The following is a 72,089-nucleotide window of genomic DNA, read 5'->3' as shown; positions in this document are numbered from 1 at the left end:
CATCTTTCATCGTCCTGCTCTCCTCTCCTCTCCTCTTCTCTCTCCTCTCCCCCTCACTCTGTGCCTCTCTCGGCATGTCGAGGCAGTGGAGCGTGAGGACACAGTAATGCTTTCTCTGCTTGGGTGGCGTAACAACACATCACTGTAGGGAGTGAGAGCGTTAACCCTGTCCTGCCTTGACGGTCTGGCATCTCTACAATCTCATTTCTCTGCCATCTTGCCGTCATCGTTCCCACCGCCACCTCTCGGCCTGGCCGTTCGTAGTCGCGCTCGAACCCGATCGACAAAGTTGTATGGGTTTGTGAGGTAGTTGTATGGCCTTCGTTATTGTTTAGCTTAGAATAGAAGTTGTCGGGTGAAGGGGTGAGCGAAGTAGTTAGTGTGTGGTTGGTTAAGAAGTTCGTATGTTATTTTTGTGAACCGGGGATATGTTCTCTTTTTGTCCTGTTCTCTTTCAGCCGAACTCGGTAGAGGTGAAGTGACGTAGCTGGATGACCTTGATTGTTTTTTTAGCTGAGCAAAGAAGCCATCTGTTTTGACGTGTTTTCTTCTATTCTCTTTCAGCCAAACTCGGCGGCTGTCAAACTCCTGGAGGGTAAGAGCAGGAAGGGGAGGGACTCATCGGAATGCAGCCGGCGAAACGGAAGTGGGAGCAAGGACAAGGCCGCTGACGCGCCCGACAGGACCGACCATTTCGGAGTCCTTCAACTCCCGGCAAAGACCCCCGCTATCAACGCTCCGCCTCCCCCCGGCCAGGGCAAACAGTTGGGTGTCGGCAGCAGTGCCGTCTACCAGACGGCCAACATCTGCACCTTCAACGGCCTGCAGGGCCCGACGCCCCACCCCTCCGCGGCTCCAGCCAACCACAGCCTTGCTCCGCCCTCCAGGGTGACCTGCCAGCACGCGAAGGCCCGCTCCGACGGGACGCACAGACACCCGTCACAGGTGAGTCCATTCTTGTGGAAATCAGTAAAAAAAAGAGCAGGGCTACGTCTTCATAATGATTAGTGAAGCTAAAATCCTTGGAAGGTTCTCTTTGGTCCAAAATAGGAAACCTCTAAAGTCAAGAAGAAAAGGATTCCAAGGCACTCTTCAGTCTTCACGATGTAAAAAAAAAAAAGGTTTAATAAAGCAGGCTAGTTCCCTCATTGAACAAAAAAACCAGGTTTAATAAAGCAGGCTAGTTCCCTCATTGAACAAAAAAAACAGGTTTAATAAAGCAGGCTAGTTCCCTCATTGAACAAAAAAACCAGCATGCCTACATATTTTGGGCCTCAGGGCAAACATAAAGCCTTCCTTATTGTGTCAGTCACGGTGGTTCAAGATGCCTCTTTGGGTCGACTTCCTTTTCTGTTTTGTTTGCTTTACCTCGTCGTTTCCATTTTCCATCCATTGGTTCAAACTGTGGCGTGTGGATTTCCTTTAGTGACTCTTTGGTCTCCCTCTATTTGTTCTAATGGAACACCCATGTTATTCAAAAAAGACCTGACCTGTGTTGTCCGTGATAATGAATGTTTTCATCAGTCACTACTAGGAGAGAACAGGGAGGGAAGCGTTACACTACGTTCCAGGAATGAGTGCAGAGGGAAAGACATCGCCCTTGTGTTTCTGTTCGCCGTTACATGACTAACAGGCTCACATGGAGACAGATGCGTAGGCCTATACGACTGAACGATGGAGCGATAAAGAGGGTCAGAGATAGAGGTGAGTGGAAGGAGGCAGGAGCCACAGATTTTAATCGGCATTGGGAAGTTAGCCTGGTTTCCTCCCCCCCCCACAGGAGATGAAGAGCAAGGGGAGAGATAAGGACTATAGGCGGAGTGTTTGATTAGCTGTCATACTGTTAACCAATTTAGGCCTGACGTCGAAATTTAAAAATCATGTCAAGGACCCCAGAAACTATATGTATTTGGCCGCCGACCCCCATCTGAAAATATGTAGTTCCAGGGACCTCCCCAGAAGCAAAGATTTGAGTTAAAATCGTTCGCTCTGAAAAAAAATATATTCCAAATTTGTGCCACATTTTCACGATTTTTCAAAAATAGCAGATCTACAAGCTCATAGCGCGCCACCGAGTGGCGCGCTATGAGCTTGTAGATCTGCTATTTTTCAATAGCTAAATTATAACATAATGTTTAAAACACCAAAAGGGGCTCCCGCCCAAAATGGGTTAATTCGCAAATTAGTCGAGGTGAATGAGGTTTGGATGGAAGAGAGACCGTTGGCAGACATCATTCAGAACCAATGATAAAATATTGTAGACTGAAGTCTAGTTTCTAATGAATACCTCTGAAAAACCAGAAGAGCAAAAAAAAGACTGACGAGCTCCCTTGCTCTGCACTTGTCTGTTCTTGCCTGATAGATCTTTCTGCTGTAACATCTGTAAAACGTATCAATTGGAAGCAGGCTTTTTAAAAGCCAGAGGTTGAAGCTTGTATAGGATAACAAAATGTGTGGTCATGTTTTACGAAGTTGATTTAAGGCCTATCCCTCCAAGTATGAGGATCATGCAATGCCAACACAAGTCACACATGCTTACAGTATTTATTTAGTAATGTCCACATTCATCACCTTGTGCCGGTGATACAATGTGTATTATTATACACACAGTGTATCATTCTATCACCTCTCACAGGGCTGATGAATGTGTGCATTGAACCATGCTGGGCAGTTGCATAAGTAGCCTTGCCGAGCCATGAGGCCCATAGGGCAGGAGCCTATCTCCTGTTTCTGTAGCGTGAGGCAGCTTGATGTACAAGTACACCCCCTGGACATGACGCTAGTATGTCGCAGAGACTTGGGGCCGATTCATACTCCTATCTTATAGGGGTGTCCAAAAGGAAAGATTGTATTAACCGGTTACCGCCAGGACTTGCCGGCTAATTAACCGTTATCTGTTAAGAAAAAAAAAGCGCTATTTTGCGCATTAAAAATAGACAAATACACCGTTTACACGCGGCCTGCTGTCAATCAGTGCACTAGTGCGCACTGCGTAGGCTACAGTCTTCTATACGCACACATGTATCGCGGACCGGTCGGGAAGGATCAGGAAGAGAGAGAGAGAGAGACACGTGTTAGAGAGAGCGTCTCTCTAACGCGCGAGAGCGAGAGAACGTCTGAGAGAGAGAGAGAGAGAGAGAGAGAGGGGGGGGGGTCCCGTCCCGTTAGCAACAAGCTGACAGCATACCGGTACGTTCGTTCTATGATCCATAAAACGACAGATCCACAACGCGATCTGCCGTTTAAGGAACCAACGTTCGTTGCATGAAGGGCAGATCTGCGGGCGCGCAATGCTGTGTGTGTGTTCGTCTTTTTTTCTTTCTCCCTCCTGCTTCCACAGTCCACTACATGCAGTTGTTTTGGTGTTTTTGTTTTGGGGGAAGTAAGTCACGGCACATGCGTGGTTGCACTGACAGTAAAGGTGGAAAGAGGGGCCGCGGTGCCCGCTCTCGGCGCTTCAAAATAAAAAATATATTTTTTTATCGGTAAACCATTAGCCGTTAGTGTTGTCGGTAACCATTTTAATAAACGGCTAACGGCTAACGGTTATCGGTTGGACACCCCTACTATCTTACCGCTGTTTCGGCGCTGTAGTGCCGAAATGATTTCGGCTCGTCAGAGAATTTCAGTAGCACCGAAGAGCCGACTTTAGGACGGTACCCCCCGAACCTCAAATGACGTCACATTGTAGGCTCTACAGCGCCGAACCGACTTTTATTCGGCTCTAAAATAGGAGTATGAATCGGCCCTTACTCCCAATCCAAACCTTGATGCTGAGTGTCAAGCAGGGAGGCACTGCCACTGGGTCCCATTTTTAGAGTCTTTGGTATGACCCGGCCGGGGATCGAACCCCAACCTCCCAGTCTCAGGGCGGACACTCTAACCACAAGGCCACTGAGCTGGTTGGGCAGTTTCATGCCATGACTGAAATAAACAATTCAGCAAAATCGGGGCTAATGTTCAATATATTTTAGCACCATGTTTTGTTCTTTAATAAGAATGGATCAAATGAGTCTCTCATTAATGGCAGGGATTATACCATGAAAATGCACACCTTCCATTTAAACGTTTTTATGTGTCTCTACAAAACTGTCCTTTCATGCCAATCAGAACTAAATGACTGTGTAGTGTTGTCACAAGCAGGTTAATGTCGGGGTAAGGCTGGGGCGTTTCCTGTATATGAGTGTCTGCGAGCATTCATTTTGAACCGAAAGTGTTGCCAAACGACCTGCCCTGATATACGACGGTTTCCTTTGAGGAGAAAATTCACATGTCTGCCCTGCAATTATACTGTTCACTGTATAATGGCAGCCTGCGAAAGGGAGAGAGACAGGCAAAACGGAGGAGGAGGAGGAAGGAAGAGGAGGGGGACTAGACTGGAGAGGAAGGGCAAGAAGGTGGAACATTGGGTCAATCGCGTGGGGGGGTATGCAGGGTTTGAAGTTAAAGCTGCAATCTGGAACTTATTTTAACCACTTAAGCATTATACTTTGTCATGGAAGAATAGCGAAAGAAAATCTACAAGCGCTTATAGATCGATTATATTTGCTTGACAATTTTTGAAAGGTTTCGCTTATAATGACATGGCCAAAATAGGGTTGCAGTATGGTATTAGTCCGGCAGCCAAGATGCTTCTTTTGTTTAATTAAAGTGGGACATTTGGTATATCGTTTTTTTTATTGGCCTAAAATATTATAATAGTAATAGTATATATTATACATGTATGTACTGTATATATTGTAATATATACAGTACATACATTCATGAATTCACTTGCTGACCGGCTATCCGTATTGATCAATGTTTTTATTGGGGGATATATGTGACCATACCATTGACAACCTATATAAGGCAAGATACAAAAACACTCATTGGGCTAAAAACGACCATAGCCAAATGAGCCCAAAATGTGCTGACCTCATCACATTTGTGATGACGACTATGGCTGTTTTTAGCCCAACTAAGGAGTGTTTTTTATTTTGTGCAAAACTAATGCTTGGAATGGATTCAGAAATCATGAAAACGCCCTAGTTTGACACGTGGATTCAAGTGGATTCATGAATATATGTATATACTATATAGACAATATCTTATGCCAATAAAAAAACTATATACCAAATTTCCCACCAGAGCAGTCCACAGCACACCCCCGGCTGCCGGACTATATAGACAGAATGTTAATACAAACTACATCTGCAGGGGTTGCCGGTGTGGTGTCCCTGCTCTTCCATTGACACATTTAGACCCTGGTATCGCCCGGTTCGGACACCTACACAACACTGGTTTACAAGTAGTACTGCCTGAAACAATATCTCTCCGATGCCCTCCGGACAGAGCGGTAGAATGGTTGTCTCTGGGTCGGGGGGACCTGGGACCTGTGGGTAGTACATGAAAGTGTACGGATTGCAGCTTTAAGAAAGGAACTAAATTATGGAGTTTGGAGAGGCGGGGGGTGACGGGAGAGGGGGGTACAAGACAAAGGAAAATAAAGAGAATAATGTATAGCTGGGAAATGGAGAGAGAGAGCCATGGAGAAGAGGGAGTCTCTCTGCTTATCTCTCTCATGGCGATGCTGATGAGTCACTGGCTAGGGTTGGCTTACATAACGGACCCCTTCTATCTCCTCCTTCCTCTTCACTGAGCAAGTAACATCATCACCCCGGCCAATAATAGATGACAAGCCCAGTTCCTTTCCGTGCGAAAGTTTTATCACTCTAAAAGGGGGACAGGACTCCTCGCCATTGGCCAAGCCAGCATGTGCGTTTTCTTTATTTTTTTCTTTTCTTTTTTTTTAGATCTATTTATAGACGTGCTTCCCATCACCTCTCTCAGCTGTGCAATCTGCCGCCGAGTTTGAAATACTGCTTCTATTGTGAATTATTAACAGAGTTGTGTACTGTATAAACACAGCATGGGTGAAGGAGCCAGAATAATTAATATGTAGGCTAATAATTGAATTTGTTTACAAACCGTGTACACATTTATTGAGGTCTCTCAGTGAGTGTTAAAAGGGTCCCTGGCTAATAAGACAAATGTGTCTTAAAACACTATACAACACCATCAATATTTTATTTATTTCGTAAATAGAGAATCTTTCACTCAATAGGAAGTGCTCCTGTCGCAAGTTGATGAAGTCATATGTCCATGTGTGGTCCAGCCCTATGGAATGCATGTGCTAATAAAAAACAACTTCCTAAAGTTAATATGAGCATCAAAGCATTATTTTAAATACGTTTTTATTAGCGCATGCATTCCATACATTCCATAGGGCTGGACCACACATGGACATATGACATCATCAACTTGCGACAGGAGCGGTTCCTATTGAGTGAAAGATTCTCTATTTCTGAAATAAATTAAATATTGAAGGTGTTTTTATTTTTACATTTTAGTTATAGAGGGCAAGTATAATGTTTTAAGGCGTATTTGTCTTATTAGCCAGGGATCCTTTTAACACATTTAGTACAGGAAGTGCCTTCAAAATAAAGGCTATAGAGTGCCAGAGTTGTCTGATCGCTTTTACTTTGAAAGCCATGAAACAGGAAACACTTGCCTAAAAAAGTTTACTTTACAAAGGGACCTCACATCCCCGATCATCTTAATATATTGTTTTACGCTCCAAAAAGTGTTCATATTTTGCGGGAGAGACGGATGAGGAGCAGAAATGAAGCGCCAGCATATCGATCCATTCATCACCACGGAGAGCGCCCTGGATTAGGAGATACGAGTCATTCTTTCCGCCGCGCTAACATGGGAGTCAATGACAAGCTAATAGTTGCACTGAGCGTTAGCATACGGCAAGCGAAAAGCGAAATGCCAAAAAAAAAAAAAGGAAAAATTCTGAATTCTCGCCCCGCGTCGCTGGGACGTCGCTAGGACGTCCTCACACGTCAATAGTACTAATATTTCGGGATCCTTATGACGTTCTCAGACGTCCTATGTATAGAATCTGTTAATAGATGAGTGCAGTCCTGAAAGAAACCACTAAATCAGCTCGTAAATCAGCTCGTAATTTAAATTTTTAATCAATACCGGTTCTGACTGTTGCATAAGTGATCATACAGTAACAGCTATCATTGTATGATTGATGATGATACAACACAACATGTCACATAAACTCCGGAAGCAGTCATTTAATGAGTTTGGTTTTTCCAGTCACAGCCGTAAAAGTTTTGAACTAACCCTGTGCGGCACAACCTGTCGCCCAGGTTGTGCCTAAACCCTAACCTTGAACTTCACAAAAACTGTCTAAACCTATAAACCCTAACGCTAACATCACAAACACTATGCCTAACCCTAACTTTAACCCTAACCTCACAGAAACTATGCCTAACCTAACCTCAAAACCACTTCCACCTGGGCGAAACACCGGCGAAAAGAGAGAGTCCGGGTGAATTAGTCTTCTACATCTATAAATCTCTGCCGTCTGGAGAATTGTCCCACTGATAGACTTCAAACTGTGCATGCCCATCACCGAGGACCTAAAGGAGTTATTCAAGCAGAAGCAGAGATCTCTATATATATATGGGCATAAAATGGATACAGACCGACAGACAGAGAGCTACCGTCCCTGTGTCCCTTTCTTACGCCCATATATGGAGACACATGAGGGACAACCACCGCCGATCCGACACGCATCACTCCGTCGGGTCATTAGCCATTCGTGTGCCGAGTTAGACATTGATTGAGCATATTTCTTTCTGTACACCTAGATAGATTTACATGGATAGTGATGAATGTTACGTTCTTCATATCTGTCATATTGTCGTGCTTGTTGTTTCAGTTGTTAAAGATAGCCACCAGACCTCAATGACTTCAGTGTGACTTAATTTGGGATAGTGCCGTGGCATGCCGGGTCACTGTCTGTTTGTGTTTGTGATGATAAAAGGCCGGAACAGAAATGACAGATGACGTAATGGACCGATAGATACGAAGACATGACGACGTTGAAAGGTTGGAGTGAGTCAAGCCATTTCAGTTCTTTCTCTCTTTCTCTGTCTCCTCACAAAGGAAAGCTGTCATGTCTCCGGGACATTCGGTAATAATAATACAGTAGTACGTTAACTCGATCTCCTGTTACTTCCGCCTCATGTCACTACTTCACAGCGTCTTCATTAGGACCTTTTGTGTTCCCTTGGGTACAGTGTGAATATAATGCAACCTACTTGTGGGAGAGCCTATATACACTACTTACAGTAGTTGACCGGAGTCCCCCACGGGTCTACTATGTCCCATCCCTTTTACATTTTTATTTAAGTGTCAAATCACAACAAGTTGTCTCAAGACACTTTACATATGATGCAGAAAACCAACAAAGATCCACCCAGAGCAAGCAATATTGCGACAGTGGTAACGAAAAACTCCCCTTTAGGAAGAAACGTCAGGCAGAACAACCTGACTCTAGGGTGGGCGGCCATCTGCCTCGACCGTGGCAATAGAAAGGGGGGGGGGGGGTAGGAAGAAAGAAAATACCTGTCATTATTTTTTCATTTTATATAACTGAATTACTCATTATCATTGTCAATGATATTCTGAAGTTGTCATATATCATGATTGTGTGAACCCGGGACCACCACCCTGACAGAATCAACCTGTCTCAGGTGGGGATATCGACTAAGATTTGTGCTTTTGTAACACTTGCATCCAATGTGTATACATCCCACCGTTTCTCAACCAATGGTCCATTGACTACTAATCATTTCCTAATAATGAGGACTCAACCAGACAATCCGGTGCACTTCACCCTTTTGAGATTCTAACTCCCTTTTTCTGTTGAATTCTTTGACCTCCTACTTCAGTAAATGACTACCGGTACATGTTTCTCAAGTAGTGGAGTTTTAAATCAAATCCTACATCACTAAATGAATGGTCAGGGACCACATGCAATACTTCCACAGACCGCCAGCGGTTCACACACATTTAGTCAAATGTTCACACCAGAATAGGGACACTAGGGTTTCATGCGGTTTATAAATTAATGTTGTTTAACACAGCTGAGCTGTAAATAGCAGCAGGCATGACGTGTGTACAGTGCATCACCAAAAGGATAACGGTCACTGGGAAAAATATATTAACACCTTTCAGAAATAACATCATGACTCGCCATGAGTGGTTTTCATTTTGAATCACAAAGTCTTGTGTGGTTAAAAATCTATTTTCAGCTTGTTGAGTAGTAAGTACCATTATCCTAAAGGCTACATTCTCCTCAATGGCTGGTAGCCAGCCACACCCTGGGATTTGCTCCCTCCCACATGATGGCTGTGTCAGGCCTGACTCACTGGCACTGTGAGTCAGTCTGGAACTCCCTCCCCCCTGACATCAGAAACATGGACTCTATCACCATATTTCAAACTCACCTCAAAACCCACCTGTTTAGGCAGGCCTATGACTCTGTGTGACCTCTGTGTCTTCTGCTGCAAGCTGTGCCCTAGTTAAACTTTCCCTGCTTTTAACTGTGTTCTTGTACTGCTTTTAATCTGTACGGCGACCTTGAGTGCCCTGAAAGGCGCCTTTATAAATAAAATGTATTATTATTACTGTTCTGGGAGAGCGGACGGCGTGGATGAGTGTGTGTCACGTGTTATACTGGTCCCACTGGGAGGAGGCCATGGGGCAGACCAAGGACCAGTTAAGGCCTATTCATAGTCTGGATTTTCGGTGGTAAAGTGACCACCGCTCCGGTGGTGAGCTGACCACCGGAGCTGAAATAACGTTGAGCGGTGGTGAGTAAAAACAGAGAGAAGGGCTGGAGCGGTGGCGGTGGTTTGCTCTTCACCGCGGCTCGTGACGTCATGTTGTAGTTCGGTGGTCACCCCACCACCGTAAAACCAGACTATGTATGAGCCTTTAGGGGATAGGGCTCCATCTTGCGCCACCCTTATCCATTATCCCTAAACGTATTTGCCATTTAAAAAATAATATATATATTTTTTTAAATAGTTCAACTAGCCGATCTACATCGAGACATTGTGAGCTTGTAGATCGGCTTTTTGAACTATCTTAAAACGTTTTTCTTTAAATAGTAATTTTTTTAGAGATAAGGGTAAGGGGTGGCGCAAGATATAGCCCTATGGGCTAAACCCCTTATCCCTAAACTTTTTTTTGAAAAATATTTTTCAATAGTTCAACTAGCCAATCTACATTGACACGTTGTGAGCTTGTAGACTGGCCATTTTAACTATTAAAAAATGTTTTGCAAAATAGTAAAAAAAAAAAAAAAGTTTAGGGATAAGGGGTTTAGCGGTGACGGAAATGGAGTCCTTTGAATCTCCACGCTGGACTTAGTTGGAATACCTCATGATCCCAGAGTATGAAGTAGCTAATGTGGCCCGTGAAAGAGATGTCTGTCTGGGAGTCAATGCTCAAACTGTTAGCCCTGTGACCCAACTCGGGATAAGTGGATGAAGATGGATGGCGGGTGGATGGATGGATGGATGGATGGATGGATGGATTGAAATTAACTACGTATTTTCTTGGTGAGAGAATAAAGAATTATCTCTAATTGGGTAAATTGACTTGATTACAACAGAGATGACATTATAGAAAATGTAATATATTTCAGATACAATCTAACAAAATCACACCCATGTGAAGTGAGGGGCACTCGAGTCTTATCATCATACAGCATCTCATTCCAGCCGATCACAATTTGCGTCCTCACCATCGTCTTGTGTTTACGCAATGTGTGTGTTTACACAAACGCTCAAGGCTGGCCGTTCATTGTCAATGGCATTCAATGTTTGTGTTCACACAAACTCAAAGCTGGACATGCTAGCGCCCCTCAACAATGGATACGAATGTAATGAAATGGACGCTATTCAGAGTTTTGGCTCCGCCAGGGACTGCCCTTTGCCATGGTTCCGTTATGTCCTTATCTGCATTTTGTTTTCTCTACACATGGCCCGGAATGTCTCAGGACATTCCATGCAGACATAATCATAACAACACTATGAACACTAGGTTCAAATGAGTCATTCAAAAAGTGAGAATAAAACGGGAATGAATCATAGAACACATTTCTTCCACATGAACTTCTTCTATGAAACGTCAGTAATTGTGCACAATAAAATCCTATGTAACTCTAATAAAATAAATGTAACTCTTGAGAGTGTACGGATGTTAAATTGTTACACTCTCTGAGTAACAAATGGATAAACTACCGCTGAGTATTTTACTGTGTAACTACAGTATGTTCCGGGCAGAACATTAAAGACTTCCTCACATGATTAGACTTTTGTGTCAAGCCACGCCTACATCACTGGCAACACACAGATCCACTTAGTATTTTTGAGGGGCGCAAGCCACTCCTATATGCACAGCTTTGTGTGTATGTCCGTTTGAGCACGGAATGTGTTTGGAGCACGGAATGTGATTATTTGATGGGCTGAGCACGGAAGGTGATGTATGATGATAAGAGCGCCCCTCACTTCACACGGGTGTGATTTTTTTATTTTGTTTTATCCAAAGAAAAAAATTCTGGTCTGTGTGTTGACCTGCCTCCTCCTCCTCCTCCTCTCACCTCTGTGTCGGCGTACGTTTTGTTTGAGAACAAACTTCTATGTCAAAACAAACCCTCAGCATGAGGTTATACTGGACTTCAGGCAGTACTACCAGTGAACCAGTAAGCTAGCTGACACCAGGGTTAGGCCTGTCACGATTATGACATTTTACCTGACGATGAATTCATCGTCATACACATTTACAATACAATTTAATTGTGTGGCTTTTTAGGCCATGTTGGCCTAACCTATAACCCTAATCCTACAGATGCACGAATTATTGTTGACATCCTCTATTCTGCCTACATATGTACTAGTTATTAACATTCTCTATCATACAGACGTAGATGTAGTTATATTGAATTAACATACTCTACCATACGAAAATAAGTTCCGGGTGGAAGCCTTTAACCACAGAGATATGCGTCATCCTGTGCGTCGTACATACTTATGTGAATCACGAGTTGATTAGCATTTTGTGTATATGACGCCAATGTTGACCTCCATCGCTGCCTTCCAGGGCGAGAAGAAGATGAACAGCGAGCCGCCGCCCACCATCAGCATGGCCCTGGTCAACCCCCAGGTGACCCCTCCCTCCGCGGACAGCAAACACTCATCCTCCTCCACCCAGCAGCTATCCATCAGCGTGTGAGTAATACACATGCGTACAGTAAGACACGGAAACGACTTCTCTTGGAATCAACTTTCCTAGGACTGCGACTTGTCAAACTAATGGCCCCTACGGACCGTAGGAGTTTTAAAGTTGTCGGTGAGTCATCGGAATCGTTAAGTATTTCACACTACAGGAGTCTTTTTGTTGCTTTCACACTAAACGATTGGTCGCCGACTAGGCATCACACACTGCAAGAGTTCACCGAGATGCGATCCAGACCCGATACATACAGTATAGGCTACATCATTTGTTTTTTATTCCAAATAGTTTTGACATGTCACGCACGTGCTGCAGGATGCCGTGATAGAAGTGTGAGACCGACACAGGACGCTTCACTCTCTCTCTCTCCCTCTCTGATTCCGATGCAGTTTTATCAACATTATTCAAGTGAAATGCGTTGATTTGACTATTTAACAGCAACATTGGGCTAATATAGCTACCAATATGTATGACACAGGGATTTACCCAAGGAATAAAGGTTATATATTATCATCTGATCATCTATTGTGATGTCCAGTCGGCGACAGAGTCAAATATCAAACCTGCTAGATATTCAGAAACGGTCGGGAAGGCGTCAGCGAGCGCTTTTATCTGACGCTATATCTTCTCGCAGAGCCTTCCACACACAGCGAGCAAAACCTTGGCGATCAAAGCCACGATCTTACGTCAAATCGGGAGTTTTGTCGGCGAGCACAAAGAATGCTCCCCGACAGCATAATCGGAGGAAATATCGGGCCGTGTGTACGAGCCATAACCGATTTAACCCATTTTGGGCGGGAACCCCTTTTGGTGTTAGTATCATGTTATGCTTTAGCTATTGAAAAATAGCAGATCTACAAGCTCATAGCGCGCCACCGAGTGGCTCGCTACGAGCTTGTAGGTCTGCTATTTTTTGAAAAATCAAAGAACGACTGACATAGAAACATAGCTTTTTCAGAAAACTGTCAGGATGTAGAAGACATTTTTGGAATCAAAATGGGTTTTAATCATTCAAAATCTACAAGTGAGCTTGCTAGTTTCCTGCAATTTACCTATTTTTGAGTAACACTGTTGTACGACAAATGTTTAAGAGGTTATCAGACTTAGATTTAGTCAATTATACAATTATAATGATAAAATGATAAAAAAATATGCTTCTCGATGAATTTAAAAGTAATTGATATAATAATCAATTAGAAAATAATCAATCTGATCTCATATTAAACAAGACGGGGTCCTTCATATTCCTGCATCTGCAGGATTGTTTGAAAACAAAACCTAAAATCAAACATAGTTACACATTCATAAAATGGCATCCAAACTCCAGCCATTATATATCTTCAGCATCCTTCTCCCAATGTACACATCTCCACTCCGCACATGTACAGCACAAACCATTTCAACCTGGCCTCTCTTACTTTACATGCAAACCGTCCAATCTGTGCTGTCCCTCTAATAACAGGTTATGGTTATGAAACATTTTCATGTCAAGGACCCCCCCCCCCCCCCCCCCAAATTAGGCTATTTGACGAACATGATCTGAAAAGATTTTGTGGGATACTGCAGATCCCCAAAAGAGAAGATTTGTGTTCAAAATTATGAATTATAAAAAATTCACATGTGCTCAGGCAAGCGGTAGACGGCAAACCGGAAATAATTTAATCCATTCTGACCGGGCACCCATTTTGGTGTCAGCATCATGTTATGCTTTAGCTATTGAAAAATAGCAGATCTACAAGCTCATATCGCGCCACCGAGTGGCGCGATACGAGCTTGTAGGTCTGCTATTTTTTGAAAAATCGAAGAACGACTGACATTTTTAGAATCTGATCTCAGGTCAGAATGGGTTCATCAGACCAGTGTGTGTCCGGCGGAAACCTCGTATGAATCTGATCTCAGGTCAGAATGGGTTAAGTGGACGGGATACGGACGGCAGACGGCACGCGACGGCACGGCTGCCCGGCAGTCAGTCAGAACCCACGATGGTTCTGGACTGCTGGAATCTCTGGATGTTACTGTACGTACGACGTACGTAGCTCCATATCAATCAATCAAGTACGAAAAGATCGTGGCAAGGGCCAATTTTAATTAATTAATATCTGGCAGGGAATGTGTTACCATTTAGGTCTGACGTCGAAATAAAAAAAAAGATCTTCTAAATCCTCCAGTTTTCTGAAATAAATATTTTCACGATTTTTTCAAAAATAGCAGACCTACAAGCTCGTAGCGCGCCACTCGGTGGCGCGCTATGAGCTTCTAGAGCTGCTATTTTTCAATAGCTAAATTACAACATGATGTTTAAAACACCAAGGGGTTCCCGCCCCAAAATGGGTTTAACTGACTTTGTTGCGGACCCCCTAGAACACCCTCGAGGGCCAAAGGGGGTTCCCGGACCCCACTTTGAGAACCACTACTACTGATATACATATTCCTGATCCTGTCCATCCTCGTCACACCCTGTGAAAATTGTATCATCTTCAGTTCTAAAAAGCAGGTGGCTTGCGCAAATGCGCACATCCAGTTCCTGGCTGGTGCTGGACTAAAGGTGCTGGACCTGATGAAGGCCGTTCACGGGCCGAAACGTTGTGCCTTAACTAATGGTGTTTTAAATTAAACAAAACACCACTGGAGCAGAGCCTGTGTGCAGACTTTTTTTTCTTCATTCATCTTCAGTTCTGCCACATCCAGCTCTGCCTATACTGTCCTATAAGTGTCACCAACTCCACGTTGTACAGCGTAGCTCAGGGTACCCCAATAGGCGGCCCGCGGGCCATTTGCGGCCCACAGAGCGCAAAATAATTTCCAATTTCCTTTTTTTTTAAGGGTCCCAGATATAAATGGCATTGAATGGGGGTCAGTAGCCTATGCATGTCAAACTGGGCATCCTTTTCAAATGGGGTCTTGCCCTGAAAATGAATTTTCAGGGCAAGACCTCGACCTCGCGCGTGCAGACTCGGCCCCCAGCCTGGTACGCTAGTCAAAATATGGCCCTTGAGGAAAATTAATTGGGGAACCCTGGCGTAGCTGGTCTCACTATACAGTACATATGGTCTTACACATCTTTCTTTTCGCTCTTGCCGGTCGGTACCCATCAAGGTTATAATAGTTTTGTTTTTTTCATTATAGTTTATTTTTAGTTAGTTTTGACACGGTTTTTATTTCGTTTTTATTTTGGTGAAAATGCTTAGTTTTAGTTTTAGTTTAGTTATAGTTTAGTTTTAGTTTTTTTCATACTTTGGTTTATTTGTGGGTTAGGGTTAGCGTGGCTACTGCTAATGCTGCCGTACGATGCTGAAAACCGCCGTAAAACTTGTTGGAGAAATGAGGAAATTAATCTAAAGAATTTAAAAGTATTATCCGTAAGGCATATAAATATTGATAACAACTAACATTAAGGGTATTTTGTCTATAATTTCAGTTTAGTTAACGCTTTTTAATTTATTTTTAGTTTTATTTTTTTTAGTTTGTTTTAGTTAACTATTATAACCTCGGTACCCATCTGTCACAAATCCCTCCAGACCACCCGTTCCCGTCCCCGCCTGCACTCCTTTCTTCACCAGCTGTGCGGTATAGCAACTGAGGAAGTTTACGTTTTTTGGTATAAACTCTCCGCTTGGCTCGGCAGGTGTGCAACCCTCTACTCCTACAAACCTCGACGCCCAGAGGAGCTGGAGCTGAGGAAGGGGGAGATGGTGGGGGTCTACGGGACCTTCAAGGAGGGCTGGCTCCGCGGGTTGTCTCTCAGGACGGGCAAAGTGGGAATTCTTCCCGGGAGCTACGTCACCCCTGTGCTCAGGTGACACGCTTTGCCGTACCTGCCCGTTTGAGATGGTTATTTAGTACTGTCATTCATACATTCTGGTCCTTTTTCGCGGTTGTTTTATCGGTTCAGATAAATCCACGTGTGCAGTATTACATTGTAGTATACGTATGCCAATTGATATTTATTAGGGATGTGCCGATATCAATATCCGATATAATTAATTGCTGTTATGGATAACCGATAATACCGATGTCGATATGATCTCGTTCTGTGTTGAAAAACTATAATAATTTTGTCCATTCTGAAAAAAATACATGTAACAGGGTATCTGCACTGCAGGCTTAGGCAAGTCAGATTTAACTTGAATACCTTTTATATTGTGAGCTTGTAGATCTGTTCAAGCTGTTACTTTGCGCTTGTTTATCTGTAAAGACGCACCGATTATCCGGAATCGGTCTGATTGATTAATCGAACCGACTGATTGATCTAAAAACTAAAATCGTCCGATATACCGATGTGTGTTTGCTGATTATAATCTCCCATCGCTAATATTTATCCCATTCTGACCGGGCACCCATTTTGGTGTCGGCATCATGTTATGCTTTAGCTATTGAAAAATAGCAGATCTACAAGCTCATATCGCGCCACCGAGTGGCGCGATACGAGCTTGTAGGTCTGCTATTTTTGAAAAATCGAAGAGCGACTGACATTTCTAGAATCTGATCTCAGGTCAGAATGGGTTCATCAGACCAGTGTGTGTCCAGTGGAAACCTCGTATGAATCTGATCTCAGGTCAGAATGGGTTATGCTAATGCCACCGATTGCGTCGCCAACAGAACCTCCGCCAGGCTCCTGGAGACCAAGGCAGCGCAGACCAACACATCCTCCCCGGCGGCTGTAAAGAGGCCCACAGCGTGGCGGAATCCTGCTGTGGTCCTTGCTCTGGACAGGGTGAACACAGACGGAACAATGTACTCGACGGGACCGGTCCCGTCTGTCCTCCTCAATGGGGCGCAGCATGCCGCAGCACCGTCGGCTGGCGGCGCCGAAAGGCTGTCCTTGTACGGGGTCTCGCAACAAGGCTGGGACACCGTCAGACGGGCCTTTAATCCACATAGAGGTGAGAGGGGATTACAATTTACAATTTAGGCATTTAGCAGACGCTCTTAATCCAGAGCGACTTACATTTAAGCAAGAACAAAAGCATGGGAATACATCACATAAAAGCATTTATCATGAGACATGCGTAAGCTAAGAAGGTAACAGTGGAATATCTATATGATGAAACTATACATACACTATACATAATAAACTATACATATTCACTACTATGCTATACATATGTACTATGGCGTGCTATGACTATATACAATACAATTATAGTGCTGTCTACATAACATGCTATAAGTCTGTGTCAAATGCTATCTAAGCCAACAGAAATGCTATCTAAGGGGTTAGGGCAGGGGTCGGCAACCGGCGGCTCTAGAGCCGCATGCGGCTCTTGAGCACTCCCCTGGTGGCTCTCTGTAGCATTACAAAAAAATCGATGAAAATGTATAAATGTTTATTTTTTCACATTTTTATTTTTCATTTATGGTTTCTGTAGGAGGCAAAACGTGACAGAAACATTCTTAAGTTTCCCAATTTTGTAAAAATGTGTAGAATAAATATTAAGTTTCAATAATGTCAACTAAAACTCGCGTCATAGCATGCGACACACTCGCATGCTGCGCGCCTGACACTATTATAAACAAACCGGTGGGTGTGTGAGGCTGGTGCCTGCTAGCTGCTACGCTATGGCTTCTACATCTACAGGGAGAAAAAGAAAGATAGCCGACGAAAACAGAGGATTTAACAATTCGTGGACAGACGCTTATGCCTTCACAGCCAATGCAGAAGATGGATTGCCTGTATGCTTAATCTGCAGTATCCCATGACGCAACAGCAGCCTGTTTTACGCAATCGCAGTCCAAACGTGTATATAAACATTCCGATTTCAAATATAAGGTCCTCGCCACATGTGCCACGGGGGTTAGAAATTTGCTGGTACAGTGATTAGCATTGCTGCATCCCGCGTTGTTTAATAAAAAGCATTTTTATCCGAGCGCCCCGGCTACTTGTCTCAAACGGGGTTGGGAAATCCACAGTTGCACACCGGTTGGGGGCGCGTAGTTGAAAGCCAATGGCAAAATAACAGCTCGGATAAAAATGCTTTTTATTAAACAACGCGGGATGCAGAAATGCTAATCGCTGTACCAGCAACATTCTAACACCAGTGGCACACGTGGCGAGTACTTTATATTTGGAATCTGAATGTTTATGTACACGTTTACAATGTAAATGTAGCGATTGCATAAAACAGGCTGCAGTTGCCATGACGCACCATGGCTAAATCTGCAGTGACAAACTTATCAAACAATAAATAAAACGTGGCAAGCCGTTCACAGACGGTGACTACAGTATATGAAGGAGTCATATAGACGTATTATCTCCCGTGTTGCAACGAAACTATAGCAGCAGCCAGCAGTGGTGGAGTTTAAAGCTGCGATGATTGCGATCCACTTCTTAAAAGTTATAGTTTGCTGACTTTGCTCCCTTCTGCTTTCTTCAGCAGTTCTGTGACTGCAACAGCCCTCTTTCTCTCATTCATGCAAACTTAGCATGCTTTCCCTGGAAATGTCTTTCAACGTTACTTTTTTATTGTTTGATAGTTTGTCACTGCAGATTAAGCATACAGGCAAATACCGATATTGTAAACCTCCCAAAACACGACACACTTGTGTGGAAAACATGGAATGCTCTTCCAGACAATTATGTGAACATGAAGAAACTCGCATTTGGAGTATTTGTGGAGTAACGTTGTGAGCAGATATTCTCAAACATGAACTACATTAAATCCAAATACCGCACACGCCTCACCGATGAGAGCCTGCGCAGTTGTGTGTGAAGATTAGAGTGACATTTTACGTGCCCAGTGTTGAGAAGCTCTCCAGCGATGTCCACACACAGAAATCACATTAAACGGGTAAGAACACAATGCAAAAAACATGGCATAATAATGGAGGGTGCGTTGACTGCGTTCGGAAATGCGCACCGGGAGCGCACTCGCCTATATTAGTTTGCATTGCACAGTGCGCTCAGTGCGCTATTTCCGAACGGGCCCGTAATGAAAGTTAAACCATAGCGCACTTTTTATTTTGATAGATAGGCTAATATCCACTTGCAGCCCTTTTGTCTTCATTATATAAGCATTTTATGGCTAAAAAAATGTTGCGGCTCCAGATAGATTTTGAATTAATTTTTTTGGTCGAAAATGGCTCATTCAACATCTTGGGTTGCCGACCCCTGGGTTAGGGTAAGTGCTATGGGCCATGATGGAGTCTGAAAAGGTGGGTTTTCAGGCTACGGCGGAAGATTGGGAGTGATGCTGCAGTTCTGACTGCAATGGGAAGTGCATTCCACAGTTTTGGAGCCAGAAGGGAGAAGAGTTTGGGACGTGTGGAGCGTTGTCCCGGCGTTTTTAGTGAGGGTACTTCCAGTTTCCCTGCGTTGGCTGATCAAACGCATCTGTTGGTCGATAGGGGCGCGTTCATTGAACAAATCGATTTCATGGATTGTTATATATATATATATATATATATATATATATATATTCTTTTTTGATAATCGATCAAATAATTGATTTTCAAAATAAAAACAATTGATTTTCAAAAATAGCAGATCTACAAGCTGTGTCACGATGCAATTCATTGTGAGCTTGATGATCGGCTACAGTTATACAAACTAGGGCTTATTGGTGGTTATTCAGACTGATTATAACAAATCAATTAGAAATGTTCCATGTTGAATTGTTATAAAATAAAATGATTTGATTAATCGGAAAAGTAATCGCTAGAATAATTGCTACGAAGATAATCGATAGTTGTAGCCATATTGACCAATTCCAACTTCAACCTTTCATTGACATTATCCCATTCTGGGCGGGAACCCCTTTTGGTGTTGGCATTATGTTATGCTTTAGCTATTGAAAAATAGCAGATCTACAAGCTCATATAGCGCGCCACTCGGTGGCGCGCTATATGAGCTTGTAGATCTGCTGTTTTTGAGAAATCAAAGAACGACTGACATAGAAACATATAGCTTTTTCAGAAAACTGTCAGGATGTAGAAGACATTAATAGAATCTGATCTCTGGTCAGAATGGTGTTATATTGCATTGTTCACTCAAGTTTCACAAAGAAAGCTTGGGCGTCTGGTTCCTATGTTCTCAGGCTCGACACAGCGAGGAAACCACTACATCCACACGTCCACCTCCAGCCACCTGTCCCACTCGCACAACTTCGCTCAAGTCCAAGTCCAGGCGTCCGGCTGTTCTCCTGCCCCGCAGAGGAGGAAACACGGCAGCATCTTGCCCAGCCCCGGCAGGCCACTGGGCCGCATGTCTGACACGATGGCGCCCCCTGCTGGCGCTATGCCGAATGGCAGAGACTTCACGGTTCTGAAAGAGGCAGCGTTTGACCGAAAGCCTTTCACAAATGGCCCTCACTCAATCTTAGTAAGACCTGACTCGCACAAGAACAACACAGACAAGGTATTGTGTATTTCCTCTGAAAGACTTAAAGTTTTTAAATTGAAGTTTAATTGAATTGACCTCCCAACTGCTTTTAGAAATTCTTTGCCGCATGCCTTATACAGTAAACGTTTTCTTTCCCACTGTAACATGTATCATTTATCACGACTACACTACCTCTCCTGCATTTATGTTAACATACATTTAACAATTTCTTCTCAATGTTATGCCGTGAGCGTTGTCTGCGGTCTATTTTTAGCCTAGTGCTGTCTGCCGTCTGAATTTATGTTCTGCAGTGCATTAATGTGAGTCCTTGGTCATTAATTACCCTGTCTGGAGCAATGTGTGTCAGGGTCGTGGTATCTGACCTGCTCTGTACGTGCTAGTGCCTGTCTGTCTGTATCCGTTTGTCTGACTGGCAGACTGCCCTGCCCCAAAGAGACGATGGACTAAATAAGATCAAGGGCACATTAATGAAACTTGGTGGGAATTATCAGCAGACATGATTTAACGCGTGGATCAAGGTCACGATCAAGGTCAAAATGGCATAACGGGTCATATCTCACTCTGAGTGGTGGTGGCAGTGGCTCAGCAGGTACAGTGGCTGACCTTGGAATCCAAAGGTTCCTGATTCTGGTTCCTATGGGCTGTGTCCTCACACTTAACCCATTCTGACCTGAGATCAGATTCATACGAGGTTTCCGCCGGACACACACTGGTCTGATGAACCCATTCTGACCTGAGATCAGATTCTAAAAATGTCACAGTCGTTCTTCGATTTTTCAAAAATAGCAGACCTACAAGCTCGTATCGCGCCACTCGGTGGCGCGATATGAGCTTGTAGATCTGCTATTTTTAAATAGCTAAAGCATAACATGATGCTGACACCAAAATGGGTGCCCGGTCAGAATGGGTTAAAAGCTTTGGAGAAAGGTACTGTACTGTACTGTACTGTACTGTACTGTACTGTAGTGTTTCCCAACCTGTGTGTCGCGGAGCTTTGGTGCTCCGTTTGATGTGTCCAAGTGTTCCGCCTGATTTCACCTAAAGTAACACAACGCTACTGAGCTGCAGGCTTCCTATTGTTGCGTAGTTGTTGCTGTAACACGTCTAATTAGATGTGCGACAACAACGACGGCGGAACAATAGACTCTAACGACCATCGGCCATAGGAATGTTAAAGGAATGTTAATTTCTTAATGTGCGAGTTAAATTTGAACGAGGTCGCACCGGTGCTACTTATTGCTTTCACTCCCAGCCTCAACCATGAAGCACGGGCGTTAGCGCGATAATAAAATATTACTTTATTCTCGCTCATTCCTTCGAGTCTCGCCTCCTGCCTGTCTGTCTGCACCGGTCTGCACACAACACGCGTGAGTCCAACAGCTGCGGCGCGCTCAAAAACGAAACAAAGATTTCAGCATCAGCTGACAGCTGTACATAAGTTTCCCTGGAGCTCACACTTTGCACACATTTTACAACTGGGATGATGATGCTGTGCATTGCTGTCGCTGAATCCACGGAGACAGCAGACACAGAAGTTGACAGAACATATGGTTGACTGCGCCTCATCCCCGACCCCAAACACGGTAAACTTGTTGTTGAAAAATAGCTTCCAATAGCTTGTTATTTTGCGTCGAGTAGCGCTGTGTGCAGGCCAGGCTACATACATGATCGCCTCGAACAAAATACATCTCTCACATGAAACTATAGCTGGTATATTCATCGTCGTACGACGTGGTGTTGTGTGCTGAAAATAGCAGATTTACAAGCTCACAACGCGTCGCGTCCACCACACGTTGTGAGCTTGTAGATCAGCTAGTTTCACATGGAAATATACAGGCTGAGACGTTTAGAAACTTTCCCCTTCACAATAAAAGCACACCAGCTTTCACATGTTCATTCCATATAAAGAAAAGACAGGAGGAAAGTGGGCAAGGATTATGAATTTGGTGGCATTTCACATTGCAAAAGGGTGCAGGAAGAGTGGGCACCTCAGTGTTAAATATCCTTATTGGCCATTAGGTCGAACATGCCCATGCAGAAGGTATGGGGTGTCTCATTCAAAGACGAAGTTTTACTCTGTCAAAAGTATAATGTGTTTGGTATCAAAGACGTTTTACTATATATTTAATTTATATATATATTTTTTTTAATATATATATATATATATATATATTAAATATATATATTAAATATATACAGGGCTGCCATATTTCAGAAAATGTCAAGAGTGAGACTCTATAAGTGTCTTAATGTCATTTTTTTATGTCGATTTGGCCGATTATATATTATATATATATACACCCCCCCCCCAGTGTTCCCTGGGACAAAAAACGTTGGGAAACACTGCTGTACTGTACTGTACTGTATACATGCACGTTGTTTCTTGAAGGTTCATGACATTTATTTATTCTGATTTCAAACTCCTAAGTTGCTCTGGATAACTTAACGGTATCTGCCTACATTGTTAATTGGTTCACTTCTCACCACAACGGATACCAGAGAAATGTCCTTTCAATGTAAGATTCAGATTTGACAACATGTCAAATATATATTTTTATTGAACAGATTATGAATTGTTAAACATTATGATATGAAATACATTTTTTTTTTTTTATGAAACAAAATGAAAGACAAAAAAGAGAAAGAAGCCCAGGCCGTAGCGTAACGGTCTGGGCACCGGACTGGTAATCCAGTCGCAGTGTGCCGCGGGTTCGACTCCCGGACCCGACACGGCCTTTACTGCATGTCATCCCCCCATCTCTCTCCCGTTTCCTGTCAGCCTACTGTCTGTCCCTTCAAAAATCAATAAAAGGCGTAAGCCGCAAAAAAATATCTTTAAAAAAAAAAAAAAAAAAAGAGAAAGAAATCCCTTAAACCCTCCCACCCATACTGCTCAGTGACACGGCATAAATAAGGTATTTCGGTCTATTGTGACGCTTCATTAGTGCCGACTTGTGGTTGAAAATACTGGGAGCGGTCACATATAATAAGATGATAGAAAGGAAAACATCTGAAAAGAAAATGGCGTACAGTCAACCATATCAATGGTATCCTGTCTATTAATTGTTTCTATACTCAGGTAATGGACAAGGGGCAGCCAAACCTTATCAAACTGTCTCTCCCTGTTTCTCAGGAAATACCTTATTCTCTCAAGATGAAGGGTAGGCTATACTAGTCATTTCATCTAATAATAACGCTCTTCTTTCTCCCACCCAGCCAGCGAAGTCGGTGCGGTTCTTCACCGACGAAGACCCCTCTCCTCCCAGACTGCGAGCCTCCTCGTGGTCGTCTCCGGGCGGCCATCAGGCGAGCTCCTCCTCCGCTGGTGGCCGACCCCGCTCCTCCCTTCCCCTGGAGGTGTGGGCGCCGTCGCTCACCTTGGGGCGAGACGGACCCGGCATCGTGCTCAAAGAGGGCAAGAATCCTGTTCTTCTGAGGAAGGGCCTCGAAACGACCGTCTCCGACCTGAACTCCTCCGGCCTGCAGAAACCGTCGCCGTCGTCACAGACGTCATTATCGGCAGCGTCGGCGGCTCAGTATAGCCCCAGCAGGTGACGAGTGGTTTCAATAGTTATTAAAAACCCGTTTAGGCCTGACGTCGAAATAAGAATCGAAATTTGAACGATTTTTCAAAAATAGCAGACCTACAAGTTCATAGCGCGCCACTCGGTGGCGCGTTATGAGCTTGTAGATCTGCTATTTTTCTAGCTAAATTATAACATAATGTTTAAAACACCAAAATGGGTTAAACCTTTATTTATTCAGGTAATTCCCACAGAGATACAAGATCTCTTTTTCGAGGGAGCCCCCTCGCCCTGTCCAACATAAATGAAACATTAAACATGATCATTATTATAGTAATGTAAAGATATTACTGTAGTAATCATTGCTATAGACTGGTGTTTGTTCAGTAACGGGGGTCTCCCCTTTATTAACCCATTCTGACCTGAGATCAGATTCATACGAGGTTTCCGCCGGACACACACTGGTCTGATTAACCCATTCTGACCTGAGATCAGATTCTAAAAAATGTCAGTCGTTCTTCGATTTTTCAAAAAATAGCAGACCTACAAGCTCGTATCGCGCCACTCGGTGGCGCGATATGAGCTTGTAGATCTGCTATTTTTAAATAGCTAAAGCATAACATGATGCCAACACCAAAATGGGTGCCCGGTCAGAATGGGTTAAGCTCTGTAAACGAAACTACGTTTTCAGGTCGGGGTACCAATTTAAACCAATTGGGAGAGACCTGATCCAGGATATATAGGTAAACAAGTGAAATGAGGAAATAAATGAGTTCAACTCATATTTGGAACTGGAACACTATAACATTTAAGCTGATGAATGGGTTTGAATAAAATTTGTAACGCACCTGAAACATTATAGTTACTAAAGAGTTGGATAGATGGTAAGACCCCTATTACTGAACAAACACTATATATTACTATCAAAATATAGCACTTCAAAAGACAATTATTTTATTGTCTCCACCAGGCCGAAGGCATGGGGAGAGAGTATGTTTTGCATTCCGTCCGTCCGTCCGTCCGTTACCAGCTAATCTCCGGCACCGTTAACCCAGTCGATGACAAACTTGGCAAACACACTCCCTGGATGCCAACTATGAACCTCTGCCCCATTATTTCCAGAACGGCCTGTTATAGCGCCACCATGAGGCAGCTTTTCACATTTTTGAGGGGCCCTAGCCCCTCCTATATACAGGTTTAATGTTTGTTTTTAGTTTGTTTTTTTAAACGCCATTGACATTGAAGAGAAATTTATGTTTGTTTTCTCCCTAACACAAACATTAAATCCCATTAACAATAAAAAGAGAATTTAATGTTTGTTTTGACACCGTTTTTTTTACATCATAATTACATCACCTAATCCATGCTATACTGAATTCCCTTTCAAAGTTGGCAGGATTGGCCCGTTTTGAACAAAAAGCCTCAAATCATGAACGCAGCGTGCAATTTATGTGAAAACTTTCACACACTTTCCTACTAGGCTGAGGAATATATCCCAGCCTTTTCACATTGGCCTGTTATTAGCGCCACCAATAGGTGGATTTTTGCAAAACACATTTTTGGAACAAAATGCCTCAAATCACCCAATTGCTATCATAGTTTATTTTTGTTGCCCTGTTATACAACCACCAGATGAAGGCAGGCTGCACTGTCCTGCTCATCCAGAATTCTACCCTCAGAGATGCTATGAGTGATCTGGCACTGCATTTCCTCAACAAAATGAATAAAATGGTTGCAAAAAAAACAAAACAAAAAAAACATGTTTATATTACTCCTAAACATTTTGCCAAACACCACACACACACTCCTATCCTCCTGGTGGAGACCTGTGCTCAGAAGGGCACTTTTTCTAGTTTACTATATATATATATATATATATATATATATACATATACATACCGTATGTATGTATGACTGACATACATACATACTGTGTGTACATTCATACATACACATACATACATACACAACAGGTCAAATCTGTAAAATCCTGAGTGTTATGGGTACATTTGGTTCTATTTACATGCACTCAGAGTGAACATGTTCAAATCAACAGAGGAGGATTTTTTACCGTGCAGCAGAGCCGTGCTGTTGGCTCCGCTCCGTGTGGTCGTTGACTCGACTGTGACCTTGAGCGTCTGTTCTCCGTCTGTCCCTCCAGGCACCGAGTGACGACGACATATTTAGCACAGACGGACTCCGAGCTCAGTCTGCTGCAAGGAGAGCTGGTCCTGGTCCACAGGCATCGACCGGATGGCCGGGTTCTGGTCACCCAGGAGTGCAGTGGGCTGACTGGCCTGTTCCACAGCGGTGTCCTACAGGCCCTGGAGAGGCTCAGCTGACTGGGTTTTTACTATTGGAATATTATATCAGAAACCTCTTATTTATTATTATTTTTTTAATTGTAATTTAAAGGTAGGGGTAAGGTAAGGGATATGTTTTTGGTTAAAACGTTTTTCTTTTCTTTTTTTCTTTTTTTTTTAACGGGTTAATTCTGATAGTAATCATTGTTAAGTGATCTGCTATTTTGTTACATTTTTGAAAAATCACACCCGTGTGAACTGAGTGGTGCAACTCCCCCTCCCCCCCACCTCTCTCTCTCTCTCTCTCATTAGCAGGCAACCGTGCAGCACTATCCCTCTCTCTGTGTCTGGCACAACAGCGCCCCTACTGGTACTCATAGTCATATACTGGTGCTCATTAAACAACACATACTGTAGGCACATAGGTGAATGAACACAGACATTGCTGTTCCTTGGAGTGGTTGCACCTCTCAAAAATTGTGAGAAATACTGATTTCGAAGGCATTTGTAGAATCGGCCTCAGGTCTTACAAGAAAAAAAAATCAGGTGGGATGCCAATTTCAGCCAATCAGAAGAGAGTACCCATTTATCAGCTTCAATTTCATAGTGTTCCACTGACAATTTTGTCTGCTCATTTCTTTGTGTCATGTCCAATTTCACTTATTTATCCTGTATGAGTTCTCTCTCCCGATTGGATACAATTGGTATCTCAACCTAAAAATGTTTAGGTCTGGAAAATGTCTGTTTACCAGCAATCTGGGTAGTTTACTAGCCCATTCTGGGCGGGAACCCCTCTTGGGGTTCTGTACAGTAATGTACAGTATTCAAAAATGACAAAAGAAAAAACGTATTCTGCTTTATAAATATTTGAAGTATTTCAGAAAACGTAGGTCAGGATTTCATGGTGTTTTTAGAATCGGCCTCAGTCCAAAATGGGCTAGAGAGACAGGGAGACCCTGTAGAGTAGGCGGAGCTATGAAGGGTCTATCTATCCCCCTGGGCAGACCTTAGCGCACAGCCGCGGACAGAAGAAGCTGCGTTTGACGTAATTTCCGAGTTTTTAGACAGCTGGTGGATGGAAAAGAAGCTCCACCTCCGCGGCTGACTGGCGCGGAGGAGAGCATTTCCGGGAATCTGTCCGTCGCGTATAGTCAGCCGCGGAGGTGGAGCTTCTTTTCCATCCACCAGCTGTCTTAAAAACTCGGAAATGACGTCAAACGCAGCTTCTTCTGTCCGCGGCTGTGCGCTAAAGGTGTGCCCTGGCCCTGTGCAATAGACACAGCCTGGGTCACGTGGTTCATGTACTCGCGCGAGCCCATAGACTCCAATGCATTCCGTAAACTTCCGGTTGTCTCCTTTCAATAGAAGTCCATGTAGAAGAGCCTGCATGGCCCCATGAAGCAAGACTAGGGACCCCTATTATGATCATTATAGAGCTATTTGATAGTAATTTTATCAAAACAATATCACTTGCCCTACCTTTTAATGCCTTCCTTCGTCATACTACAGGGTCACACACAAGTAGCACAAATAGTAGATCTACAAGCTCACAACACATCGCGATCAAACTTGTACAGTAGATCTGCAATTTTTGCTTTTTAAAAGTGAAAGCGGTTACGTTTGTCTGTGGGTTTTCTAGACATTTAACCAATGAAAAGTATTAACAAGAGCTCGTGATTAAATGATAACTACATTTGATACATTGGAACACAAGTTACCCCCCCAATTTCCTGAAAAGCAACAGTTTTGGACATACAGGGTTTCAAACTGACTATGACGATAATATAGTATGTTTCTGTGTTCTCTGTTCACACAAATGCCAAATGTCTTGACCAACAGTTGGCTTAGTTTATGTTGTTACATACTAGAGGTCAGTGCTGCCAAACATGAACCCTGCAAAGATGTGTGTTCTTGTGATTTTTAGTGCATTTGACTGTGTGTGTGTGTGTGTGTGTGTGTGTGTGTGTGTGTGTGTGTGTGTGTGTGTGTGTGTGTTCCAATGAGTGTATGCATGTTACATATTTTATGAGAATTGCACACAGAAAAATCCCACTTTTGAATACCCGTGTTACACACTGTTGAGTGCCTTTGTAAAAACCCACAAAAGAAGACTGGTATCCAATAAATTGAATTACATGAGTAATAATATCTTCTTATCTTGTAATAATCAATGCTTCCGTTGTGGGTTAGGATCCATCGTGGTGTAATTGGACCCTCAATTTGATATGATTTCTATCTCTAGGATCCTGATCTATATTGAGAACCACTGCTTCATATCAATTCGTGAAGTTATAATAAGTCTAAATTTCAGGACGTATTTATTCCACCACATGGTTCAATACCCGTTTTGCCATAATATGCAATGCTAATCAATTATCCATAAGTGTATCATGTTTATGGAATGCAATCTGATACCCAACAATAATCTCCAAGGATGTCGCTCTCCTCCTGCCAGAAGGAACAGCTGCGCTGTGATTGGAGAGTTGGTTGCCAGGTAACCAGCGTTGGTCGTCGGGTTCTGAGAATGAAGAATTAAGAGGGGTCTATTTGTCACTCGTACAGATAAGCTTAAAGAGAAATACAGATAAAAGAAAACGTATGAACCTGGATGAAGTGAAGCAACATTTTGTAATTATAGATAAGATAGAAAAACAGCAAGTAGCCTATCTTGGTGAACTACCGGTATGCATTTCATTAGGCTACTTGATTTAGTAGTCTAAGTAAATCATGACAAATATGACACGCAATAACAATTTTAAATACATTATGATGACGCTGAACACACTTAGGATATTTTATATAGTTGACAATATTGTCCAAATGTATACAAATCTATTTTGGACATTAGGCTATTTTGCTATGTTGTCTTCTACTCCACTGATTCTCAACATGGTGTCTCGTATGGGACCCCCAGGGGTCCCCAATCCCCATAGTTATATAGTGCACTAATGGAAGCAAATTGGCGAGTTACATATAACACTGGGGATTTATAGTAGTGCGGCGGATAACCAAACCAATTGTGCATTTCATGACTAAAGCATGAAACTTTCAGCATATCTTCTGCACACCCCAAGCTTTGATTTCAGACGTGGAAACACTTTCTGACTGACCTCTGGTGACCTTGAGGGGTCATTGATCTCAGAATTGCATTTTTTGCACGTTTTGCTCCATTATTTTCCACTATAATAATTTATTATGTTTGTTAAATGGAAGTTTTGTTCTAATGAATGACAACTTAAACCCCAATAGTCTACAGAAATGGTGAATCATGTCAACTTTTATGATATAAATGTTATGACATTGTCATAACATTAAAAACATCTAGGAGAGAGAGCGGTGGTTAAGCTCATATATGGAAGGTATTGTGCATGCTATGAGCCTATGACTAAAGCATGACACTTTCTACAGTGTTTGTTACCATGAAGTTTGTTTTTAGACGTGGAAACACTTCTGAATTTACAACTGGAACTTGTCAGAGGTCATAGGCTAGCAGATGAGACTAAGATTGTTTGCTAAAAGTTATGTTGGACAATTTGAGTAATTAGCATAATGAGCAAATCAATTGCTTAATGAGCAAATTAACTGGAAATGGCTATCATTTAGCATCCATTTAACTTTGAAAGGTGACTTAAGAGTCAAAGTCTAATGTTTGTGATATCCAGAAATTAATCTGTTGTTATGGTGAAGTCATGCACCCTTTCTTCATTAGCATAATTGGCATAAATTATGTAAAACATAGGTACAAATTAGGAATTAGTTATACAGTATTATTGCTTTTAGTCAACATATCAAGTTTGTTTTAGAGTCTACATCTATACTATGTTGATACATAAATTAATATTTTGCATAAGGTATATAATAATTCGTCTCAAACCAGGAAATAGTGATATTTTAAAGAATTTAGGTGCTTTTAGAGACTAAGTATAAAAAAGTAAATTATCTGGATCGATGTCCAGTTATCGGTTCATTTTGTCCACCTTAATTCTCACCTGATCCCATGCTCACCGAAGAAAACACTAAAGAGCTATTCCATTAAGTATATGCACACCACACTGAACCTCAAGCTCTAGGCCCATTTTATGACATGTCTAATACAGTGGAGTGACGGGGCAGTAGTGGAGTCATGAGGTAGATTGGACGTTTTGGAATCTGAAAGCACGGCATGATGCACACTCTGATGTCATTCATTGACTGCATTGGAACATTGATGATTCTGAACATGTCTGTGATAAAAGCAGGCATCGAGTGTTATCAGATGCTTGTGCTTGTCCTCCTTCGTGTTAGGATGTGAATGTGATACTGTCTCCTTACTCTCCTACCCTGTGAGAAAGTACCATGCCTAGTCTCTCAATACAGTTCCTGTTGGAACTTCTACAACCCATTCACAAGAAGGATGGCCATAGCTGAATGGTCCACCTGGGAAACAGAAGGTCCCAGGTTCAATTCCAGGCCCCGGCAATGTGTTGAGGTATACATAAGAAAGACACTTAATCCCCAACTGCCCCCCTGACCTCAAAGGCCTAACGGCCTTGAGCAGCAATAACCTAATTGAAGCAGAAAACAGAATTTTCCAATATGATTAATATAAGGTCTAATACACAAAGATGAAGACAAAGAAGATGCAGAGGCTGAAGGGAATGAGGAGAGAGATGATGAAAATAGTGGAAGAAGACCATTGAGTGTGAGGTTGTGCTTCTAAGTGAACTCTACACTATAGCACTAGTGCACTATAGTGCTCATTATGGTACAATTCAGACACTCAGGTCGCATTCATACCAGAGAGCTTTGCTGCGATTAAAACGAATCCTGCTGCGCATTGTCAGAAAGTGCGCTTCGTTTGGCAGGTGTGAAGGCTCATTCGAATCCTAATGCGCAGCAAATAACCGCATTTTACTCCGCCCAAAAACGTGGGTTTCGCTTCGCTTCGAATCGCACTTGACTACGATTCGGTGCAGGTGTGAATGCAATCCGCAGTAAATAAAGGAAATGAAGCAAACATAATGTGGCGGGTGAGGAGCTGAACACAGTTGGAGACGTAGAAGGCATATTTTACGCAGCGCAAAGATGTCCCGTTACTGTGGATAGACGTGGTCGAATAAGGAGACTGAAGCCCTGATCGAAATGCTTAAGAAAACACATAAAAACACTGCAGTGTATTATAGCCTACATAATATTCTGTCTGTCTGTCTGTCTGTGCGTGCCGTAAACATGGAGTGCTGTCACTGTGTGGGGACTGGGGAGTTATATCAGTGCGCTCATGCAGCGCTGTGCTGCATGCCCAAAAGAACAGTGTGTGGCGGCTGCGTGCGTAGAGAGAGAGAGGGGGGGGGTCCCAGACGGCTCGACACATGCACGTTATGAGTGTAATTTTATCAACATAGATTTCACTGTGTAGCAGTGTAGGCTATAGTTTATGAATGGAACACATTGATAAAGGTCCCCCCTGCTGCGTTTCCAATTGCTGCGAATGACAGTGTGAAGGCAAACCGCATCAATTAAATATGCAAGAATTCCATTTCCCCGCCCATACGGATCTGAGTCTACCGAAGTATTAGGTGAGAATGTGACCTCAGACACTTATGTATACACTCAGTCTGTGTCTACAACCAGGGTTGGTGTCTCAGAGTAGGGCTGTGGACAGTTCAGAGACTTGCCTACCGGTGACATTGTCGGTAGGCGGGTTTGTTCATTTCGAACATTTTTATGTTTTAATTTGATTTTGTATTAATGTGAGAACAATGACTTCTATAATAGCTAACTTCCCAAACATATAAAGTCTTCAGTTTATATTAGCTTGGATTCTCCATCGGTGTCACTGGTAGCAAGTGTTATGACAGAAATGGTACCATATTATCTCCCAACATCTCCCTAAATTCCTGCCACCTGGTAGGAGGTTTAAGAGTATCCAACAGTTACTTCCCCCAAAACACTTGCCATATACTGCCCCCAAAACCAAAATCGTGAGATGAATAGGGCATACAGTAGCAGTGGCAGCCATTTTCGGGTTCCATCGATCCAGACCCCATTGTTTTTTTCCCCATCGAGATTTCTACGAATATTTATATAAAAAAATGAATAAGCCTATAAAATCAAGCCATCCAGGACCCTACTGAATCATGACGTTAAAACATTTGATTATGTGATTTATTTTTTAATATTTAATTATATAATATACAATAGCCTTTGTTTTGAGGGTTTTTATTTGTTTTTCACATAATTAAATTTATGGTCATTAATTACCAGGATCCTATAGATGGCTTGATTACATACTGTAGGCTTAGAATAATTGATATAAATATTGTTTGGAAATCTCTATATGTGAAAAATGAATGGGGTCTGGATGGATGGAACCAGAAAATGGCCACCACTGCTATAGCACTGCCCTATAGCACCTTTGAATATACTGTAACGATATTGGATATAAAAACCAAACAAACTCATCAATCAAGTCTTTCTGTATTTCTTTCTTCCCTATAACTTCATTAAAAAAATAAAAGACCAATACAATAATGTTAAAATAACGATAACTATCTCTTTTGTGCATGGTTCTTGTAATTTTTTACTCTTTCTTCACTGCCACAAGCTCCTGTGCAGCTTTCTTGGCTTTGACCATCTCCACAAACTCCTTATACCTCTTCATACAGTCCTTTTTGTAGCTGTGTAAGAGCTGCATCTTATTGCGCTAGCACTGTAGAAAGTGTCATGCTTTAGTCGTAAAATGCACAATACCTTCCATATATGAGCTTAACCGCTCCCCTAGATGTTTTTAATGTTTATATCATAAAAGTTGACATGATTCACCATTTCTGTAGACTATTGGGGTTTAAGTTGTCATTCATTAGAACAAAACTTCCATTTAACAAACATAAATTATTATAGTGGAAAATAAAAGCAAAACCTGCAAAAATGCAATTCTGAGGTCAATGACCCCTCAAGGTCACCAGAGGTCAGTCAGAAAGTGTTTCCACGTCTGAAATCAAACCTTGGGGTGTGTAGATGGTATCCTGAAAGTTTCATGCTAGTCATAAAATGCACAATACCTTCCATTATATGAGCTGCACTATAGTGTAGATTGGGGTCCCAGAGATTTGTTTTTTTAATTACCGGTACTTTAATAAAACGGGTTTTCTGTTCTGGTACCCTACTGTCAGAGCCATATCTGTAAGGCAGATGGCTTCTTGATTAGAGTGGGTGACAACATTATCACACGGAAAGATGAAATTACCTACCTAGGTTCCATCCTGGAGGCCAATCTTTCCGGTGATAAAATGGCCACCAACGTAATCAAAAAAGTCAATCAAAGAACAAGATTCCTTTACAGGATCTCCTCACTGGTCAACAAAAACACCTTGAAGACCTTAACAGGAGCCCTCGTACAAGGTTTCTTTGACTATGCATCCACCTCTTGGTACCACAGCACCTCAAAGGCCCTTAAAACAAGGCTCCAGACCTCCCAAAACAAACTGGTCAGGCTCCTACTTGGCCTCACCCCCCGAACCCACCTCACCCCTGCCCACTTTGACAGGCTGGGATGGCTTAGGGTCGACGACAGAGTACAGCATCTTGCAATGGGTCTGGTCCACAAGATTCGATACAGCACTAAGATACCCATGTACCTGTCTAAATACTTCCTTAATGTAAACGAAGTCCACACCCACAACACCAGAGGGAGTGCGACAAACCATGTACAACCCAGATTCGGCACAAACAAGGGACTAAATTATTTTCGCTCCTATGCCACCAAAATGTGGAACGCCCTACCAACAGTCATTAAGACATGTGAATCCCTTGACTCCTTCAAAACCGCTCTCAAAGGGCACCTACGGATGGCTGCAATTCGAAACTGGCCTCTGTAAAATCTGAATCCCCCCCACCCCCCCCCCCTTTCCCCTCACTGTATATGTATCTTTTCCCTTTTTGCTTCCTATATGATGAATTCCTGTTCTGTTCTTTAAAGGTATATTCAGTGATTTCACTCAAAAAACCTTAGGTTTCGTTTTTGGCTGTGGGACCCAGCCTTTCGTCCAATCAGGATAGAGAGTCAAAAACGAAACCGAAGGTTTTTTGACCCCCAGGGGTTAACTGGGGACAGGGAGGAACTCCTTATATGGCCAGCACACTCTATAGTAGGGAGGATTATCACAACCAAACAAAAAAATAAGTGATATTTGAATTAAGTGAAATCACTGAATATACCTTTAACTACATAGAAATGTCTATTTGTATGTCTCTAAATGTTTTGATGAATTGAACAATGTGGACCCTGTTGTAAACAAGTGTAATGCTTAATTGGGTCGTGCACTCACAGTTAACAGTCTCTGTATTGAGTTTGTGCTTGAAATGTACTGTAATTCTACAAACTGTTAATACATATTTCAATCAATCAATCAATCAATAGTGTCTACTGTCGGTTGCCTGGCAACACAGCACCCTCTGGGCTATGGGATGTAGAATCACCTCCATCGCGCATGCGCAGCCTGAGCTGATGCTATGGCCGGGGCTCCTCTGTGTCGGCATTTAAATCGTCAAATGATCAAATAACAATAACAAAAAAACAACTACCAAGGCAATTACGACTCTTTAATTGTTCCGAGGCGAACAATAAGACGACACTTCCCCCGTTCTCAACATGCCGGTAGGTCGCCACGCCTCTATGTTGTGTTTTGTTATCGGGGGTTCCACCCTTCGTCTGATGTGATGATGTGATGCTAATCGATACGTTAGCTAAGCTAGCTAATGAACAGTCACTGCTACATCGTCATGAAACGACATTTCTCTAAATGTCACTTAACATGATGATATTAAACGTGAGGATTTGATTGTCATAATGATCTGTTCCGCATGCTATAGGTATAACCGTGACGTTAGCAGCCCTGTGTTTGCGTCGGATCTTTTGCCTAGCAACCAGCTAACGTTACATTAATATATAAAAAATGCAAACCAAGGCCGTGATTGATTGCTATTACGCTTTAATTACTGTTTGTTGTCGCGTACGTGACTCAACAGAACTGGAGCTTTGCATTTGAATGCTGTCAATTATTAAAGGTTGCACTTGCACATGACATGTTCTCAGCCAGGCAGACGGCTTCTCAGTTGAAGTGGGTGACAATATTATTATCACACACCAAAAGATTAAATTACCGTTGATTGATTGAAGTATTTAATAACAGATTGGAGAATTGCAGAACATTCCAAGCACAACTCAATACAAAACTGTTAACTGTTAACATTTTGATGAATTGAAAATGGTGGGCCCTCTTGTAAACAAGTGTAATGCTTTATGGTGTCTGTCGTCCATTCCCAGTTAACAGTTTTTGTATTGAGTTGTACTTGAAATGTACTGTAATTCTGCAAACTGTTAGTACACAAATCAATCAAAAACTGTGTGTGGGTGACACCATAGCATTATACTCGTTTACAATAGGGTTCACCGTGTTCAATTCATCATCATAACATTTATAGACGTACTAATATACACTTCTATATAGCCAAAAACAGGAAATCATCTGATCATAGAGGAGGTGAAAAGGGGAAAAAAAACATATACAGTGAGGGGTGGGTGGGGATTCAGATTTTACAGGGGACAGTTTCGAATTGCAGCCGTCACAGGTGCCCTTTGAGAGCGGTTTTGAAGGAGTCAAGGGATTCGCATGTCTTAATGACTGTTGGTAGCCTAGGGCGTTCCACATTTTGGTGGCATAGGAGCGAAAATAATTTAGTCCCTTTACTCCCTTGTGCTGAATCTGGGTTGCACATGGTTTTGTTGAATTCCCTCTGGGGTTATTATGGGTGTGCACTTCGTTGACATTAAGCCTGGAGCTGCTTCTTGGTTAGTGTGGCTGAAAACGTAATCAGAAAAGTCAACCAAAGAACAAGATTCCTGTACACACACACACAGGATCTCCTCACTGGTCAACAAAAACACCTTGAAGAGTCAAGACCCTAACAGGAGCACTTGTACAAGATTTGTTTGACTACTAATGCATGCACCTCTTGGTACCACAGGACCTCAAAGGCCCTTAATCCAAGGCTCTAGACCTCCCAAAACAAACTGGTCAGGCTAAACTACTTGGCTTCACTCTCCGAACCCACCATACGACGACAGAGTCAACAGCATCCTGCAATGGGTCTGGTCTACAAGATTTGCTACACCAAGATATACCATTACCCATGTACCTGTCTAAATGTCAACAAAGTTCACACACACACACACACACACACACACACACACACACACACACACACACACACACACACACACACACACACACACACACACACACACAGCACCAGAGGGAGTTCAACAAACCATGTGCAACCCAGATTCAGCTCAAACAAGGGATTAAATAAATTTCGCTCCTTACAACTGACTGTTGTATCGAACTGTACTTTCCTGTGCTTTTTTTTGCAAACTGCTAATAATAAAGTAATCAATCAAATCAATCAATCAATCAATCAATCAATCAATCAATCAATCAATCAATCAATCACATTTTCTTTCCCAGGGCAATAAACCAGAAGTGTGTGACAACGTGAAGGTGGTGGTGAGATGTCGTCCTCTCAACCAGAAGGAGAAGACACAGGGTCACAAGCTGGCCGTCAGCGTGGACGAGATCCGAGGCACCATAACGGTCAACAAGCTGGAGACGCCCCATGAACCTCCCAAGACGTTTACGTTTGACACGGTGTTTGGACCGGACAGCAACCAGCTGGATGTTTACAATCTGACCGCCAGGCCCATCATCGACTCGGTGTTAGAGGGCTACAATGGTGCGTTTATTTACTGTACTGTTCGCTACTGTTGGGCAGCTCCTATCCTCATAACCCCCTAAAGGCTCATACATACTCCAGTTTTTGGTGATATTATGTTACGTCAGTCACGGTGATGATCAGCTATCACCGCGGACAGCCGGACACAGACCCATCTCTCTGTTTTTACTATCAGACAAGTCTTTTCACTCTGGAGCTATCACCCCCGTTCACTGATTGGTTCTAGAAGTTGGGTAAACCACATGGAGGTTATCACCTAAAACGGTGATAACCTATCACAAAGAACTGGAGTATGTACGAGCCTTTAACCTTCTGTCTCCATATTTTAACTGTCAGTGGGGTTTTTTTCTCTCCGTAAAGTAGTGCCCTACTTGTAGTACTTGATCACAGTACAGTGTCACACAAACATCAAAGCTAGCAGATCCGCAAGCTTGAAACAAGCCGGTTGATTTGCTACTTTTGCCATTTTGGATTTGGATTCTGATTTGAAAAGTAACAGATGATATGCTTGCAGCTGAGCATTCACTGGGCATTTTTGTGATTATTAATAAACGATTGCAGTGAAATCTACATCTAAGGTCGGGAACTACTGCACTAATATTGTAGACCTACACAAGTGAAGTTATGGTAGTCTCTCGTGTGGCCAGACTGTTTTTCAAATGCTTACGGTCGGTCATACAGTCTGGGACACGGAAGCTGTTTTGATGATTAAGGGAGAAAGTGGATGTGAAGCCTTCTCCCCACTTTCCTTATATAAATTAAAATCACCAAAGCATATTTAGCTTGCTGTTTTAAGCAGAAATAAAAATAAAATATTTAAAAAAAATTTTTTTTGTTTATCAGATTTCAGGAGGTGTAGTTCCAGACTATAGCATTCAGAGATTGTGGAATAGTTGTCTGGCTATTATAGGTCATAGTCTGGATTTTCGGTGGTGAGGTGGTGACCACCGATCCGGTGGTGAGCTGACCACCGGAGCTGAAATAACGTTGAGCGGTGGTGAGTAAAAACAGAGAGAAGGGCTGGAGCGGTGGCGGTGGTTTTCTCTTCACCGTGGCCCGTGACGTCACGTTGTAGTTCGGTGGTCACCACCGAATATCCAGACTATGTAATGTATGAGCCTTATGCGAGACTAAGGTCACATTCTCACCTAATACGTCGGTAGAATGGGCGGAGAAGTTGGAATTCTTGCATATTTAATTTGCTGCGGTTTGCCTTCACACTGCGCTGTCATCCGCAGCAGGGACCTTTATCAATGTGTTCAATTCATAAACTATAGCCTAGCGGCTAGGCTACACAGTGAAATCTATGGTGTTAAAATTATAACGTCACACGTGCATGTGTCGTGCTGTCGGGGACTGGACCTCTCTCTCACCCTCGCTCTCTCTTTCTCACTATACGCACGCAGCCATGCACTGTTCTTTTGGGCATGGAGGCACAGCGCTGAGCGCATTGAGAACAGACAGCAGCACAAAATGGAGATGAAAGTTCCTACTCCCCAGTCCCCACACAGTGACAGCACTCCATGTTTATGCACAGACAGACAGAATATTCTGTAGGCTACACTGCAGTGTTTTTAATATGTGTTTCCTTAAGCAATTGATAAATGTACTCGTCCTCATTTCGACCAGGGCTTCAGTCTCCAACCTTGTCCCCATATATGGGGGACATGGAGCAACGGACTTGAACTCATGCTTCCTTCATGCCTGAGTGTCCAAGTTGCTCCTTTACACCCTGACAGGGGGGAGTTTCCCTGGTTTGGACGTAGCGCGTGGAAGGAACGCGTTATTCCAACCAGTTCCTTTCCCCTCCATCAGGCCCCCCGGCTGGCCAGGGGGGAGGCAGTTTTAGAGACCAGGATTACTGCATGTTTTTTTGTGAGGGTACTGTACCTACCCTAGGCGGGGACATGGGGAGAACATGCAAACTCCACACCGAAACTAAGGCAGTAATTGTTTCATTCCAGGCACCATCTTTGCGTATGGGCAGACTGGCACAGGGAAGACCTTCACCATGGAGGGTGTGCGGGCAGTGCCAGAGCTCCGAGGGATAATCCCTAACTCCTTTGCTCATGTCTTTGGTCACATTGCCAAGGCTGAGGGTGACACTCGGTAAGAGCAACCAACCACACAAACGATTGTGCCAATGATTTGTTTAACTTTCAGCGCCACCTGGTGGTCACCAGTTTAGTCTTTGGTTGCCAATTCGCCCATTATACATTATTGTAATTATATTATGCATGTAATGTGCATGTCAGCACCTGTACACCAGAGTAGAGGAATTTTCAAAATATGGATAAAAAAAAGAAAAAGAGAATATATAAATAAATATATATATATATATATATATATATATATATATTTTTCCCCCAAGGGAGCATGTCTTGTCGCCCGTGGCATCCGGTCCATAATTGGCAATAAAACGTCTTGTCGTTTGTGGCTCTTAAACTGTTTAATAATCTGTCAATCTTTTTTTTGTTATTATGAGTTAACCAGTATGATTAATCTAAGGCTCTAGACTAGAGTCTACTCTAGAACATAAAAAAAATGAAGGTAAAATAGGTTACCGGTAATGTAAAGTACAACATTATGTTAAATACTCAGTGGACACAAGTTATCATCACAAATAGACACCTTGAAATAGCACATATTAAACAAATATATCTCTTAAATATGCTGTACACTAAACCGATTTATTCGATAACTAACATATTAATTCATTCATTTTGAGTTGGACGGACTAATCCATTGTATTAATGGTGTCAGTAGTCACCCCTTACACAAACCCTGTTTCATTTATTGACTGTACTCCATCTCATCTGATGAGTAGCATGACATGCCACTCTTAGCACCATCAGGCAGCAGAAATAATATGTCACGCACAAAATCTAGTCATGACCTATTATGCTGCTCACAGTTCAACTTTTTAACCCATTCTGTACGGGAACCCCTTTTGGGTGTTCTAACTATTGAAAAATAGCAGATCTACAAGCTCATAGCGCGCCACTACTTTTTGAATAATCGTGAAAATGCGGCACAAATCTTTGAACATATATTCTTAAGACTTTTTTATTTATTTATTCCGACGTCAAGCCTAAATGGGTTAACCACTTAAGCGCCATTTTATATTCGGTCATAAATAGCTGAATGTACAAGCTCACAATGCGTTGAACCAATTTTATATAAAATGTGTTTATGTTCAAAAATGTCTGTGTTCCACATTTAACGACACGCGGCAATAACAGGGACGCCAGATTGAAAGTTCTCCACTGTTATCTACCCCTCTCTCTCTCTCTCTCGCTCTCTCTCGCTGTCTCATTGCCACAGGTTTTTGGTTCGTGTATCATATTTGGAGATCTACAATGAGGAAGTTCGTGATTTGCTGGGGAAGGACCAAATGCAGAGGCTGGAGGTCAGAGGCGGATGCAACACTCCAAGCATTGCTATTTGAGTCACATGTGTTTTTACGTGGGAGTTTGTTGTGGCGGACCGGTGGGCTCGACAGCGCCGCAGTGTTGTGTAGGAGTTTGTTGCGGTGGGCTTGACAGCGCCGCAAGTTTTGTGTAGGAGTTTGTTGTGTGACGGTGGCCCAATTTGTGTGTCGTAGGTGAAAGAGAGACCCGACGTTGGCGTGTACATCAAAGACCTTTCGGGTTATGTCGTCAACAACGCTGACGACATGGACCGGATCATGACACTGGGGCACAAAAACCGTAAGCACTCAAGTCTCAGACCACAGATAATTTAATAATCCATTATTCAAGAAGTTTAATTGAACGTAAATGTATCATTTGTATAAATATCCACTTTTGTAGACTGAATGAACCAAAAGGACCCATTTTTACACAATCCTGTGTTCATAGATAGTGGAATAAATGATTTCCACACTCCACGTGCACATTTTGATTCCATGGGTATAGTTTGAAGCGCTCTGAGTCTGTGTGCCATAGACTTTGCACTTTCCGCTCAATTCTCACTGAATTGTTGTTGGCAAGACTCGGCATGCATTGCACGGCTCAACTTTGTGGGATTAATCTGATCCCAGGTCAGTTTAAATCTGATCCCACGTCAGTGTAATCATCGTAGAACTGTGCAATGCTTTTCTCTAGCGATCAATGCTGAGCACAGGGGTCCTCTCGGACAAACAGACCCGAGGGCCAAGATAATAGAATGGGAAGGGAACCGATATAATTTTTTGTAATTGTTTCATATAATCGAAAATTGTTAATTTTTTTATTAACTGTTGTACCCCTATCCTATACTATGTATGATGACCTTTCAGAGCTAGTGTGTGGTTAAATGTCTATGTTTTAGGGTCGGTTGGTGCCACCAATATGAATGAGCACAGTTCCCGCTCGCACGCTATCTTCACCATCACCATCGAGTGCAGCGAGAAAGGCGTGGATGGAAACCAACACGTTCGCATGGGCAAACTACATCTGGTTGATCTCGCGGTGAGTTTTTGTAACCCACTATTCGACGTTTTCTCAAGAGTATTTTCTAGGAACAGTGTGGTCATGATGCTCATGCAGGTGAACACGTCGTTGGGAAAACTCAGGTCACCCCCAACCCCTTTTACTTGGCACCTTCCCGTTTTCATTCAAAACTAAATATCTTTGCTCGATCAATTAAGCTCAGAGCATTCCGACACGTAAGCTTATAGATCAGCTGTTTTTGTCAAATATTTGCTCCACAATGACTATATGTATGCTAAGATTGATGAACTCCATTGGATCTATTGGGAAACATTTCCCCCCCTCCCTTCTTTTTGAGTGATTCAACCACTCCTATAGACAGCTATGTGTGTGTGTGTGTGTGTGTGTGTGTGTCCCTCCCTGTGTCCCTGTGTCCGAGCACGACAATAGCATTTGTTCACCACCAAGTGTCACTGTTGCACAGCCTAAAGCAGAGACACACACACACACACAGGCCAGGGGGGAGGGCTTTGTACAGTAGAGCACAGCACAGCACGGCACGGCACAAGTGCAGGTACAGCACCAGCCACTCACTTCAGACGGGTCTGACTTTACATTTCCTGAAAAGTCACAGTAGGTTTCCACCCCGACGACAGCGACGATGATAAGCATCAGGTGTGTGTGTGGTCACACAGACGCAGAGAACCGTCACGTTATCAGGGCTGTTCCATCTCACCCACCACCCCCACCCCCACCCCCACCCTCACCCCCTCCCTCCCCCAGGGTTCCGAGAGGCAGGGGAAAACGGGCGCCACGGGACAGCGTCTGAAGGAGGCCACCAAGATCAACCTGTCCCTGTCCACCCTGGGGAACGTCATCTCTGCCCTGGTGGACGGCAAGAGCACACACGTCCCCTACAGGAACTCCAAGCTCACCCGCCTGCTGCAGGACTCGCTGGGGGGAAACTCCAAGACCATGATGGTACACACACACACACACACACACACACACACACACACACACACAGCTGATTGATTGATTGATTGATTTGTCCATTTTATTTGGTGACGTAAAGAGCACAAAAGAACTTTCCGACATACAGTTAATTAGTGTGGTTGCCAATGGGCAACCATACTATTGTTTTTCTGCCCTTTTATTTATTTTCTTCTTTATTATTATTATAGATAAACTTTATTTTGTCGTGTTATACCTCTTGGCCAGTTCCCACTTGTAAAAGAGACTCAGTCTCAATGTGATTTTACTGGTTAAATAAAGGTTAAAAAAAATAAAAATAAAATACCTCCCACAGTTTTTGTCGCACGCACTCGAGCCATATGTCAAAACGACGGGAATCGTGTGCGTGTATTTTGCTAAGACATTTGTTGGATAGTTTAATTGATATGAATTAATTAGTGCATTAAATTTCCCCGTAGACATGAATGGGAAAATGCAAAAACTCACTTTCAAGTATTTTTTCCTCTGAGACCGTAAGGGCTATACTTACAAGACTTGGAGGAGAGATTCATAATAATTACTAAAATTAATCACCTTAGAAGTATACCGGTCGGCCTCATGGTGGCGCTATAACAGCCAACTTTACGTTTTGGGGTATAACTCTTGAACCGTAGGTCGTAAAATCAAATCCCTGGATTCCTTGGGTCATGACGCATCTCCCCATATAGGCCACGCCCATTTGCGTCTAGATAGATTTCCCGCCATTTTGAATTATGTTCAAAACACACCTTTTGCTGCTCCTCCTACAGATTTTGTCCAAATCTCACAAAAACCGGTACACATGATCTCCGGACCTATCCGATTAAAACAGCACAGTCAGAATTTAGATCTTCTGTATCGTTCGGCCGTAATCGACTTCCGAATTTAGTGGGAGGGGCCTATTTTACAAAAAATGCCACAATTCACGCACGGAATGTCCGATCCATCCCAAATCTGAATCACATGTCGAGGGTGGCTTAATCAACACAGAGCCAAAAGCAATTCCATTTTCGACAGGTGCAATGTAGGCAACCACACTTTGCAATTTCCCAGAATTGCCTCTTTCTAGTTGTACTGTATATAGTATCATCACCCAAGGATGACAAAAAAGCCCAAAAAGGGCACAATTCCTTTGTGGTCCATCAACAATTCATCAATTATTTTATGGAAATGACAGAATAGCACCATAACCTTTTGTATTGAAAACAAAAGGTTAAAAAAAATGTCCACCACTGTATTGTCTTTTTTGATTTAAACTGCTTACTTTTTGTCTCCACCAGGCCGAAGGCATGTGGGGAGAGTATGTTTTGCACTTCGTCCGTCCGCGTGTCCGTCCGTGTGTGTGTCCGTGTGTCCGTGAACAGCTAATCTCGGCCACCGTTAACCCGGTCGATGCCAAATTTTGCACACACACTCCCTGGATGCCAACGATGAACCTCTGCCCCAAACTTTCCAGAACGGCCTGTTATAGCGCCACCAGGAGGCCGCTTTGTGCAAAACAAGTTTTTTCACAGTACACCTACAGATTTTGTCCAAACATCACGCAAATTAGTACACAGTCTCTCTAGAGCCATTCAACGAAACGGGTCTTTCAGATTTCTCAGACTCCATCCTGATTGGTTAAGATTGGCTTCCAAAGTTCACAGGAGTGCTCAGTTTCAAACAAAATGCTGCAAATCATGAACACATCGCGTGATTTCCGTGAAATTGTGCACGCACATTCCCACTAGGCCGAGGACGAAATGCCACATGAACAATTTCAACTCAGCCTCAAGGTGGCGCTATAACTGGCCGAAAAGTGTTTTTACCTCTAACTGCACGGATCTGTGGATAACCTGGTGGAGACCTGTGCCCAGAAGGGCACTTTTTCTAGTTTTATTTATTTTTTATTTCAAGATAATTTTTTCCTCTAATGGCATTGATTTTTTAAATGTTTACAAAACGTTTTGAAACAAAGTAAGGACTCCATGGAAGATAACTTAAACCCCATCACACACCGTCTGCGAACGCCGTGCGTCAAAACAGCCGCCTCCGTCATTTTCAATGAACCTATCCCACACCTGGCGGCGTCCGACGCGCGTTCACGCCTCGCCTGACGCTCCGATACGCCACCGTTCTATTTTTCCAGGCGTTGCCGCGTCGCTGCGCACCTGGTGTATGTGTTGGGCTTTACTTCTAATTAACGAGTACGGGTCCCCCCCCCCTCTGCAGTGTGCAAACATCGGGCCGGCAGACTACAACTACGACGAGACCATCAGCACGCTGCGCTACGCCAACCGCGCCAAGAACATCAAGAACAAAGCCCGGATCAACGAGGACCCCAAGGACGCCCTGCTGCGACAGTTCCAGAAGGAGATCGAGGAGCTGAAGAAGAAGCTACAGGAAGGTACAGTTCTCGTTTTGATATTTTGTATTGCTTTTTAAATTTTGTCACATACAGTTACTTACTTTACAAACCTTTACAAAAGACATACTTTAACAAACTGACAGGGCAGACAAAACAAAAAAACAGGGTTCCTTCAGTTCATCTCTCTCTCATTAGCAGGCAACAGTGCAGCAGTGCACCCTCTCTCTCTGTTTCTGGCACAACAGCGCCCCTACTGGTACTAATAGTCATACTGGTGCTCATGAACCGACACATAGGTGAATGAACCAACACATAGGTGAACACGGACATTGCTGTTCCTTGCAGTGGTTGCGACACTCGACAAGCAAAAAGGAAAGCAAACCAAGACAGCCACAGTATTGCACATGCCTACAGCCCATTCACTTGTAGACATAGAGTTTTTTTTCCCCCATTTGTTTTCTCCTATCCTTGGTCTGTTCAATCAATGGGCCTTTTAGAAGGATCGGAGAAATTTCAGCAGGAAAATAATCTGATAATGGGGCCCACATTCCAATTCTACATTCACCACTCCCATAGTGAATCTGTCGATACACTGATGAATACATGATTACAGTATTTACCACCCCACTAAGGAAATGTACACATTTTGTACAGAATACAGATGTGTGTATACTGTAGAATAGATAGTGGCGTGGCCCATCTAGGAACTGGAAGGTTTCGGAATTCGATTCCCAGCTCTTCCTGGCTTTATTTCAAAGATTCTGTGAACAAGTCACTGAACCCCGGCCTAAATGCTCCCGATGAGCAGGTTGGCCTTTCATAGCGCGTGTGTGTGTGTCCGTGTGTGTGCGTGTGCGTGTGCGTGTGTGAGAAATGCAGAGCATTCACACACACACACACAGACACACACAGACACACACACACACACACACATAAGTAATGCGGTGCTCTCATAGGTGAGGAGATCTCGGGCTCTGAAGCCAGTGGATCAGAGGAGATGGACGAAGGAGACGACGAAGGTGGCGTGGAGGGAGAAGGACGCAGGAGACGAAGAGGTGAGGAGGACACACCTTTTCTCACAGGAACAGCTGTTCGTCGGAAAGGAGGGAGGGATGGATGGGGCAGATACACGTTTAACCACATGACCCCCCTTTTATGGGCGTGTAGTACCCTAGTCAAAAACTCCTATAGGATTCTGATAGAAAAATTCTACTAAAAATCCTATTGTTTTTTTTTTCCTCTCATAGGATTATTGTCAGAATAGGATTTATTTTTATAGGATTATTTCTTAATTCAACCCTGGTTTAACCCATTCTGAACGGGAACCCATTTTGGTGTTGGCATCATGTTATGCTTTAGCTATTGAAAAAGGTGGTCGCGCAAAGGGACTAGGTTGTGCAAAGGTCCTCAAAGCCAACAGCAGCGACCATAAGCTAGGTTTCATCTGGTAGGCCGTGCTGCGACCCAAGAAAAAGTGCCTGGAAAATGATTTTCGTTCCCACGTTTGGCAGTACTATTTCAATGCATTTTTGCATAGACAATAGCCTTCTGGACTTTGGGTTAAAAGTTCTCCGCATAATATCCTGCAGTATTTTGTCACAAGCCAGTACTGTGTATGTAAGTGTATAACTAAAAAATACAGAAAGGGGGGGGGGATCCAAACATTTTGCATAAATGCATTTCATTTAAATGGATTGTAGGCATAGTGGCAACACTACATTTACATTGTAAATCCTCTATTGGCACTGTACATGCTTCAGCATAATATGTGTACTTCACAAAAAAAACATATGCCAGTTCTGTTTGGCAGCAGACACAGTGTTCAACCGGTATGTCTCTGCCTGCAATGGAACACTTTAATCGTGAAACAAGTTCTGTCGGCCCTTGTCTTTTTAGACTGTTGGTAGTGTTGTACATGATGCTATATGAGGTGCTTTTAATGTGTGCCCCAGTGTCTCCTCCCCAAAACAAATCAATGTTACCCCCCACACCAGTATTGTTGGTAACTTCCCATAGAATCCCTTAGAGAAGTTGTGGTTGAGCTAGGCTAGCGTCTAGACTGTGTTGCAAGAAGCACAATGTCCTAATCTATTCAGTAGTGAACTGACGACTTGGTTTACCTCGGTTGACTCTGTTGTTGTGTCTGATGGAGGAGGTAGCCTTGTCTTAACAGTTTATCTGCTGTTAATGTATCAACAAAAAAAAAGCATTTCAGAGATGTTGCGCTTGCAGGGCAATGAAAACACCAGCTGGGGGAAATCACGGGCCAACCGCCTTTTCAGTTTATCCTGCCTGCAAAATAAAATGACAGAGAAAGCCTTACTGTCGCCATCCAGACAAATTAAGCCATTGGCTACGTTTACATGAGCAGTTAAATCCCCTTTTCATTCCGAATAGAATTTCAATCCTATTAAACGTTGTTATGTAAACACCTACAAAAACGTACATCCGAATGAAAACGCTCGATGCGATCTAAAAACCATTCCGATGTCACTGGCCGGATTACTCCGATGTTCAATGCGATTGAAAGAAAATTGGACTCATGTATACACTAATTTGGTTGTAAGTTCATTCTGGTCTTTCTGAGCATGCTCCAAGGCGCTCATATCCAAGGCGCGCCGAGGAGTTTGCACATAGAGCGCGTTATTACGTTCCTTTTTTCAGATCCGAAATCCACAAAAAAACGTGGAGCAGCAGCAGATGACGATAACCCTGATCTGTGTGTATGTGTGTGTGTGTGTGTGTGTGTGTGTGTGTGTTCAACGGTCTCTCTCTCTCTCTCTCTCTCTCTCTCAAAAATAACGAGCGACCCGATACAATAATAATCAGTGTTGCGTGCCCTGGCCGTGCTGTAGATAATAAAGTACAAATAAAAACGAGATGATCACCTTCCCAGCGGAGAAGCGGAGCCGCAGCGGCAGTGTTGTACCCGAACGCGTTCAAAGAACGATCGTTCACGAACTCGTTCACATTTAGGGTGAACGTGAACTGAACGTACTGTATTTCTGTTTGATGAACGTCATTGTGAACGCGTTCATTTCTGGCGTGTGTGAACGTCACTTTTTCACGTTCAACTTTCGTTCAAGAGTGAGTGTTTCAATAGAGTCTTCCAGGCGAAATCCCCGGCACTAAAACACACCCTAAACAGGCCTTAATATTTAGCTGAAAACCCACCAATAAGTCCCTATCCGACACAAATTAACTAATCTTTCTCAGCTGTCACTGGAGCGCGCATGTAGCTACTGCATGATGATCATGCACGCTGACAGACAGCAGCAGACACTGTCCCAACTCCTAACAAACACTGAGGGAACTTGTTGTTTGATTAAACATAATGTGCCACGAAAAATAGCTTCCAATAGCTTAGTTGGTTATTGAATGAATCGCAGTGATGCCTGATTTATTCTTCGCCGTACAATGTGTTCCGTGCTGAAAATAGCTGATATACAAGCTCACAACGCGTCGCGTCCGGACACGTTGTGAGCTTGTAGATCAGCCACCCCCAGCATGCGGAGATGCAGGCTCTGAGAACATTCAGAAACTTTTGCCTTCACAATAAAAGTATGTGCCCATTCGGTGGCATTTCACATTGCAAAAGAGCAATTTTTGTAAAATGTAAAAAATATATAAAAATTAAAGCAAAAAAAGAACGAAAAATAACTATAATAGTTCATTTTTCAAACGATGAACTTTAGTTCAAAATTTTGGATGATGAACTATGAACGGAACTAGTTCATTTAAAAAAAATTGAACTGTGAACTGAACTAGTTCCTAAAAAAAAAGAACTTTCCCAACACTGCCTGTAGGCCTCACCACCACCTCACACACTAATAATGTCTGAGCCATGTCAGATTCCTGGGAGCAGATTTTGGAGAGCACCCTTCTGATTTCCCGTGTTTTGATTGATGACACACAGTTTTGTTTATTCAGGATTTCAGGGCATTCGTATACACAAAAATATGCAGATTAGTGTGCACGTATCAAATACATTGGGAGACATTAGATTTGATTAATCACTTAAACCTTCTAGGACAAAGGATATTCAACTAGATTAGCCTGGGGGCCACAACTGTAGAATTATTGTGTGTGTGTGTGTGTGTGTGTGTGTGGGGGGGGGTCAAAACACGAAGATTTATATAATACATTTGTGCACAGTAATGAGCAGGATAATATGTCTATACAGGTACTGTATATGCTGCCTTGGAATAGATGTAGACCTGTTTGACAGTGCATAAACGTAATTGCCTTGACATTAACAACCGTCAATGCCAGTTGAATACCACTGTTCTAGACCTAGTAAACATTATGTTATAGTTTAGCTATTGAAAAATAGCAGATCTACAAGCTCATAGCGTGCCACGTTGTGAGCTTGTAGATCAGCCACCCCCAGCATGCGGAGATGCAGGCTCTGAGAACATTCAGAAACTTTTGCCTTCACAATAAAAGTATGTGCCCATTCGGTGGCATTTCACATTGCAAAAGAGCAATTTTTGTAAAATGTAAAAAATATATAAAAATTAAAGCAAAAAAAGAACGAAAAAGAACTATAATAGTTCATTTTTCAAACGATGAACTTTAGTTCAAAATTTTGGATGATGAACTATGAACGGAACTAGTTCATTTTTAAAATTTTGAACTGTGAACTGAACTAGTTCCTAAAAAAAAAGAACTTTCCCAACACTGCGCAGCGGGTGGGGAAAAAAAGACGGTAAACATATTTGCCCGTCCCTATCCAACCAGCAGCCTCAAAGCTACTGCGGAATGAAATGATGGGATTTCAAAGTATCGTCTTTCGTCTGTAATATGTTTGTATTGTTGAGACAGTCACAATGAATGAACTGCCTATATTTTATGTGTCCAACAGATGGCGTAGTTTCACGTGAATTAACATGTATCATGTCTTCTATCACTCATTCGGAATGACCATTTCCCATGTAAACTCGCGGCAAAAAACATTACATCGGATGTATTTTATTCTGAAGTATTTATTCGGAATGATCACCCTTCATGTAAACGTAGCCACTGTTTGACTCGGGATCTGCACGTTTCCCACCTTGTCTCAGTAAAATCCTGGACGACGTCCTTCTGTACTAATAAAACATGCATATAGCATCGTTTGAATTCGTCTTTACGCACTTTTTGTCTTTGTTTTAGTTTATTTTGCTCTTCCTTGCAGCTCGATGTAGTAGGTCGCCATTGCTGTTGTTATTATGGGGAGTGGGAATGAAGCTGCGACCCGATTGGTCCATGTGACCAAAACCACACCACTCCTCTTGCAGAGATTAGTACGCTTAGTAAGAAATAGTCCCGGTTTTGACCACCGAGTATAAAAATACTGCAGGATGGCACGTGGAGAACGTTCTTATTTTGACTTTCTAGCTATAGATCTCTTTTATGGAGCAAAAAGTATGTATAGTGCCACTCGTGTGGGAGCGAAAGTAAACAAAAACGTTGCTTGGGGTAAGGCCTAAAGAAGCAAAGATTTGAGTTAAAAACATTCGCTCTGAAAGAATATATATTCAAAGATTTGCACTACATTTTCATGATTTTTCAAAAAATTGCAGACCTACAAGCTCGTAGCGCGCCTATGAGCTTGTAGGTCTGCTATTTTTCAATAGCTAAATTATAACCTAATGTTTAAAACGCCAAAAGGGGTCCCGCCCAAGGCCCAAAATGGGTTAAAGCAAAGAAGGCTTTGTATTCTGCATCCCGGTCAAAGGAGCACTTCACCCCACAAAGACTTTCTTTCTATCAATAATCAAACTCACGAATGATGCCTTGAATTCATGGAGAATTGTAATTTTCCTTTCAAGTCTCCACAGTCGTTGCTGTTTTTCCCCCAGTGAAGGGTTGTGTTGTGACTCTAAAGATTAAACTGATATGATCTCTAATGAGCTAATTAGAGCCCGCCCCAATCTTGTTATGACTCAGCAACCTTTACTCCAGATAATTATCACTAACACGTCTGAAGCGGAGTTTATTGGAAGACGCACCGCGGCCCACGGTCAGGAGTTCCCCTGCTACCCATAATCCTTTGATTGCTAGCTACATGGAAAATATTAAGTTAATAGGAAAATATGTACACCAACATGGTGTACTATTTGGTGTTATTTATGTGACGATAGTGTCTTAAAATAATTGTGAATCATCGCGGTTCATCTCCGGGTCAGTAAAGGTCAAACCATTCAACCTATGTATGTATGTAAGTTATTGTACATTTATAATTGCTGGAGCGTTTGTTCCATACTTCGAGGGGCGCTAGACCCTCATACGCTCAGCTTTGTGTGTTTGTGTGTGCCCCATAACGAGGATGTAATTGGCTGAGCACCCCATGGCGATGATTTGATTGGCTGAGCCATGTACGTATTGAGGATAATTGATTAGCCGTAATTGGACTTGAGGATAAAAAGTGAGGACAGAGGACTCCAATTGTGATTGGCCACTGATAGCAGTGAGGGCACCGATTGTGATTGGCCCGGAATGTGATGATATAGGATGACATATTTCACAGAGGATTAACCCATTCTGACCTGAGATCAGATTCATACGAGGTTTCCACTGGACACACACTGGTCTAATTAACGCTAACCAGAGGCACAGCATCAACTCTCCATTGCATGACGTTCTCGGGTGTCGCGCTGGGCCTTCTAATCTCGCCTTGTATGATGCTGTGTGCGATTTGATGGGCTTCATTCTATGCACATACTGTACATGTCCCCCGTCTGCATCATGTTGCATTTGTCACACGTTTTAGGCCTCGCTCACACCTTCGCATCTAGCATACAACATTGTTGGATGCTAGACGTAAACAAAGGGGTTTGTTTACATCTTGCCCCCAATGCATTTCCAATGGAGGTCACATGGTTTGACACAACATTTTTGTTGTACGGCTTTCGGCTGTGTTTTTCGACTGCCCCCCTCCCCCTCATACAACAAAAATGTTGTGTCAAACCATGTGACTCCCATTGGAAATGAATTGCGAGCTTGCGTCAGTAAACAAGTCTCAGCTATACATATATCAGTCTGTTGTAAAGGTGTGAGTCAGGCCTTAGCCTTTTCACGTGTCCCCTCATGCACCTCATGTCTTGTTGCTCTACCTGTCTGTTTGTCTTTATTTTTACTTAATTACCATCTGCCTTTTTTTTCTTCCCATGATCATTTTGGTAGAGACAGTAAGACTTTTCAGGTCATTCTGTAATGTGTTACACCTTGTCTCTCTCTTTCTCTCTCTTTCTGTCTTTCTCTGGGTACAAAATGCTGCCTGTCTTGACTTGCCATACTCTCTTTATTCCAGAAGAAAGAGGTTGGTGCTCCTGACTGTAATGTACTGTAGAGTAGACATGACAATTATACACTTCTCCTACCCAACGTATCACCCTTAAAGACCAACTGAAATGACAGTGCACACTATTAAAGCATAGGCATGATTTGCAAAATAAGAATCCTGTTATTTTTTTCTCCTCCAAAAATCCATTCTTAATTTCCTTAACAAAAACATAATGTGTGATTACATCGGCAGGCCAGGTACTAATTTCAATCAATTAAATGATGACTGCCACCTGTCAATCCCATAGTGTAGCTCAATGGCCAATCCCTCTTCCACACAGAGCTGATGCTGACACTAGGGCATTAAGCAACTAGTCGACTAGTTTACTACTACTAGTAAATCCACTAGTCGACCTTGTTGGTACTAGTTGACGAGTTGATGAGAAAAAAAACATAATAGGTAGTTCAACAACTTGTCGACTAGGCAACTAGTCAACTAGTAAAAATGACTAGAAGTGAGGGCGGTGGCACTTAAATCTCAACAAAGATTGTGACAAATGTTCTCGTTTTGAATTTAAACGGTACAATAGAATTTGTTTCTGATAACATTTGAGGTGAAATAGGTGGGGCGGTAACAGACGTGATTCAGCACTGTGTACAACACAGGTGCGCAGAGTTTAGAACCCCATAGTTCGAGTGGACAACTGTACGCTGTGTATGGAGGTTGGAAACCTGAGCTCAAGCATTGCTGTGATTGGCTGAGACACAACCCAGCCCCCACCACTTCTCTTGTCAAGTTATGTCATGACATCGATATAAAAAGCCATTTCAGCTGGTCTTTAACCACTTGAACACTTGTTTACCTATTCCGTGGTGAACATTTGGTGAAAATGGACAATCTAAAAGCTCACAACAATGTCATGCATGACACATTGTGAACTTATAGATAGATAGAAGATATTAACTATAGAGTGAAAACAGGATGGACTCTATTACAGAGCTTGTAAGAGATTGTAAGAGGTTAATCTAACTCTGCCTAATTGATGCTTCGTTGCATGATGGCATCGCTTGCCAAAAACACCATCATGCAAATGAGCTTAGAGTCTACAGAGGCCAACAGACAGGCCTCTTCTAATCATTGTTTACTGTCTTTCTGTCCTATGAATGTCTTCCATCGTCTTCATTATTCCATCATTGTGATCCTACATGGAATTAATGGATTTCTGGAAAATCCTTTTTTCTTTTAACTTTTTTTTTTAACCTCTTGCAATGTATTTAAAGGGAGAATTCCCTGCTAGAAGGCTTTCTTACCTTTATTTGTAGTCGTTACGTCCCCACCAAAGAGGTCCAGGTGTTATTTTGTGCAAAAGTGCATTATTTCCCCTACGATATAGACCTCAATGGGGGTTGGGTTTGTGTGTTAATTCGCTTATTTGAATATTTCCATCGAAATAAGTAGTAAAGTGTGCCGCTTAGGATACTATTTTACTACTACTAGATTTTTGAGCGATGGAAATAAGCAAATTAGCAAAACACCCCATAGCCCTATTCAATTCAATGCAATTCAATTCAATTCATTTAGGGCTTATGGTAGGGGAAATAGCCAATAATGAGCTTTTGCACAAAATAACACCTGGACCTCTTTGGTGGGGACGTAACGACTACAAATAAAGGTAAGAAAGCCTTCTAGCATGGAATTCTCCTTTAAGTTTCACACTAATAAGTTTCACACTAATTAGTGAGTTAAGTTAGTACACATTAGATTGAACATTTTATCACTTCAGCCCTATATATCCCCGAATAGTGGAAATTTCCAATTTCAGCACTGTGTACAACATATGAGCGCAGAGTTTAGACCCCATAGTTCGCGCTTGTAGATCTTTTTAAACTGAGATTTCACACTCCCAAAATAGGGATCGTCAGGATTAATGTGGTTAACAAAATCAGTAGTCTCGCGAGCCGGACTGTTTTCAGACGCTTCCGTCATACAGTCTGGAGCACGGAATCTTTGAAAATGATATGCGGATGTGATGCCTCCTTCCGGCATCCGTTTCGTCTTTACAGTCATCTAATCTCATAGAGCTTGCTGCTTATCAGAAATTGAAATTCTAAAATAAAATGTAAATATATTTTGGTGAACGGAACAGATGAGCTGCTTGTCTTGTATTTCTGGAGATGTAGTTCCAGATTGTGGAATAGTTGTCTGGCTATACGCAAGATTAACATTCCTATGTATACATGTAATACTACATTGTCTGAATTTAACCACTTTAGATCTACAGTGCAAGCTGAGCTTTTGTAGGTTATATTTGTGAAGATATTTGTGAAAACGGAAGGGGGCCTATAGCATAGAACCCTTTTGGACTCCGGTATAAAGTATATAGAGTTTAAGTGATTAAAATGTACAAACGCTGCAGGGCTCGTCCCAGTGAGCCACATTTCACTCACCCATACCTGCTTAGAAACTGGCTATAGATTGAGGGTGAAATTAAAAGGAGGCCTGCAGTGACATATCGAATGTCTTGCTCTCCGAAGGCAAGAAGAAGGTCTCCGCGGACAAGATGGTGGAGATGCAGGCAAAGATCGAGGAGGAGAGGAAAGTGCTGGAGGCCAAGCTGGACATGGAGGAAGAGGAAAGGAACAAGGCCCGAGCCGAGCTGGAGAAGAGAGAGAAAGACCTGCTCAAAGCCCAGTGAGAAACGTCATGTTCACGTCACTACAGCTCATGTTCACATCACTACAACTCATGTTCACATCACTACAACTCATGTTCACGTCACTACAGCTCATGTTCACGTCACTACAAGTCATGTTCACATCACTACAACTCATGTTCACATCACTACAACTCATGTTCACAACTTCACATCACTACAGCTCATGTTCACGTCACTACAAGTCATGTTCACGTCACTACAGCTCATGTTCACATCACTACAACTCATGTTCACATCACTACAACTCATGTTCACATCACTACAACTCATGTTCACATCACTACAAGTCATGTTCACATCACTACAACTCATGTTCACATCACTACAACTCATGTTCACATCACTACAACTCATGTTCACATCACTACAACTCATGTTCACATCACTACAACTCATGTTCACAACTTCACATCACTACAACTCATGTTCACATCACTACAACTCATGTTCACAACTTCACATCACTACAACTCATGTTCACATCACTACAACTCATGTTCACAACTTCACATCACTACAACTCATGTTCACAAATTCACATCACTACAACTCATGTTCACATCACTACAACTCATGTTCACAACTTCACATCACTACAACTCATGTTCACATCACTACAACTCATGTTCACATCACTACAACTCATGTTCACATCACTACAAATCCTGTTCAAGTCAGTCACTACAATTCAAGGAATAATTTCCCAAACAGTGGGTCGCAAGTCGCGACCCATTTGTGGGTCATTGACCATTTTTTATGGGTCATGATTCCCAAAATTCCCATTTTCTTTTATTATATTTAAACATATATGTAAAAACAATATTTTTAAATATGATTTAAAAATAATATTTTCTTTAATAAATGTGTGTTTTTTTTTAAACAAACAAACAAACCTATGAAATTCCAAGAATAAAAAATATTATGATTATTAAGAAATTAGTGAAAATGGACGATCTACAAGCAACGCATTGTGAGCTTGCAGATCTGCTATTTTCACTAGTTTGGGTCCCCGACAAACGTCTTATCTCTCTTTGGGGTCTCTCAACCTAAAAAGTTTGGGAACCACTACACTGACTGACTGACTGACTGACTGTCTCTCAGACAGGAGCACCACCTCCTGTTGGAGAAGCTGTCGGCTCTGGAGAAGAAGGTGATCGTGGGAGGTGTGGACCTCCTGGCCAAGGCCGAGGAGCAGGAGAAGCTCCTGCAGGAGTCCAACAGTGAGCTGGAGGAGCGGCGCAGGAGGGCCGAGCAGCTCCGCATCGAACTGGAGGAGAAAGAGGTGAGAGTGTTGTTTTCATCGACTAAAACTAAGACGAAAAATGTTCGTCGACTACCTTTTTTCACTGACTAAAACGAAATAAAAACGAATCTATGATGACTAAAACTAAGACTAAATATACTGACAATTTCGTCAACAAATAAAAACTAGACTAAAATGTTAGGAAGGGACTAGTGGACAAGAGATCCAGTTTTATGCTGGGTTGCATGCTGAAAATAGCAGATATACAATCTCACAACGCGTCGCACTGTGAGATTGTAGTTCTTCTATTTTCGGCATGCAACCAAAGTGTAAAATATGTCATTACAACAACATCAAGGCCTGTCAAAACACATTTTAGTCGACTAAATCAACTGTAGATTTTGTCGACTAAAATCGTATGACATTTAGTCGACTAAAACTAGACTAAACACTAGAACATTCCAGGTGACTAAAATGTGACTAAAACTAAGTGAAAACTATTCAAGACTAAAACTAAAATAGAAATGTGCTGCCAAAAACAATACTGGGGTCTACCCTGTGTGTCTGGGCTTTACAAAAGCCTGAAGTCCTGACGTCACTGTCAGTAGAGGGCGCCAGTCCACAGGTTTGTGTACTTTTTATTTGCATTGAAATCCCCATAGGGGGATTTTTTAGATCTCTTCATATAAGAACTGTGTTTGAAAAATAAACCGATCATCCCGGCCTTTTCACTCATATGGATATGAAGCATCGACTGAAGGTGGAAATGTACAAATAGAGTAACACAATAAGCGCTAGAAACAAGTCATACAACCCAGAGACTACATTTCCGGGTAGGCTGGGTGGCTGCAGCTGCCCGCCGCACAACATAAACATGTTAATTAAGTTTTTTTCTTTTTTATATATATATATACTGTATATATTTTATGTTTTGTGGTTAGTACGAGTCGAGTCACCGACAGCTGAGCTTACGTCAACGAGAAATCTCAGGAACGCAATGTGTTGACTGCTGGGCGTGACGTATATTAGCAGTGACATTGCTTTGATATGTAGTTTCAAGGCTTTTGCGGCCAAATTAATTCAATTTTCTCCAGAAACTGGCTGTATCAAATATGAATGAACATCATTAACGACGCACAGCCACCCCCCTGACAGAAAGGCCGGGGTGGTCAGTTTATTTTTCGCCCCGCGTCCGAAACGGTTGAGAAATGACAGAGTTACCGTGTGGCGGTCCCTGTACTGTACTGTACTGTACTGGCACACCCGAAATCATCATATACTGTATACAGTTAATATGTGCATGTGTAAATGAGAAAAAGAGGTTGCGCATCAGCAATGGTTTTCAGTGGAGTGCCCAAAATCCAGTATACATAAAAAAACAGGAATTTAAGAAATTCCAAAAAGGTAGCACATCCAAAAATTAAACAAGCGCTGGACAAAGTACTCACATTTCCATTTCTTTATGGGCACACACCAAAAAGGAACGCTTACGTGTTTCGGCTATGCAGCCTTCATCAGAACATATGTGCATGTGTGTTTGTGTGTGTGTTAGGTTGCGCATTTTCATCAAATGATATAGAGAGATGGTAGGGTAGTGCCCAAGCCCTGTTGTACCATGCAGCCTATATTTCATGAGCTGTGGTGGCTTGTTCTCCCTACACTCTCTCAATTAGGGATTTTCCCAGAGGTTAATTTCACTGATGTGTACAACCTTTATTCAAATAGTTTCAAATGTATTCATTAAAAAACTGAGCACGTGCTTTTTTATTTTTATAAGGCCAAACCTCATTTGAAAGAATATATTCAGAGTATATCACAGCCTTTTAAAATCTTTATAATTTTACACAGCTGTGCTACCAAACTAATTACATCACAGTCTGTCGGGCACAAATCTGGGTCAAATCAATTAAGCAGCAGGGGCTGCCTATAGACCGATTCCGTAGCGGGGTCTCATGGTCGCAGCCTACGTATTTCCTGTAGGCGGAGACGACACATCTGTGGTTTCCCCGCACCAAGCTTCCACTACAGTGAATGGAAAAGTGACTGACGTTAGTCTGCTTCAAACGTTACTCTTTTACCTGCTTTTTACTAACACTAACATTACAAAGATGCCCAGAACATCGGGATGAACCTGTGTAGTTTATGGCTGCCCCAACAGTAGTGGCAACATAAAAAAAAAACTGAAAAAAAAAAACGGAATGTCAAAATATCTACCGCGGCGGCTGAGACCAGAGCCATTGAGTAATGGTTGAGAAAAAGCAGTGAAAGGTCCTGAAAGATACATAACATCAGTCTTCCCCAATACCCACTCTTTCTTTTTTAGGAACACAAGGCTGCTGTACTTTATACCTCATACTAAGCATTAAAGTATGAGGTATAAACACACCACTTCCTTCCCAAAGCATAGTAGCCACAATGGTTTCCTCTTCCGAAGTTGCACATACGCGGTGTTTAAAGAGAAGCTTGTCATGTCACTTTATAGCTGTATATACTATATATACTAGCACTGACTGAGTCATCATATAATCATGCATAACAACGACTTATAACGAGGTGTGTAAAGTATTATAGGTGCTGGCCATTATCCATTATGAGCTCAGAAGAACAGCACATTATTTATAACTACCAGGTAACACTTTACTTACTCTAAAGGTTGGGTCTATAATGCATTACTTTCACATTTATACTTCGTAACAGGCGTTTTCAACCGTCTGCAGAGATGTTTCGGAAACTTTTTTTTCAGCTTCAGTTTAAAAGTGCTTCATTTATAAAAACGTGTCTCACACACAACAAACCAAATGTAGTCTCGTTGTTACATCTGGCTTGAACAAAAGCCAAATGTAGTATTTGAGATTTGACAGTGCAGCGCAGAAACATCATTGCTGAATACATGCATGCACGCACGTGCACTTGCGCGCGCACACTCACACTCACACACACACACACACACACACACACACACACACACACACACACACTCACACACCTGCCCTCTGAGAGTCTGGAGTCTAATTTCTCTCCAAAAGCCCTTGAATATGATGGGATATAATTAAAGATGACTGTGATTATGATAAGCTCAAATGACGAGCAATTTTTTTCCCCGTATCTTTGATTTGCAGGACATTGTTGACAAATCAGTTGAAAACCCCTGGTTTAAGTGGTTTAACCCATTTTGACCTGACATCAAAATTTCTTGTCTTCTAAATCCTGTCAGTTTTCTGAAAAACCTCATGTTTCTATGTCAGTCGTTCTCAAACATTTTCATGCCAAGGACCCCCAAGATTATATGTAATTGGCCGCCGACCCCCATCTGAAAATATGTTGTTCCAGGAACGACCCCCCCCCCCCCCCCTTGAAGCAAAGATTTGAGTTAAAAACGTTATAATATATATATATATATATATATATATATAAATATATATTCAAAGATTTGCGACACATTTTCACAATTGCTCTAAAATAGCAGACCTACAATCTCATGAGCTTGTAGATCTGCTATTTTTCAATAGCTAAATTACAACATAAATGTTTAAAACACCAAAAGGGGTTCCCGCCCCAAAATGGTTTTAAGGGTTTATTAAGTGGTTAAGATTCCTTTTTCTGTTCTATCACAGCAAGAGCGTCTGGACATTGAGGAGAAATACACCAGCCTTCAGGAAGAGGCGCAGGGGAAAACCAAGAAACTGAAGAAGGTCTGGACCATGCTGATGGCTGCCAAATCAGAGGTATGGCCAAGAATGCTGACGCTCAAAGGCTTGTACTCCCAGAGCTAGAGAGTGCACTTTATACGTTTTTTTACGAGGTACGTAACACAAATGTGAAATGATGGTCTGTTGTCTCTAGAAACCACTTTCAACTTCCTGCCAGTGGTTTACACCAGTGTTTCTCAACCTTTTTTGTCCCGGGGCACACTTTTCATAGCCTGTCTGTGCGCTGTCTGTGCTGTCGGGTTCTGGTGGTGTCTTTCTGGAGGGAACGAAATGTAGCGTCTTCTGGATGCATCTCTTTTTTTCCATCTTTTAGTAGCTGTACAATGTGAATGCCATGTCTGTGCCCCATTTATACAGTAAAGTTGCCAGGCGATTAACATTTATATGGCCGATGGTCGTTAAGAGTCTATTGTTCCGTCGTCATGTTTTCGCACGTCTATTTAGACGTGTGACAACAACAACGACGCAACAATAGGACGCCTAGCTATCGCTTTCGGGGGAGGGCTAGTGTTACTTTTGGTCAAAATCTCGAGGCACACCTGGACAAATCAAAGGCACAGTAAAGTGCCGCGGTACATAGGTTGAGAAACACTGGTTTACACACCACTAGCTAATTTAAAATAGGAAGAAAAAACTGTACATTTTTCATTGGCTCGCTAGTTAACTAACAGCTAGTTGATGCCACTTCCATGGCAATGGTTAACAAACTGAAAGTTTACAGAGCGGGTAGAGTTATTGAGCGTGTTAATATTCATTGTTTATAGGATTAAACCATATGCAAAGAATGTTTAAACGTTAAATTTAGTCTTTGGAGTTTGTGGTGGGATTTTATTTATTTATTATTATTTATTTAGGGACATCACAATCATATTATACAACCATTTTTGTATAATAGTGTATTTTTGTCCACAGGCTTTTTTCATTTTTAGACGGGAACTAAAAAAGAATACAAATAAATAAAATAAAGCATATGGGAGAGATGGATGATGTGTACAGAAATTAAAGTACAACACAATATAATACTCATAGGGAGACATAAGGGAGTATTTGAAACTGTGAGCAGTAATTTAAATAAAAACAACAGAACCAAAACAAAGAGACACATGAGTAAGACAGAATCATTCCAGCCTTGCCGCTACAAAATCTGGTCGCAGAATAATATATTCCACCCAGTTGGACCAAAACTTTATAAATTTCTCCTTCTGCAGTCTGAGAGAGAAAGTGATCTGTTCCATATTATAAATATAATTTACTATATCTATCCATTTCTTCATGGTGTGGGGCCTCAGTAAGCAACCAGTGTCGTGTAAATACTTTTCTACATGCAGATATCAGAATACAGAATAGGTATTCATCAGATCTTCCCCTCTGGAAACGTGCATGTCCCAAAAATAATGTGGTAAACTCTTAAGGGCAAATTTGCAGCAAATATTGTATTTATTGATCTCTGAAATTCTGTCCAGAAGGTTCTAATCACTGGGCACCCCCAGAAAATGTGCCAATGGTTAGCCTCCCGAGACCCACACTGTCTCCAGCATGTTGCCTCCCCATCCGAGACCCACACTGTCTCCAGCATGTTGCCTCCCCATCCGAGACCCACACTGTCTCCAGCATGTTGCCTCCCCATCCGAGACCCACACTGTCTCCAGCATGTTGCCTCCCCATCCGAGACCCACACTGTCTCCAGCATGTTGCCTCCCCATCCGAGACCCACACTGTCTCCAGCATGTTGCCTCCCCATTCGAGACCCACACTGTCTCCAGCATGTTGCCTCCCCATTCGAGACCCACACTGTCTCCAGCATGTTGCCTCCCCATCCGAGACCCACACTGTCTCCAGCATGTTGCCTCCCCATTCGAGACCCACACTGTCTCCAGCATGTTGCCTCCCCATCCGAGACCCACACTGTCTCCAGCATGTTGCCTCCCCATCCGAGACCCACACTGTCTCCAGCATGTTGCCTCCCCATCCGAGACCCACACTGTCTCCAGCATGTTGCCTCCCCATTCGAGAAATGTGCCTTCTGTTTCGGCGTAATGAAGAAACGGACAAGACATTTCCACCCCAATTCCCTCCATACATGTGAATTAGTACATTTCCGTTGGAATTGACATATCTCCGACCACTCATCGTTTGATACAACGATGTTGCCTTCTGTTTCCCACTTTTCTTTAATACATTTTGACTATATATATATATATGTCTTCTACATCCTGACAGTTTTCTGAAAAAGCCGTGTTTCTATGTCAGTCGTTCTTTGATTTTTCTAAAATAGCAGATCTACAAGCTCGTAGCGCAGCTTGTAGAAGATCTGCTATTTTTCAATAGCTAAAGCATAACATGATGCCAACACCAAAATGGGTCCCTGGGTTAATATATTTTGTATCATGTTGTTTTTTTTCCATGAAGCCATCATAAAAATCTGAAATAATACCTTTACCTAAGCTGTTTCGGTATGAATAAATAATCTCACTATTGGGTCACCGAAATCCGTTTTGTTTTTTAATATTATGTTCAAAGTGATTGCGAATCTGTAAGTATCTACAATAAAGTCTGAGTTATCTAGATTAAATTCTCTCTTCAGTTTTTCAAAACTCTTAAACTGTCCCTTCTCTGTAAGTGGATAGAATGTTTTAATTCCATGATTTGAACCTACAGTCTAATGTATTTGGTCTGAAACCTGGATCATACGCACACCACTGACGTATTTGAATCTTATCATCTCATTTATATTCATCTTTTACCATCTTCCAGATTTTTAATTGAGATTTAATCCATGGATTTGGGGGATGGGGGTTGTACAGGTGTGGTGTGTAGGAGAGGCAAATTACAAATGTCTTAATTTATTTAATTTCACTTCTGTGTTTTTAAATCTCTAATAATTTCTAGGCACCCTTTGGCTATAATCATCTGACTGTCATGTTTACCATGTACTGAAAAAAGTGTGTGTGTGTGTGTGTGTGTGTGTGTGTGTGTGTGTGTGTGTGTGTGTGCGTGCGCGTGCGTGTGCGCGTGCGCGTCAGATGGCTGATCTACAGCAGGAGAATCACCGGGAGATCGAGGGTCTCCTGGAGAACATTCGACAGCTGAGCAGAGAACTGCGGCTCCAGATGCTAATCATAGACAACTTCATCCCCCAAGAATACCAGGTGTGTGAGCGTGCGTGCGTGCACGCAGCACTATACTATACGAAGCAGGGCTGCTCAGTTATGGCGGCTGCGCTAATACGTCTTGGGGCGGGCCCGTCTAGCCCATTCTGACCTGAGATCAGATTCATACGAGGTTTTCCACTGGACACACACTGGTCTGATTAACCCATTCTGACCTGAGATCAGATTCTAAAAATGTCAGTCGTTCTTAAAATTTTCAAAAATAGCAGACCTACAAGCTCGTATCGCGCCACTCGGTGGCGCGATATGAGCTTGTAGATCTGCTATTTTTCAATAGATAAAGCATAACATGATGCCGACACCAAAATGGGTGCCCGGTCAGAATGGGCTAGAGGTTGAATGGACGGGTATCGGTCAAAAGGGAGACATCGAAGATGAAGGACGGGTGGGGATGGATCAATGTATATGACAGAACTGGTCAGCTCCATATATGAAGATCTAAAGGGTTTGAGGTCGAATGTGATGATCCAGTCCATGTATGGCCATCCAGGGTTTGATGAGGTCAGTGTCGTGATCTTCATACAGGGTTAGGGTTAGGGTTAGGAGACGGTATGGAGACGGCCATATATGGAGCGTGACGGACTGACGGCCATTATGGAGCGTGTCACGAGGCATGGCGGACGGACGGACTGACAAAAATAGCAGACCTACAAGCTCATAGCGCGCCACCGAGTGAGGCGCTACGAGCTTGTAGATCTGCTATTTTTCAATAGCTAAAACATAACATTATGCTAACACCAAAAGGGGTTCCCGCCCCCAAAATGGGTTAATCGGATTGAACAAGATGTGTGGAATCGCCCATCTCTACTGTGAGTGAGTTTGGGTTTTTTTAGGGAAAACCACACCACTGCAAACACAGCCGGGACATAACAAGAGCATCGTTGCAAAATAGAATACCGCAATTATCGTGTTTTTATAATTGTTAGAAGCCTTACGATACATTTATATTGAAAATGACACTATTAATCGCCCAGCCCTAATGTGGAGCACATGGTGTATAAAGTAATAAGTATTTGCTTTCACACGCATCAACTTGCTTATTTTGAATGCCGTGAGAAATTAGATAGGAGATAGACGGCACAACAATCCATTAAAAAAAAACAATTGAAAGTTATAGACTTTAGCTTGTGCTCTGATTTGTGTTTTGTATGGTGATTTGATTGGGTTTGTATGATTATAGCAATATTTGCCACATTTTCCTCTACAGGAGATGATAGAGAATTATGTGCATTGGAATGAAGATATTGGAGAATGGCAACTGGTGAGTTCTCTTACGTCCACGTATCGAAACACACTGGACAGCGTATATATATTAATAACACAAAAACATAACGGCATGTTGTAGGCTAATAAACTCTGAAATTACACTTGAAGACCTTGTTGTAACAAACTAAACGTGTTTAAATGTCGGTGTTTTTTTTCTTTCAGAAATGTGTAGCGTACACTGGCAACAATATGAGAAAGCAGACCCCGGTGCCAGACAAGAAGGAGAAGGATGTGAGTTGTTGGGTATTGTGGTTGGTTGCGGCCGTAGCTTAGTGTTATATAGAGGCTGTCTGGTATATCAGAAGATCACTGCTTCATCCCCTCCAGCCCCCTGTGTATACATTTCAAAATGCCCTCTAGCGAGAGAGATTTAACCCAAAGCCCATACCGCACCAATCATTCACCATGATACAACTCCTTGCAACCAAACGGTTTGCGAGTAGTTGCATGTATAGTTGCGTGAAACCATTATCCCCAATGGCACTCGCAAGGAGTCGCATTGGTGCGGTTTGGGCCTAAGGCCCAGCCCTTGGGGCTACAGCCCTTGAGCTTTCATCCGAGATCCGACCATTAGAACCGTCAGCTGGGTTAAGCTGACGTTCCCTGCAGGAATAATAAAGTTCTCCTTTATTGTTCCCGTTTGTTTTGGTTTGATGAATAAAACATCTGTTACTTTCTTTCTAGGCTTGGGAGACATCTAATATGGATAATAATAATACGATAATAACATTTTAGGTCTTCTAAATTAGTTGTTTCATCACATACCCAATGGTTATTTGACCTGGATACGAGGGGTTATTGCCCCCAGAGGATCATAAGCTTGTGGTGATTGCTAACGCCAGGGCTCCACTGGGCGCGTTGCGTCACGCGTGCGTGCGTCAAAAAACGAACCGGTTCAATTTTATGGTGACGCAGACGCGCCGCAGACGCGCCCAGTGGAGCCCTGGTGTAATTGGCAGCCAGGCATAATAATTAATAACCCTTCGGGCTGGATTTTGAAGATGCGTTTCACAATGGGGTGACAGTTTTATGAGCTGGGGGCGTGTTGTATGTCATATTGCAATTTTGGGCATGTTAAGAAGCGCTTTCGACACCCCGTGGATTGCGCAAAACGGCCTTGAATTAGTCATGGGTGCGTTTAAGTGTGTTTGAGACGTACCCAATCAACATGTCCGTACTATTCTCTTTACCAGTCAGCTGATGTCACATACGGAATGCGCACTTTGGGGATCGTGGTATTACATTTCTTCAGGCTGGCACCATTACAATTTACAATTTACAATTTAGGCATTTAGCAGACGCTCTTAATCCAGAGCGACTTACATTAAGCAAGAACAAAAAAAGCATGGGAATACATCACATAAAAACATTTATCAAGAAACATGCGTAAGCTAAGAAAGTAACAGTGGAATATCTATATAATGAAGCTATACATATAAACTATACATCTATACTACTATGCTATACATATGTACTATGACGTGCTATGACTACATACAATGCAATTATAGTGCTGTCTACATAATATGCTATAAGTCTGTATCAAATGCTATCTAAGGCTACAGAAATGCTATCTAAGGGGGTGGGGTAAGTGAACCATAGAAGACATGACATGACTTTGTCACATTTGGGTTTATTATTCCTATTGCACTGCATGCTGTCACCTTTATGCCTCAAAAGAATTTGTTTCTATTGAAAAACCAGTAAAATAACATTTATTATATTTTTATTTCATTCAAGTCATGATGAAGGAATGAGTTGAATGCTGCTGCTTAATGCTGTGCCTGTGGCCCCGATGGTATATGGTCTTCGCTCGTAGCATTTTATTGAAGAAGACTTGAATCGGGTGTGATACAGCATATGAAAGCAAACTTCCCAAGGATTATGGAAATGTTTTTATAAAAAAAAAAAAAAAAAGAAAAAGGCGCAAAAAGAGGCTGTTGCCATGTCTCATAGAAACAAGTAAATAGGTCTATAAAAATAAGCGCATATAACAGGGGTCTGTAACCTATTTTAAATGAAGTGCCATGTTTTTATTTTCTAGATAGTGATATCCAGATAAATTTTAATGACACCACATTAAAATAAAAAAACATATTTTGATTGTCCACAAATATAAAGTTCTTCCTTATTTTTAAATATGTTCTTGCACATTGTTATAATGATCATTATATATATCCCCTTGCAGTCAGAGTTCATAGTTTTAATGAATGAATGTGATGCATTGTGAGCTGGTATAGATCTGCTATTTTCAAAAGTAATCTTGGAAAAAAATAATTAAATTTTTGCCGTCCTTAGTTGGGCAAATGCATTCATCTGGGGATCCTTGACATGGGAATGTGCTGTGTGAGGATCACTGGTTTAAACAACATTAGGAGAAAAGCCCAGATAACCACTTTAGAAACCGTATGCCATATGTGTGTGCGTTCAACACGGGCCGATATGCCTTTCATAATACGAATGTGCGCAGAGCGAGGGCAATTTATGTATTACCCCATTGTAAAACGCATCTTCAAAATCCAGCCCTCTATCTCTCAATGGTCTCGCACCGTCCTACCTACATGACTGCCTGCCTAAATATGTCCCAAACCGCCCCCCTAAGGTCTTCCACTGCTGGCCTGCTCGCTTTGCCTAAAAAAATGGCAACTAAGCTTCTACGGGCCGACGGCGTGGAACAAACTCCCACTGTACCTTTGACAGGCAGCCTCTGTAGTCATTTTTAAAGCACAGCTCAAGACCCACTTCTACACCCTTGCTTTTAATTGATCTTTTATGTTTTGTTATTCATGTCCTCACTGTATTGCATTACTGCTCTTGTTTTTTAATGTTTGTGCCTTGCTTTTCTTTTCTTTTTTTTTCTCCATTGCTCTGTAAAGCACTTTGAGCTGCATTTCATGTCATGAAAGGTGCTATACAAACAAAGTTTTATTATTATTATTATTATCTTCTCGTCCTCTCTGCAGCCATTTGAGGTGGATCTGTCCCATGTGTACCTGGCGTACACCGAGGAGAGCATGCGACAGTCTCTGATGAAAGTAGAGAGACCCAGGACCTCTAAAAGCAGCAAGAGTGGCCGACCCAAGACTGGCCGAAGGTAATTTACTGTTGAACCTTTATGTAGCAGTGTTAATTTTGTTGACTAAAGACTAAGTCTAAAGACTAAGTCGACCAAGGTTTTTCAGAAGACTAAATAGGACCGAGACTAAATGGTGTGGTATTCAAAAGACTAAGACTAAATCTTTTCTGGTAAAATTAACATTGCATTAAGACTAAGACTAAATACTAAGTCGACTAAGTTTTTTCAGAAGACTAAATAGGACCGAGACTAAATGGTGTGGTATTCAAAAGACTAAGACTAAATCTTTTCTGGTAAAATTAACATTGCATTAAGACTAAGACTAAAGACTAAGTCGACTAAGGTTTTTCAGAAGACTAAATAGGACCGAGACTAAATGGTGTGTTATTCAAAAGACTGAGACTAAGACTAAATCAAAATATTGTAAAAAAAAAAAATTAACACCGTTATATAGTAAAACTGATGATTTTACAGTGTACATTTGACAGATAAATTACAGCTAATCTGACGTGGATTTTTCTAGTCTGATACCGATTCCAGTTTTTCGAGCAGGAAGGCCGATATCAACCAAAAAAATTCAATATCCATCATTGACAGTTTAATCCATTTTGGGGCGGGAACCCCTTTTATTGTTTTAACTAAGCATTATGTTATACTTTAGCTATTGAAAAATAGCAGATCTACAAGCTCGAGCTTGTAGGTCTGCTATTTTTGAAAAATCGTGAAAATGCGGCACAAATCTTTGAATATATATATATATATTCTTTCCGAAGACTTTTCTTTTATTTCGACGTCAGGCCTAAATGGGTTAAGGGCCTCAGACGGAGGTCTCCATCCTGTTAATTGGTACACTCTGATGCCCAGGGCGGAGATTGATTAACAGGACGTAGATTAATGATATCCAAACCGATCGCATCGCTCCACAGGCTAGGAGCGCCTGTTGCGTAACATTCAATGTTGCGCAACAGTGGGACGTCATCGAAAAAAATTCCCCCCCCCCCCCCCCCCCCCCCCCCGACGAGACCGAAAATCTTAAAACGTTAATAACTCGTAATCTAAATCATCCCGTCTACCGGTAATTCTAAGAAAAGATGATGTGTTCGCTAGTAGCGGTATAGATTTAATCGTACCTCCCGTTGTTGTCGATCGCCATTAGAGTGTTTTGGCTCCATTTAGCTGCTACACCCACATCCGGGATAACATCTGGTCCGGCGGTAAAAGTGCTCCGCTGCTATAAATCGCTGGGCACATTTATTTAATGGATTAAATAAACCCCGGGCAATTAAGGTGTTAATGTAGTGAACTCTGTACCCTAAAATACTTGACGATTTCACTGTCTGCAGTGCACATTCAGTGCCTTTCTTCCTATTTTTTGGCCTATTTAATTTATATTTATAGTTATTTTTCTGCATCATCTATTTTGAAACAAATAACCATATAAGGGTCTATAGCCGCCGTTCCCAATATTGTACAATGAGCAATTATATTGCTCAATCCAAAACATGATTAGACTACTGTATAATTATGTTATCATATGGTCACAGGGTAACATATTATGTTACCCTGCTATGCGTGTGACATCATCGTACCTTTGTTATGTGGGAAGTTATGTGGGAACACCCACTGAGTGGAAAAAAACTACTTTCTGGCCTTGACAGCCCATTCATCCATTAAAACAATGTTAAACTCACCAACATTGCAGCTGTACGAAAAGCTTGATTTATCCTCTATCTGCAAAGTTTTTGTTTCATAAAAATCCACCATAGAGACGTTATGAGCTACTTTCTGTCAAGAAATGTCCTGCAGAGTTTGGAAGTGCTTGTTTTCAATAATACAACATTTTGCTGCCTCCTGCATTATGTGACATTTAGAAACAGGTGGTACGGAGGGACGGATGAGTGATTTCCAACGAGCGCTCCATGCTGCTGCTCAATGTTTTGCCACTCAGTCTAGATGAGGGAGGCGTGACCTGATGAGAAAATCATGCATGTGCATACTCTCTATTCTGAGAAATGTGCCGTGTAAATGCATGCCAACACTTACCACCTATATCCCCAAACAGGAAACGATCTGTGAAGCCGGAAGCTGTGATCGAATCTCTTCTGCAGTGAATCCTGGCGTCTGCGACCCATAATGTTACCTTATTAAAAAAATATGTATCTGAATACACTGTATAGCCAGTAAAGGGTTCGTTGTGAATGAGAGGCTGGTCAGGGGAGCAGCCACTGTAGGATTTAAAACGTTGTGGTCAATGGGACCTGTTATTTTGTATTACAATGTAATGCTTTGTTTGAGGATGGGTGACAATGTTTTACCGTTACCTTGGAACATATCCATGTGGGACCTCTGCTTGTTATATACTTTAAGACCAGCTGAAACGACTTCTCGCCACCTTATCGTGTTGTATTTCCTAGTGAAACAGCGGCTGGGTGCTTCTCAGCCAATCACAGTGATGGGGGGGGGGGGCGGGTCGTTCACTGACTGAATCAGTCAGTCCACCGTCCCGTCCTCTCAGGCTATGGGATTTAAACAAGGTGGCGTTGGATCAAGTAAATGTTTCTGCAACTCAAGCGTTATGTTTGTAAACGACATTATGTTCTTAAAAGTGTGAAAAACATATTTTCCATTTCGGCTGGTCTTTAATAGGTAGGCTACCATGAACATTAATGGGGAAAAGCCACATAAAGATTAGGATTTTTTGACTGTGAAGCCAACAACACCTCTTCTTAAACTACAGAATTCATCTTAATGACGGCATTCTTGCTTCTGCGAGTTTTTACATTTCTGTGGTTTAAGCATATATAGGTTTGGGTTGATATAGTGAGAGCTGTGGTCTCCTGCCCATATGGAGCACCTGCACCACACAGCTCTGCAATGTAAGTGTGAGAGGGAGGATGACTGATTTAAGCAGTCACACCTGGCCTGAGTCCAGTTCTAGTTGGACTCAGGCCAGGTGTGACTGCTTAAATCAGTCATCCTCCTAGTTTGACTAAGGCCAGGTGTGACTGCTTAAATCAGTCATCCTCCCTCTCACAGTAAGAATGAAGCAGACCGACTTGAAGGGGTGAAATAGTTGTTCAGGTGAAGAATCCTGTATGCTAGAGGACTGCAAGTCAATTATTGCAATATTGACAATTTCATGTATGAAATATCAAAAGCAGTGCATTATGCTTCTGCTATAGGTCAAAAGAGTAGGGCGTGCATGCTATTCAGCTTCTTCTACTGTAGTGCCATTGGCCTCGTACAATAAACAAGTCATTTTATTTAATTTAATTTTCACATTTGTTACAAATGTATGAACCCTTCCCAGGATATACTGTAAAATCCACATAGCTTCATATAATGCACTAGAGTGAATTAAATACAGGGAGCTAATTTCAGTTTTATGGTGCATTGTAAGTGAAAGTAAAGTTACTTTATATTGTATTATACTGTATGTTACATGTTTACAGCATCAGACTTTTCTCTGCGTTCTTAATTTATCAAATGATTTTATATGTTTTATCTCACATTCTCTGTGCCATTTTATGCACTATTAAATCCATATCTGCCTACAGCAAATATAGTTGAATGATTTCAAAGGTTCGGCTGAATTAAAGTTCATGTGATGAAGTAATGGTGGTGTTGGTTTTATTTGATGGAGTCAAACATTTTATATTAATTTATAACTTAAAGAAAATCTTTAATATAAAATGATGAAAACACTGTCTAATTTGCTAGAAGGCTTTCTTACCTTTATTTGTAGTTGTTACGTCCCCACCAAAGATGTGTTATTTTGTGCAAAAGCGCATTATTGGCTATTTCAATAAGCCCTCAAGGAATTTAATTGAATTGAATGGGCCATTGGGGTGTTGTGTGCTAATTCGCTTATTTCCATCGCTCAAAAATCTTTTCTTTGTATATATAATGTAAATAGTATCCCAAGCGGCACACTTTGCTACTTATTTCAATGGAAATAAGCGAATTAGCACAAAAACCCAACCCCCATTGAAGGCTTATATTAGGGGAAACAGCCAATAATGCACTTTTGCACAAAATAACTCTTGGACCTCTTTGGTGGGGACGTAACCGTAAAGTAACTACAAATGAAGCTAAGCAAGCCTTCTAGCATGGAATTCTCCTTTAACCCATTCTGACCTGAGATCAGATTCATACGAGGTTTCCGACCAGACACACACTGGTCTGATGAACCCATTCTGACCTGAGATCAGATTCTAAAAATGTCAGTCGCTCTTCGATTTAAAAAAAATAGCAGACCTACAAGCTCGTATCGCGCCACTCGGTGGCGCGATATGAGCTTGTAGATCTGCTATTTTTAAATAGCTAAAGCATAACATGATGCTGACACCAAAATGGGTGCCCGTTCAGAATGGGTTAAAGGTGAACAAACTGATCATTATTTTTCTGTTATTTGGTATTACATGATTAACAAGGATATTTAGAAAAAGTATGATCAGCATTATAATATTCCCCAATGCAGGTCTATTAGGTTACATTTGTACACTCGGAGCAAAATGTACACCATAGTTGCTATAGTTACACCAAAGTTGGTGACCTACATAGGCCTACAGGTGACTCCTGTACTCCCAGTATGTGTACTGCAGTAGCCATGTTCTAATCTAGGGCTTTATACAAAACCCTTTAGTTTGTATTCATGTGAAAAGCTTGTTGCGTGTGCTGTCTGTCATGCATGATTTGATCTATATGCAGTCAGGCATGGATCACAGTATTGTCCGTTTTACCTAATCGTGCATCAAATAAAAAAAATAGGTATTAATTGAAAATGTGTGAAAATGAATGCAGT

The 72,089-nt window shown here is 42.2% G+C and overlaps 2 protein-coding genes across 2 annotated transcripts in view; both read left to right on the top strand.

Moving 5' to 3' along the window:
* Positions 1–27,306, top strand: part of sh3rf2 (SH3 domain containing ring finger 2) — a 34,641-nt gene extending 7,335 nt beyond the window's left edge. The window contains exons 4-10 of the mRNA XM_083786566.1: positions 565–945; positions 12,019–12,146; positions 15,776–15,946; positions 16,750–17,033; positions 20,184–20,503; positions 23,705–24,039; positions 26,174–27,306. Of these exons, the coding sequence (XP_083642692.1) occupies positions 565–945; positions 12,019–12,146; positions 15,776–15,946; positions 16,750–17,033; positions 20,184–20,503; positions 23,705–24,039; positions 26,174–26,354 (1,800 nt within the window). The 3' untranslated portion in view covers positions 26,355–27,306. The remainder of the gene's footprint in view (positions 1–564; positions 946–12,018; positions 12,147–15,775; positions 15,947–16,749; positions 17,034–20,183; positions 20,504–23,704; positions 24,040–26,173) is intronic.
* A 7,503-nt stretch (positions 27,307–34,809) lies between these two features.
* kif3a (kinesin family member 3A) lies at positions 34,810–70,173 on the top strand. The gene is made up of 17 exons (XM_083785789.1): positions 34,810–34,950; positions 36,821–37,085; positions 39,050–39,194; positions 40,410–40,494; positions 40,690–40,795; positions 41,397–41,536; positions 42,281–42,478; positions 44,702–44,876; positions 45,794–45,892; positions 54,639–54,795; positions 55,922–56,102; positions 59,678–59,788; positions 62,797–62,922; positions 64,151–64,204; positions 64,372–64,440; positions 67,173–67,303; positions 69,348–70,173. The coding sequence occupies exons 1-17, from the start codon at positions 34,945–34,947 to the stop codon at positions 69,394–69,396; spliced, it is 2,097 nt and encodes a 698-aa protein (XP_083641915.1). The 5' UTR covers positions 34,810–34,944; the 3' UTR covers positions 69,397–70,173.
* The last annotated feature ends 1,916 nt before the right edge of the window (positions 70,174–72,089 follow it).

The sequence above is a fragment of the Protomyctophum parallelum genome, assembly GCF_964188405.1.
Source record: "Protomyctophum parallelum genome assembly, chromosome: 16".
NCBI classification, from domain to species: Eukaryota; Metazoa; Chordata; class Actinopteri; order Myctophiformes; family Myctophidae; genus Protomyctophum; species Protomyctophum parallelum.
Note: the sequence above shows the minus strand (reverse complement) of the source record. Positions and strands in the feature narration are given on the sequence as shown.

Excerpts from the sequence above, each read along its gene's own strand:
- kif3a (XM_083785789.1), top strand. Across the intron at positions 45,893-54,638 it reads AGGACGCAGGAGACGAAGAG|GCAAGAAGAAGGTCTCCGCG; the intron begins GTGAGGAGGACA and ends TGCTCTCCGAAG. Across the intron at positions 67,304-69,347 it reads CGACCCAAGACTGGCCGAAG|GAAACGATCTGTGAAGCCGG; the intron begins GTAATTTACTGT and ends ATCCCCAAACAG.